The 72,089-nt window shown below is 39.5% G+C and overlaps 4 protein-coding genes across 4 annotated transcripts in view; 3 read left to right on the top strand and 1 right to left on the bottom strand.

Annotated features, from left to right (window-relative positions):
- Positions 1-354, top strand: part of LOC141002252 (activin receptor type-1-like) — a 29,159-nt gene extending 28,805 nt beyond the window's left edge. The window contains 2 exon segments of the mRNA XM_073473503.1: positions 1-17; positions 119-354. The exon segment at positions 1-17 is cut by the window's left edge and continues 114 nt beyond it. Of these exon segments, the coding sequence (XP_073329604.1) occupies positions 1-17; positions 119-253 (152 nt within the window). The 3' untranslated portion in view covers positions 254-354.
- Positions 355-6,924: 6,570 nt separating this feature from the next.
- acvr1c (activin A receptor type 1C) lies at positions 6,925-20,608 on the top strand. The gene is made up of 9 exons (XM_073473567.1): positions 6,925-6,994; positions 11,966-12,196; positions 16,719-16,964; positions 17,083-17,313; positions 17,411-17,578; positions 18,607-18,763; positions 19,215-19,339; positions 19,503-19,633; positions 20,458-20,608. The coding sequence occupies exons 1-9, from the start codon at positions 6,925-6,927 to the stop codon at positions 20,581-20,583; spliced, it is 1,485 nt and encodes a 494-aa protein (XP_073329668.1). The 3' UTR covers positions 20,584-20,608.
- Positions 20,609-27,167: 6,559 nt separating this feature from the next.
- Positions 27,168-30,868, top strand: cytip (cytohesin 1 interacting protein). Its single transcript, XM_073473690.1, has 8 exons — positions 27,168-27,395; positions 27,707-27,756; positions 27,893-27,947; positions 28,094-28,196; positions 28,431-28,524; positions 28,633-28,699; positions 29,396-29,462; positions 29,678-30,868. Exons 1-8 carry the CDS (start codon positions 27,228-27,230, stop codon positions 30,154-30,156), a joined length of 1,083 nt encoding a protein of 360 aa, XP_073329791.1. The 5' UTR covers positions 27,168-27,227; the 3' UTR covers positions 30,157-30,868.
- Positions 30,869-35,047: 4,179 nt separating this feature from the next.
- LOC141002774 (polypeptide N-acetylgalactosaminyltransferase 5) lies at positions 35,048-45,304 on the bottom strand. Its single transcript, XM_073474167.1, has 10 exons — positions 43,740-45,304; positions 43,481-43,647; positions 39,788-39,907; positions 38,967-39,102; positions 38,728-38,847; positions 38,508-38,625; positions 38,092-38,421; positions 37,721-37,801; positions 36,077-36,229; positions 35,048-35,879 (listed from the first exon to the last, which is right to left on the bottom strand). Exons 1-10 carry the CDS (start codon positions 44,855-44,857, stop codon positions 35,739-35,741), a joined length of 2,484 nt encoding a protein of 827 aa, XP_073330268.1. The 5' UTR covers positions 44,858-45,304; the 3' UTR covers positions 35,048-35,738.
- Positions 45,305-72,089: the final 26,785 nt, after the last annotated feature.

Consider the following 72,089-nt stretch of genomic DNA (forward strand, 5'->3'; position numbering starts at 1 on the left):
GATGGTTCTCAGACCCAGTGAGTAACATTCAAACTGTCATTAAGTCATGCTTTTGATATGAAGGAATAAAAGCATTGCAATAACACTCATTGATTTTTTTCTCCAAATTAATTTCCAGACTTTAACTTCCATGGCTAAACTCATGAAGGAGTGCTGGTACCAGAATCCGTCAGCCAGATTAACGGCGTTACGCATCAAAAAGACTCTGACAAAGATCGACAACTCTCTGGACAAAATCAAAACTGATATTTGAGTTGGCCTCGCGAAGAAGAGGCAGAAGTACTAAAGGACTTTGAAGACATCCAGAGGGTGGACCATCTTAGAGAAAATCTCAAAAAGACAAAAGACTTGATGGGTTTGGTGCCCTTATAGTGGCACAGACCTGTATTTATTTTAAAACACTTGGCGGGACACATTTTGGCATCCAAAGATGGCCTACCGGGCATTTTTGAGACTGCCAATGGCCTTGGAAATAGGAAAATATCTATTCAACTTATGACATAGGAGCTGGACTGTTAGAAATGTTCTTCAAGGAAGAATCTGTTACCCGGGCATTTGAGTAGGATTGCTTTTGTTAAAACCGCAGATTCAGTTTGACACATGTTTTAGTTTGAACAATGTCTGAACATATTAGCAATTTCACTTTCTCTCTTCTATTGTACCGCATCGTTCATTTATGGTGGATTCTTTTGGAAAAGATTTCAACTTGCCAATCGAACCTGCCAATTTAATCTTGTTAAACAGTGATCACAGCAAGCAGTGTTACGTTTTACTTTTGTGTGTCATGCACCTCTGTTTACAATGCTGTCAGAACAAATCTCAACAATCCTGTAACGTTTAGTTGTACGGGTGCATCACCGGCACTGTTCTTCTCCTGAGATATCGTCCGACTGAAGGTACTCTGTCGCAGACCTTTGGTATATCACCATGGATTTTACATCGGATTATGTACCTGTTCTATGTTTGTTTCTTCAGCTTTACAGAGACAAATGCTAAAAGAACAAATAAAATATCTGCTAGATGATGCTGAACTCTATTCCTCCAGAAGGCCTGTAAGTAAAGCCTGGGAAGCCTGTATACTGTCTTAACGCGTGCATTGTTGTCTTAATGCGTGCATTGTCGAGTAAATGAAGTGAAACTTCAGCCTTTTTTATTTCTTTAACATTTTATATCAATTAGTGATTTATATTAATTAAATAGAAAAACATGTGGTTTATCTGTCTCATTTGTTTGTCTTGTCAGTCCATCACTTTGGTCACAACAGCTATTGGATGAGGTACGAAGGAATTTAGAAATTCGTGGTGCCTGGCCCTAGAGGATGAATCCTTCTGACTCAGATGATTCTTTTACTTCTTCTGTAAAGTTCGAACAAAGTCTTGAAAGTTCAGAAAAAGCTTCTTTTTTAGCCATTATGTTTTCAAGGTTAAAAATATGCTTTAATTTTAATATCCTCCTTGAAATGCTGAATTTTCTAAATATTCTGGTGATTCATCACTCACTCAGGTAAACCAAAGATCTTTCAAGATTTGAAGGGAAATTATCCCATCATCATTTTCATTTTGCCCCTCGGCATCTCACACCAAACACAACATTAAATAAACTTGGTATGAACAGCTGGTAAAATAAATGCAGTGAAGATGTGTGTGGACAGGCTGGTATAGAGGACTCCTGTTAACTTTATTTTTCACAATTACATTCATAGGAAAGTGCTTAATCTGTACAAACCCTGCCTTCAACACTTCCTTTAACACCACCAACAAGTTGACATTTTTTATTATTGATGTGTCTCCAACTTTTGGATGAATTGCCATGATATGACTGTAATTTTGTACGAGATTAGGAATACTTGGAGTCCTATAGACCCTGGTGATCCACTGATGTTTCATGTAGCACCATCATCAGGCTAAACTTCTAGTTTGCCCAATATTTTGGTTTATGACCAAATACCAGCCAAACTAACAGTTTTGACAGCCCCATTATCCTCAACTACAGAACGTGTTGAGTGCTTATTAGCAAGTAAATGAGCCACAGAGACTTTTGTCTGATTTTACTTTGTTTTTACTCTGCAGAGAACTTTTTTTGATTTCTCTGCTCATTTTAATTTTGAACTTCCTGGGCTTTGGTGTGTAGACATGACACTGAGATTAAATTAATTTTGATGCAGCATTTTTTTTTTCCTGCTGTAATAATCTACTCTGATCTCATATGATCCCCTCAATACATTGCCTAAAATCACATATTTTGAAGACCATTTAAAAAATTTGTTTTCATCTGAGCCCTCCTGTCCCTGCCACTTTTCAACGCAAAGTGACACATTGTGTCAAATCATGAATCTTCATTATTCAGAATCTTTAATATCCTGTTGTTTTTTTAGTACCATCTGTGATTTCACAAAACCTTATCCATCCCTTCTAACATTTTTCTCCTGTGATTTCTAACTTTAATAGGCAAATATGCGGACAATATATAATGGCGACCAAATTATTTACTTTCTCAAATAAAGCTGACTTTTGCAGCTGTCGGCACTGCAGCTAAAACCCGATATTTCAGTGTCTGCCTTTGTGCAAGTTAAAATCTATGGCCTTAACCATCGTTCAGTCATTTTAGTGGTCTTACTGTGCTGTTTATTGATAAATCCATGGTGCTGAGGTAGCAGATGGATTTATAATTGCACCTTTTTTTCTCAGCAGTCAGTAATCTGTAATATTATCTAAAATACATACCAAAGTGAGAAGAAGCAACATGTAGTCATGAAAGAGGATCATGGAGACTGACTAAAAAACTAAATAAAAAGGTGTATTTACTCGTATTTTAAAGATGCACTATAGTTTTGCGGACGGAAATGTTAATCAGAAGAAGATCTTCACTGACTGACTTTCTTATGCCTAAACAAACTGAATAAACAAATTGCATTTTGTAGTTTGGGGGAAAAAATTCTAATCAGAAGAGAAAGATGATTTTTATTTGACTTAATAAAATAAACACATTTTCATACTGTTTTACTTTGTTTATATTTGGCGGACCCTGCCACCTTTCTAGCTTCAAACAGTGTTCTGGGGACCTTATTTTCCTCTGAGAACAGCTTGTTTATTCAGTTATGGAAAAAATAAATATTTCTGAGTTTGTATTATTACCTTATTACTATAGTAAATATCATATATCTGAGTATGATTTTCTTCTCCAGAACTACATAGTGCTTCCTTTAATAGACAGTTTTAAAAGACAGTTGTAGTAGGGAGAGAGAGACAATAACTGATGCTCCCATTGAGACATCTTCTTTTAAAATGAACAAATCACTGACTGGTTGTTTCCACAGAATAATATATCTGCACACTATAAAAAGCTCAACATCTGCACTGACAAAGCACCAAATTAATTGATATTCATTTGGAAAAGGTCAAAAGCCCAGATATTTTCCATGCCAGCTGTAAACAGAAACTGCGTGCGTAGCAGCTATCTTTGGCAGATGTCGAACAGAAACTGGGCTCCTGATGCTTCTCAGACTGATTTATATGCAGCTAGAGGAGTTTTGGGCCAGATGATGAAAACACAACCATGGATGTCTGATGGTGCTAAGACGCTCTGCTCGCATGTATCGGCTATCAACACAGACTGTCCTCATATTCAGTGTCACTTGATCCATCCTGCTCCCACGGGGCGCAGAGTTCTGAGTCAACCAGTTTAAAAAATTTCGTCCCCCCTTTGGAATTGAGCTCAGTTCACTCCTTCACTCTCCTGGTGGTTGCTATGCAGCCTGAGCAGCAGAAACAAGTCTTAGTGACATATGGCCTGCAGTAAATAACTTCTCGCATGCAGGTGAGTTGAACGTACAGCATGCTCATCTAGTAATCACCACCTGAAAGTGTTTACTCTCTGCATGGTTGGACAGATTTGGTATCAGTGCTACCTGTCTAGGCTCTTTTCTTTAGTTGTGCTGACCTGACTTCTGCTCACATCCAGGGAGAAAACCACAGGGGTGCAACAAAGACAGGATTACCAACCAGGCCAAAGCAGCAAACTGCCAGCCCCTCAGGGGCCTCAAACATGTGAACTGGTCTTAATTAACTGCAAATTTGTTGGGGAATTTGCACCTCTCAAGTACAGTATCAACAAAGGTGGCTCCTGCTTTATCACCTCCTATTGATCACTCATTACACCTTCATTAGTCTGGCTCATATTAGGCTCATGTGGTGCTCCTTCACAATAAGTTTGTGTTGAGTCAAGTAAGCACACAAAACTGGGGCAGGTAGTTTTGCAACATAGGAATACTGGTTGGTTACTGGGCATATGATGAGGCTGCAGTGATGGAATGTAACTAAGTACATTTACTCAAGTACTGTACCTAAGTGCAATTTATAGGTATTTGTACTTAAGTATCTTAATTTTCTGATACTTTATACTTCCACTCCACTCCATTTTGGAGGCAAATATTGTACTTTTTACTCCGCTACATTTATTTGATACTGTAAGATAAGTTGCCTTGCAGACGGCATGCTGAATCAAAGTCAAAGCAGCACATTTTAGAATTAATTTATTTTATCGACAATCAGGTAAAAAAGAACACCGACTCCAAAAATCAGAGAAATGCTGAATATCTGATGAGAAAATTGTCTGACTCCGAGTACACAGTATATACATACATGTGAATATATGTTTAATTTACCTGTACTTTGATACTAAAGTACATGCAATATCGGATACTTTAAGGCTTTTACTCAAGTAGCTACTATTCGTGTGGGTGACTTAGTTTTATCAAAGTAATATTTTAACACAGTATCTTAGTTACTCAAGCATGACTTTTGGATACTTTCACAACACTGTCAGGCTGCCCTGTTTAGTTGGTTGTGTGTGCTGTATGTGATGAGAATCTGGAGGTAACAGGGTACAAACACTGTCGGGAAATGTTTTGCCCCAGTGCCTCAAAACAGATTAATCCAACCATGGCCACTAGACCCTGGAAACCAATGCATGGTTCAGTGAACTGCTTGTTCCCAAACTTTTTCTCATCAACAACCTCAGACACCACAGACCCCCATTTGTAAAGATTTCTTCTTAAAATTTGTTTTGATTTATACAAAAGTGCACAGAACCTTGACCAAAATAGTCATTTTGTTACTTATGTATGGAATTATAGTTAAAATTAATCATTCCTATTTTTGCTGGTGACCCTCTCGAGGACCCCACTGTGAGAACCTCTGCAATAAACAATTTATTTGCCCGCTTGTGTTTAATTATGGAGTTGGATTAGAGTCAGTGCATCTTCCCAAAACAATCACTAATATTCTCTGGGCCTGTGTGTGTTTGTTGACCTCAATGAGGAGTTCAGTGATCCTGTTCTTTAATTGCAGTGTTGTAAAAACTACCCAAACATCATACTTGAGACATCGTGTTGAAAGATGACTTCAGTAAAAGTGAAAGTCACCCGTATGAACAGTACTCGAGTAAAAGTATCTGATATTAAAGATGCAGTATGTAAGAACTGACCACCTGTCAAAACAAACAGGGGGCAGCATATCGCTGGAGTAACTTCTCACTGCTGCTAACTGTAGCTGCTGTTAGCTAGTTAGCTCAGTTAGCTGTGCAGCTAGCAGTCCGAACTAGGAGTTGGGAGAGTGTTGGTGCTTACACTGCTAGCACAAGCGCTTTAGACCAGGACGTATTGGGGCTAGCTGGTTAGCATGCTAATTCATATAACTTGATAATGCAAAACATAGACGTCATAATGTCAGAACTGTTATTCACATTCTGTTGATAATTTAAGTTAATTTTTGAATGTTTTCAACTAAAATTCTTACATATTGCACCTTTAAATATATTATAACTAATTTTGCTGCAATAAATGTACTTAAATATCAAAAATAAAAATCACAGTAATATATATACATATCAAATTATGATGATAGACATCTACATATATATATATATATATATATATATATATATATATATATATATATATATATATATATATATATATATATATATATATATACACATATACATATATTACTTAGCACTCAAGTACAGTGCTTGAGTAAACAACTTAGTTACATCCCATTAAGTACAGTGCTTGAGTAAACAACTTAGTTACATCCCATCGCTGTATATTATAAAGCAGAAAATGGAAAATACTTATGTAAAGTACAAGAACATTATAATTGTACTTGAGTAAATGTACTTAGTAACATCCCATCACTGTTTAAATACTAATAATGTATACAGATTGGCTATAGAGTGGCGCCCTATTACCCTACTTCATAAAATTGGCCTGCCCTCTTTATAAGTGTCCCCCCTCCCTTTGAAAGTTGCATATCCATAACATGCTTGTATCTGATATTTTACATCAGAAACTATTTATTTACTGTAAGCAAGAATTAATAATCATTTAAAAAATTTGAGCACCCCACGATTTTCAGCGGCCCCTTTCTGGCCCCCCTTCTGAAAAAATTCTGGGGGCGCCCCTGGCTGTAGTCTGTACTTTTCATAGTGTTCAAACAAAAACTCTGGATTAAATTAAATTGATCAACAGGGCTAATATGCGAAAAATTTAGATTTACACACTTGTAAATAGGTGACACTTCCACCAGCTGTAGACATGTCCATGCTGAAGGGGCTGACAGGACAGGAGGAGGTGTTTTCACTGGACGTGCAGCTCTTAAATGGATGTGCTGCACACTTTCTCTCTGGCTCTCATTCACATGTCTTCATCAGAGGTCTGCAGCGCTAATCCTCTTAATCCCCGTCAACAGAGGCGGAGCAAAAGCTCTCTTTGCGTTTTACAGTTCAGCCCCCCCCCTCACCCCGCATACACTGCGAGGCGTTTGTGCGGGCTGCGTGGCCGACGGACTTCACCGCGATGTGTGATGTTGTGTTTTCTGTTTTCTGAGTAAAAACGCCGGACACGGAGCAGATGCTGCCCAGGCCATGACCGGTCCCGGGAAGCAGAGCTTTCAGGCGGCGCTGATCTTCCTGTCCGTCGCTCAGCTGACCGCAGGTACAGTGACAGACTCCACTCAGCAGGCTTCACCACGTTCATCAAGTGCATTCATTTAGTAGATTACATCATTTTAAGGCTTTAAGCGAGTTATTACTGTCTCGGATATACACCACTGGTTTGATATGATGAATAGTTCAGTTCACCTTTATTGTATTGTGAGAGAGCAGCTGACACTATTTTTCAAGAATTGTGTCTCCAAACACCATGAAATGAAGTTTATTCAACTTTGAAGAATACATGATTTAATGCTCTTAAAAGTTATAAATTAGCCTACTTAATAATAAATGTTTTATAAGGCTTAGTGTCTCTCTCTCAAGCTTTAAATGCAAAGAGCAGGTAGGCTATTTAAAGGAAATTACAAACAGCCTGTTTCTCCTGGTTGGATCACCTGTGGGACAGTAGATATTCATAAACCATGTGTTTTGAATTGCTTAATAATAGCTTACTAAAATTAAAACAGACAGTGACTGATAGGTTAAAACAATAGTTTGGCAGACCTGCTGATTAAACCTTACTTAAAAAATATGTAAATATTGTCACTTTTATTCTTTGTTGCCATTCCCCTCATGCTGTCAGATCATGGTCGGATCATGGGGTCAATGTTAGAGGCAAAAGTTAAAACTCTGCTGCTGCTTTATGCTTTAATACCTTTTTTATTTACACATTATTGAGATATTATCTTGATACTTTTACCCATTTGTTTAATAATCTAGTTTGACTTATAGATGTATACTAATGCTGCATCAATTGGCCAATTAATTAATTGGCTCATTGACTGAAAATGAATCACTGTGAGATAATCGATTACTTGTTTCTGCCATTTTTCAAGAAAGAATTACCATACAACTGCTTCTCCAGTGTGACACTTGCAGCTTGTCCTTGTGAGAGATGACAGCACACTGAATATCTTTGGGTCCCCCCAAAAAAGAAAAAAGGCAATTTTAGGATTTCACCTTGAAATGCACGTGTCATTATTTTCTTGCATTTTATAAACCGAAAGATGAATCAACAAAATAATCAGCAGATTAGTTGATAATGACAATACTAGCCAGTGATCAATAATCAGTAATTTTAAGCGGTCGTCCCCAGGCTGTAGTGCTGTATTAGATCCAGAGTTTATATAAAGGTTATTCTACATACAGTCTGTCTCACTGGTGCTAATGACGAAAGCTTCCCTGCATTTCACTTCTTTAAATTGGATCTCCATCTGAATAATTAGTTAACAGGTTGATGAGAAGAGTTTGTCCAAACGTATCGAGCATCTCACCGAAGGAATTCAGTCTCAACCGACTCTTAGTGATACATATTTGGTTAGTTTAGGAGAAAATACATTGTATAAAATGTGTTCACCTCCCCAATTTAGTGCTGCAGTGCTATACAAACATATTTGGAGAATGAGGAAACGCGCACACATTCCAGGATGTGTGGAAATAAGCAGAAGTGTTTGATTTAAAATAGCAAGAAGCTTCCTCAAAGTCACTGATTGGATTCAGCTTTTTTTGTGATACATGTTTTCCCGAGATAAGTGCTCCATCTACAAACTGCGTCCACATTGCTGAAAAGAAGTTCTTGATGCCTTCGATGACAGCTCCAAAACTATTATCTCAACTACAGCATGTATCGCACCACAAAACTTTTTTTTTGAACTATGTTATTAGATTTCTGATGTTTAACTTTTATTGATTTCTGGCTGTCTTCACACAGTTTGTGTGGTTTGTTGCAGCTCATTCACTGAATATGCAGACGACAATCCATAATCAATATGAAGTCACATGTAAGGGGACTCTCCTGGTTGGACACTTGATGTATGTCATAAAGAAGGAGGTAGAGAGAGTAGGAGATGAAGCTGTGAGATGAAGCAATGTTTGAATATAAGGCGGCAAATTCTATAGAGTTAACAGTCACTAAACTTTGTTACGGTGCCCTATTAGACTGTGTGCCTAATAGATCTGATGAGGATGTTTTTTCTGATTCGCAAACTGAAGACAGTGTCCTATACAGGGAGTACAGTTACTAAACTGCAAGCAAAACCAGAAACAGACAGTAGATGGAAATTCTCAGTGGAAAACAGCTCCAACACAGTAAAATACTGTATTTTTAATATATTACTTAACTGCCACCGTACGCGATTAAGTAAGCGATTAAACACAAACACACTAATGCTTAGTGATTCATCTGCTTTAACAAAGCTTAAAAAACAACCAACAGTGTTTAACCTCAGTTACAGCGCTACAGGATGTTCAAACTTCATTCAATAAGCATTGTCCTTGAGAGAGTTGTTGCCAAGCAACTCCAAGGTACTTGCTAGAAAAAAAATCTTTTTTGTCATTTTTCAGTCAGGCATCCCCTGAACTGAAGTCCTGATCTCTTTTTGTCAAGAGGTTTGTGTTACTCCCAGGAGGAGCTTTAGAGAGTTATTTAAAAGGTTGGTGATATTCTGTATTAAACTGTCAATGTCAATAATCCCATTTATTGTCCAATACTAATGCTGGGTAACACATTCCTTCACTACAATGAACATGGGCACTGCCGTTTATTTTGAGTCAATCCTATGCAGTCTTGGTGCGGTAAATACTCACCGGTGCACCAAATGTACATTAATCTGTGACTGAAAATAGTCCCCAGGAAGGGGCTATTTGCCAAAAAATACAGTGCCCAGCTGTTCCAGGAGAGATTAGGCTTGGCTGTTTAAAAATCATTTTTAAACAATTGCATTTTCAGTAAGTACATTGGGATATAAGAACATTATCTCCATGTATAGCACTCAGTGTAAAGTGGAACAAAATTGCCTTTCTTCAGTCTCCAGTGCACAAAGAAACAGGATAGGGATGTAAGATAGTACTGAGAGGAGAACCAATTATTTATATTTCGTATGGGGTGTCTTGACTTAAAGACATAGAACAATGCCGGCCTTTATTTTGAAGTACTTATCACCCTGTCTGGGTTGATGAGCTGCAACACTCAATCTGTTTCAGGGATGACCCTCAAATGTTTCTTCCCCTCTATTCAGTAGTAAAGTATAATTGCGTTACACCCCAGGGATCAATCCACGGTCCCATTCTGTTCTCTTTTCGGGTAATAGCCTTTGTATTAAATGAGACAAACAGCTGTATGTTTCATTTGAGCCATAAGACCTCCTTCCTGAGTTGCTTATCAGCTCTGAAGGACTAGAAATCTTCAGATCTCATTCAAAACTCTGACGTGAAAAGATACATACTGACTGAGTCCATGCATCCGACCATAAACATTAGATTCAAACTCCATTTGCAGGAGTAGGAGTCAACAACATCATGAACTTTGACCACCATCTCAAGAAAGGCTACAGATGTTGTTGCTTCTAGTTGTGAAATGTATCTAGTTTAATGTCTGGTCATATCTGTCAAGTACTGGAAAAGATTTATGAATGTTTTTGTCCTTCTTGGAAAGAGTATTACATGAACAGTATACATGCTTAGATTGCTCCACTTCTCTTCTGGGTGTCAAGAGGTCAAAAACACCACTGCAAGATTTAGTTTGTTTTGATATGTCAGGTTCACCCAAAAATGAAAATCCAGTCATTATCTTCTCACCCTCATGCAGATGGAAAGCTGGTTTTCGTCATCCACAAAACATTTCTGGAGCTTCATGGCAAAACAGCGTTGCAGCATTTTCCTAAACAACTGAAGTAGATGGGGACGTGTTTTAAAATGTAAAAAAAGAGCAACTAAAAGAAAATAAGAATGGCTCCACTTGTGTAATCCAAGTCTCCAGAAAGCACCAAGATCCCAAATTGATTTTAAAAGACGCTATCTACACCCTGCGTGAAGCCAAAACCGTCACTGTAGCTGCTAGGCTAAAAGAGTTAGCTCACACCCCGTCTGAAGTTTGTGCACAAGCTCAGCGGTGTGTCAATACCGTAAATAAGGTCTTTGCAAATTAAATTGGAATATCAGGGCTTTCAGAAACTTGGATTACCCTGGACGAGCTGAATGGAGACACATTTTGCCTTTATTTCAGCTGTTTTTTTTTATATTTAAAGCATGTCCCCATCTACTTCAGTTGTTTAGGAGAATGCTGCAACGCTGTTTTGCTGAATTTGAAACTTTCCATCAGAATGAGGGTGAGTAGATAATTAATTAATTTTAATTTTTGGGTGAACTTGTCCTTAAAAATCAGGGCGTATGGCTTTCGAATTGCCCCTTGAAAAACTTATATATGTGCCAAATCATGAGTTAAGGTTTATGAGTTAAGTTATGTCTTAATTGTTTGTCTTGTATTTTTTAAATCATTTTAATTCCTGTACTCCAGCTCTATGGCCACATATACATAATGTCTCTCTGACTATATGAGTGACATTTACTTCATGACTCTCAGTATTAATGAGGCCAAATGGGTTTCAAATGTCCTGATATGCACCTCTTCAGATGTCATAGTTAATTGAAAAAAAGTTAATTGATAAATGACAAATACAAGGTACAGAAGCCCTGAGGGGCAAGTGAGAAATCTTTTTTTTCTGGTGAGCCATTTACTAAGTCTGATCTAAATTATTTTCTGTGTTTATGATTTGGGTTAGGATCTGCGATCTGGTGGGAAAAACAAGTTTTGCACACAGAATTTCTTTTTAGATTCATTGAATAACTTATAATATTCTTACGGTTTATTTCTAGGTTTTTCCAGTGAGCAAGCAGCAGCCTTGCTTATCAATCACTCACAGTCTTATCAAACAAAGCATGACAGCAGCTCCAAGTAGAACACAAGATTATCTGGGTGTTAAACTAAGAGGCATTACTCCGGTTCCTCCACCTCGGGCTTTTTAAGAGCATGGACCTTCTTACATAACAGGAGAATCCTGCTTGACAGTTTCTGAATGAAACTGTTTGGTGTCATTTCGACCCTTAGAGGCATTTTTTTTTTTTTTTTTATGAATCATTGATTTCACTTTGTTGAAAATAGTGATCTGAACATAATGAGTAATTCGATGTGTTTCAGGTCTGAAGTGCGTGTGCCAGCTGTGCGCCAACCACACCTGCGAGACGACGGCGGACGGCGCCTGCTGGAACTCTGTGATGTTGATTGACGGGAAGGAGGAGACGGTCAAGTCGTGCCTGTCGCCCTCTGAGATGAAGGGCCAGGTCTTCTGCTACAGCTCCAGAAATGTCTCCAAGAGGAACTGCTGCTTCACCGACTTCTGCAACAACGAGACTCTGCACCTACGTCCAGGTATGACGCTACTGAAATGATGCAATCTTGCCTCTATATCTGGTTGATTTTTATTTATTTGTTTCATGAATGTTTTCCAATTTAGACAAGTAAAGATGAATATTCTACTTGTAGTGGGAAAGAAAAAAAACTCCCCTCCAGACAGTCATTTGATGTCACGTTGCTCAGTAGTTACAGTTTTCATTCGACAGCAGCACCAGCCCAGTCTGTGTGGGATTTCCCACTCATTCTGGCCCTGGCGAGACGAGGTGGATGCTGATCCTACTAGATCCTGTGACATAACAAATCTGGCAGACGCAATGGGACGGCGTGTGTGATCCTCCCTCCCTCCCCCCTCTGATTTATAAATAAATACTGTCAGCCATGTAGTCCTGCTGCAAGTTAAAGCCTCTCATGGGTCTGCTGGGTAGAAGTTGGCCTTAACGCACATGGGGGATTACTTACACCTGTGGACATTCAGTGGAAAACACTGGGAGGTCAGAGCAGGTTCAAAGAGGTTACATTGCTGCCATTCATTAATTAACGTTTTAAGTATTGTGTTTTTCTGTTTATTTGTAACATTTCCGGTTATGGTTCATGGTGATTGAAATACTTGTTTTAACGCACCGTGTTAATTGGATCATTTTTGAAGAATGTAAATCAGATTTATCAAAGCTGCAATAATCACTTTTTTGGCATCAGGGACAGAACTCCATGACTAGCTGAAAAACACACGTATTTCACACATTATGGCCTTGTGAAGTTGACATGGTTAACATATCATGGACATGGAGCAACGGTAGTGTCTGTTTGGAGTTGAGTTTCTAGTCTTACAATAAGTCGCTCTCCTCGTAGCTTTATTTTTAGGCTTCCACTGACTCATGAGGAAAAAAGCCGTCGTTTCAGCTGCTAAATCTCCACTTTGTTCACCAGTTATTCTCTAACAATGTCTATCCGCTGTTTGGTGCTAAGTGGCCAGAAAAGGGGTCGAGAGAGCAGTTTGACTGACCGAATCAGAAAAGTCGCACGTGTAAAACCCAAACAGCGAGCTGAAAGATGCTAAAACTCTCACTAGAGCTGCGTGGAACTGCAGAGTGGGGTTGTCATCTCGAGAGAGCCTGTGCACATTTGCGTAGTCTTTTGACGCTTTGTTCAAATGAATATATTGATTAGTGCAGCTCTGAAGGTGCAACAAGTGTTTCTGGAGAAAGATAGCTGATTGTTGAGTCTCCTTCCCAGGTCATTAAATACTGAATACAACTTTTTTTTAAACCTTAGAATAACAGCTTCTAAATCATGTTGATGCTACAGTCTTGTAATGGGGAGAATGGTGTCTCTGTCTCAGCCACTCTGCCCCCCTATCACTTGTTTCTGCAATATGTAACTTCAGTGAGCGGGTAGGATCACAGTGTTACATACATACATACTTTAAGATGCAAGTTTTCAACACATAACATTGTTATGACGTTATGAGTTTTGTTTGTAGTTAGCAATTACACTGCCTCTGACAAACTGTTACAGACCCGGGAAGTTAGAAAACAGATCTATTCAGGTGTGGCAACCAAATCAATTGTACTAAAGTGAAAAACTGCTGCAGATTCCAGCGCCTGTATTCATATTTAGTGGTGCTGCTGCATATGCGCCTGTGAACAGTGTTAAATAAACATTGGCCCATCCATAATCTTTGACACCTAATTAAAGAGAAAATTAAGTGTTCCAACTCCACTGATTTATTTATTTAAAGTAGTTAGATGGCACAGTCAGACAGTGGTCACTTTCATTAAATGTAGAGGTGATGCAGGAGTTTTAAAGTGCTGCAGACTGTTGATGAGATGGGTCAGTGCTGCAGCCTGAGGCTGTGATGGTGTTGACTGTGAATGAGGACACCAGAATCAATCTGTTCCACTGCTCTGCTAAATATCAGCATGTGAGCTCATCCACTCTGGTGTTTATTCTGTGCACAGATGCATAAATGCTTCAGTTCATGTTATGGTTTCCTGGTTTTGTGGACTTGGATAGCGTCTATGTTCTTCTGTGGTTAATTTCCACACATGTATTTGGATGAAAAAAAAAAAAACACTTTAAAAGGCGAAATGACTGCTGAGATTACATCCTCGACCTGCGCAGCTAAACTCACCTCAGAGTCAAAGGACGGTTGAAATTTGTGTCGCCACTGGCTCAGAGGAGAGGAGAGTCTTGTTTTGCAACATATCTGCTGCGCTCCAGTTGGACACATGGCAGGAGATGTATTTAGGTAAAAGGCTAAAGATGTCTTAGGAAACTGTGGTTTAGTTCAGGATGTGTTGCTTTGCACATTTAGCCTTTCACAGATGTTTAGGTCACGCTCATGGTGAGGACATTTCATACTTTGGGGATTTGATAGGATGAAGCGGCTGAAGAGACATGGAAAAACTTTGTTGGGTTTTGGTTTTTCAAGTCTGTGTTAAAACCAGAACGAAAAACGTGTGCACACTGTCCTCTTCATTTGCACTCGGGAAACATGTAATAAAACATTTCAGAACACAGACCTTCATCATGTTATTGTGTTTAAAAAATAACCTGGTGAAGCTGTTTTTGTTTGATTAATTTTTTGTTGTGTTTTTGTGGACCCTTCTATGCACATATTCAGATGTGCAAAAGTTTTACTCGTGCAAAAGTCTGTATCGTAATAATATTCACATGGTCGTGTGTATGTTTAAAAGACATACAAAGTTCTTCGTATTTCCCCAAACCCTGTCACTTAATTCTAGTGCTATGCTACGATTGCCACATTGATTTGTTGATTATTCAATTAGTAGATCGAAAGAAAATAAATCAAAAAACTATTTTGATAATTGATGAATTGTTCCCAGTCATCATTCAAGCTAAAATGCCAAACATGAAAAAATGTCACACACATGGCACACTAATCAGCAGTTGACCAAACTTAACATTTCAAACATTTGACTTCAAAATGGAGAGTGAAGAGGAAATCTATTGTAATTTAGAGACTCTCCTAAACGGTTACACCACTTATAGGCATCAAATACTAATTACAGGGATTTTGCTCCCCAGGAGAGCGGCTGATGGTCACTTCAAGGTTTTGGCAACAGGAAACTGTGACAGTTTAAGTTGGGGTTCTGTTAATTCCGGTTTTATTTTGAAGTTATATCTTCCTGTGTCATGTCTCACTTTCTACTTCCTCCCTTTGTCTGTTTTCCCGCCCTTTTTGCTCCTCGCCTGTATTCTATTAGTTAATCAACCCTAGTGTATTTAAGTCCTTGTCTTCCCTTCTTATCAGTTCACAGAAGTCTGTTTCTGTGTTTACCCGTCGCTGCGCCTCATGGTGTGTTTCTGGCTTATGATTCCTCGTGTCTTCCTGGTTTGTACTTTGCTTTTAACTTTTACGTTATTTTTGGTTTCTACTTTGTTTCGCTTTTGTTTCCTTGATCACTCCGGTTTGTTATTTGCCATTGCCTGCCTCGTGTTGCTGCTTTATTTTTGGGATTTTGGTTGCTATGGATATATTGGTGATATCATCAAACTTCATCAAAATGACAAGCAAAGATTGAACATATTGAATCTGACCAAACATCTCCAAGCAATTCCAAACAAGGACAGACAGCTGTGGCACCACTCAAACGTCTGTGTTTGTTGGAGAATGTTTGATTGGTTTTGCTTCTTTTCTTCCTTATTTCTGATCGTAAAGAGTCTTTGGGCCATTGGTTGGACAAAAGAAGCATTCTGGAGACGTCACTTTGGGCTCTGGGAAGTTGTGATGAGCATTTATAACCATAATTCTGACATTTTATAGATCATTAAATCATTAATCCTGAAAGTAATCGGCAGCATGATCTTTAATAAAGGTAATTGTGTAATGCTGTTCCAGTGTTCACTGTGCATTGTTTTCCCAGCACGTCTATAAATCTCACATTATCACAGCACCCACAAGCGCTCCTATTTGTGTTAGTGTCCAGGTGTCGTCTGTCCACCCACAGACAGAATGAAGGTCAGAGATAGAAATGCTAGGTTACGCTCTTTTGCCAAACCCACAGTTTATTACCAGGTGCACCTGTTTCTGATCAGAGCATGTCGCTTATTTTAAATGAAGAAGAGGAAGCCTGTCGTGAGAGAAAATATATTCCGATTTTCACGTTATGGAGAATTGGCTCTGGAGGATTCTGCTGCTGTATCTATTTATTACCTTTAATTACTGAGATTTATGGTCAGACACAATTTTGCATCTGCCAAATCCACTTTTTCCATCTCTCTAAATTTTAAGAACATTGATAGGGTCATGGCTTAATTCTGCTGAGCTTAAGGTCAGAAATGTGTCCTTATGAAATAGTACATCAGCATATTTAGCAGTCGTTTCTGTCCTCTTGAGAAAATACACTTTTATCACCAATGACCACCAGAGGGTGCAACAATCATGGGGAGCTCAGTGATGAAACATAACTACAGATTACCTCTCATCCTACTGATTCTTTGCATTAAGAATTCGGTCATATACAATATCGGCTACCTTCTCATGTTGGATGTGTGTGTCTGTGTGTGTTATCAGAGAGGCCTTTGGAAGAAGAGCCCGCCTGGAGCAGGCTGCAGCTCGCTGTGGTGATCCTGGTGCCCTCCTGCCTGGTGTGTGTGGGCATCCTGCTGGCCGTGTTCGTCGTGCAGGGCCGCCGCTGTGACTACAGCAGAGCCCACAAACAGGACCCAGAGGAGCCGCTGGATGACCAGATGCTCATGTCACCTGACAAATGTCTCAAGGATCTGATCTACGACATGAGCACCTCGGGCTCTGGCTCAGGTAAGAGCAGAATGTTTGATTCTTTCTGTGTTAAACTCAAGAAGACTTCAACAAATGATTACAAATAAATATCAGCTCATGGTCTTGCTGGTGGGAATCATTATTTTGTGTCATGCAGGTCTGCCCTTGCTGGTCCAGCGGACTATAGCTCGGACCATCGTCCTGCAGGAGACCATTGGGAAGGGTCGATTTGGGGAGGTGTGGCGGGGGAAGTGGCGAGGAGAGGACGTGGCGGTGAAGATCTTCTCCTCTAGAGACGAGAGGTCGTGGTTTCGTGAAGCAGAGATTTATCAGACAATCATGCTGAGACATGAGAACATCTTGGGCTTCATTGCTGCTGATAACAAAGGTGTCACATTCAGATCCAAACATTATCAAGTCCACTGTTATTATAGTTATGAGGTAACATGCTAACACGTGACTGTATAATCTGCTGTGTGCTGCAGATAATGGCTCATGGACTCAGCTCTGGTTGGTGTCAGAGTACCATGAGCATGGCTCCCTGTATGACTACCTGAACAGGTACACACTCTCTGTGGAAGGCATGATTGTCCTCGCCTTGTCCATAGCCAGTGGGCTGGCACATCTCCACATGGAAATCATCGGCACGCAGGGTAAGGCTGCACCCTTTCACCCAGAAATGAAAATTCACTCATTGTCTTCTCACCCTTATACCAACGGAAAGTCAAGTGAACTTTGTAGTCCACAAAACATTTCTGGAGCTTCACAGCAAAACAGTGTTGCAGCATTCTCCTAAACAACTGAAGTACTGTAGACTGAGTTTTGTTTAAAAATGTAAAAAACAAAACAAAAAACAACTGAAAATATAAAATGTCTCCATACGTCCATCCAGCATAATCCAAGTGATTTGAAAAGGTGTAATTTACACATTTTTTAAAACTGACATCTTCACTATCGCTGCTAAGCTAAAAGCATTAGCAGCTACAGTGAAGTCTGCAGTAGGTGCACTAGCTTGGCTGCGCATAGAGGTTGTAAATTACATCTTTTCAAATTAATTAGGGCTCTCTAAACTTCCAGAGACTTGGATTACGCTGGACGAGCTGTATGGAGTCAGTTTTTAAAACAAGTCCTCATCTACAGTACTTCAGCTGTTTAGGCGACCTTTTCATCAGCATTTTCATAGGCATGGGAGTGAGTAGATAATAACTATAGTTTAGGGCTGCAACTAAAGACTATCTTTACTAATTTGATTGAGTGATTAGTTGTTTAGAGTGTCAAAAAATGTTCATTACAGTTTCCAACAGTCCGAAACCCGATAATCATCAATTTACAATGCTGTAGGACATGAAACGTATAGAACAAATAATATATTTTGCTTGATAAATTCATAAATCCATCAGAAAATTGATTAATTGACAGAATTATTTAAGCACTACAGTAATTTCACAGTAAACCAAATACAATTCAGCTATGTTATTTCATTAAGTTTGATTGATGGCTGTGATAATTTGATTACATGATGTGTACAGCATGACAGAATACTACACAACACTGCTGCAGAGGTTTGTTTTCCATCAATCAGTCCTGAAAATGTATCACTGAAAGGTGAAAAATATTGATCTTAACATAAAGCACATTTTTGGGTGTAATAGAACTTATTTGTGACCTTTTTTGATTCCAGGGAAACCTGCCATTGCTCACAGAGACCTGAAGTCTAAAAACGTCCTGGTTAAGAAGAACGGCACAGCGGTCATCGCAGATTTGGGTCTGGCTGTGAAACACGACTCCAACACCAACACCATCGACATACCGTCTAACCACAGAGTGGGAACCAAAAGGTTAGAATACCTTCACAAGGCAACATACAAGTAACACACACAAAAAAAACCTCTGGATTTAAAGTGAAGTGAGCGACTTTTATCAGCGTGGTTCAAGCTCTGTTGGAAAAATGTCGGACAAAAGTCAGAAAACCTTGAAAACTTATTTTGTATTAGAAAGTCTTTTCTTGTCTTCTTTTAAAGTGATTGATAACAATACCGTTAGTCAGCCAGGTGTCACTTGAGTGCGGTCAGTTAAAAATATCGTATTTGTTCTTCAATTTCTAAAAAATCTATAATGTTTGAGTCTCTTTACGTTCAGAGTGATGAGCTGAGCTTGTTTTTTTGTAGTTGCTCCATATTCAGACAAGACACAGGTTAACAACAAACCCACTCACAAATCATTTAAGGATGTTTGAAGTACTAGCCACCTTTTTATTTCATTAGGCCTTAATCACTTTTTCCTCTGCAGGTACATGGCCCCGGAAATCCTTGATGAGACGATCAATCTCCACAGCTTTGAGTCATTCAAACGGGCGGATATCTACGCGCTGGGCCTGGTGTTCTGGGAACTGGCCCGAAGATGCTCCGTTAGGGGTACTTTAAATGACACACGAACATATACACATTCATTTGGTTTATCAAAGTCAAACTGTGGCACACAGATGACACCACTGATGAAACTCAAATTGTACATAATCAGTTAGGCAGGGGGAGAAAAACAAAATTAACAAACTCTCCATTGTCTTCATTTTTCCAGGACTTAACGAAGATTTCCAGCTGCCTTATTATGACCTGGTGCCTTCAGATCCGACTGTCGAAGACATGAGGAAGGTGGTGTGTGAGCAGAAACTCAGACCCAACGTTCCCAACCAGTGGCAGTGCTGTGAGGTGAGACAATATGTCTGATGAATCATCATGTAAGATAGTTATCCCTGATAGTACGATACTAACTCATCACTAGTGTGTGTGTATAACTGTGAAATTATACTGCGTTGCCTAATATAGAACATATTTCTAGTTTTTGACCAATTTGATGCAAAATACAGCTTATCATGTCTTATAAAATAGGTACAAGGTAAATTTATTCATCATTTTTACAACACTGGGGTTAAAAAAAACTATGTATGACTTTTTCGCAACATTGCTGTATTGAAAGATCTTAGCAATAAATTCAGTGAGTCCAATGTTATTATTAAAGAAAGAAAGGCCGGACAAAAGTACAAAATAACACTCATGTTGCACAAAACCAGACATTCCCTTAAAAAGCTTCAGTAAGTTTTTTGGGGAAAAGACACTCAAAACTCCCCAAAGTCACATCAGCACAGGTGGGATGGCACACCTGACACTTTTTCTTAACTTCACCTCATCAGGTTACTGACCAAGAGTGATTCACAAGCTGAGGTCAGGCCCTTTTGACTTAAACCCCTATTGCTTGCATGTGCTGTCACTAATTTCACTTCAAACTAATATCTAACAGAGGAATAGTAGGACTAAGACTTTTATGTTATTTCTACACATCATATTATTCATTTTTGGCCACCAAATAAAATGTTACGCCACAAACTTTACCCTCTGTAGTGGGAGATTCAACGTACATATGAAGCTTTTAGTATTTATATTCAAGGTAAGAAGCTGACACTTCAGTCTGTTGGAAAAAGAAGTGACATTTTCGTTTTTTTAAAAAAAACACTGTGTCCTTGATGATACTCCAGGCTCTGCGTGTGATGGGCAAACTGATGAGAGAGTGCTGGTACGCCAACCCTTCTGCTCGACTCACTGCTCTGCGGGTCAAGAAAACTGTGTCCCAGCTGTCCGCCATCAAGGACGTCAAAGATTAGATCGACTTGTTGCCCTGCAGATCAGCGCTGGCGCAGGCACCGGTGCAACAGGAGACTGAGCGCTTGTTGGAAGCAGACAGGGAGAAGCCGCTCTCTCTAACTGCCTGAGGCTGCCCTCTGCAGGACACAACCGCACTGTTCACCCTCAGAGAGCAGATTCAGGTTGTTTGTTGGTGCCAAAGTATTGTAGGAGGGTGTCTGTGGCTGCTGCTGTGCACATAGACACCTTATAAACCAAACGGTTGAAGGAAGAGCCATATGAGATAAGAATATGTATAATGTATATACAGATTATTTTGCTACCTCAGACATTTAAGTGCCCAAAGCTTAAAGTTGCACATTGTGATGTTTTTTGTGCCATATCTAGTAGCAAACACAGTATTGATGGGTAGGTAGTGTGCTGACAATCACAGAGGATACTGGATAAGTCACCCTGGTATCGACTTGTTTTAAATGACACACTGTCCCTGATCATTTGAGCTGTAAAGTTTGTCGTTGAAGATAAATGGTTCAGTGGAAAGGTTACGAAATACTTACCTAACTAACCACTGTGGCTCCATGGAGGCAATGAGTCGCTTGTTCTGTTGGTCCAAATACTGTGATGACAATGTGATGACATCCCAGAGGATGTATCCCAATACTTCTGATGATCCTCTGACTTTTCTGTCAGTCCAACTGAAACTAATAATTTTAAAATTATTATTATCTTCGCCGCCCTCAGGCCAAACTTTTAGGGCAGACACTGCAGGTGAAAACATGCAGAGATCAATATTGAGATTTCCGTAACAAAACACCTTCTTTCAGACCAGAGGAGAGAAAACTTTCAAAATACACATAAAGGTTATTATTTTAGTTCAGCTTTCTGCTTTCTGTTCTGGAAAATGTGTGCAAACAAGCACATCTTTTATTAGATAGCCTAATGTGTGTATTTAATCATAACAGTTCTGAAAACTTGGAAAACAAAAATAATTGTCTTAATGTAAGTGATCAACTGGGGAAGTTTCATCCATTTTCACCCCATTGACCTGTAGTGTCTTATGTTTTTATCTAAAAATTGAAGGAATTTTACAATGCATACCTTTTAAAGGTCAATCTTAAAAACATGGGAGAGTTAATTTTTTTTTAAGGCTGTTGACCGTATTTTCTGATTTATAGAGTGATAAAAAGAGATATCCAAAAGTTGCTCTTTAAAAACCTCGGACTCTAATATTTCAACAAAATTAAACAAAACAACTGTGGACCTGGCTTTATCGAATCTTCAGATTTGTGTTCTGAAAATATGTTCAAAGGATTACAATTTTAATATTAAAATAACATTATGCACAATAACAATTTCAGAAAACTTTATTTAAATTCCCAAATATGATGAAAGCGAAGATCAGATCTTGATTAAGCTAAGGATAAAATAATAAAACAAGAGGATAATGACAAAAGACAGAACAGACGAAACAACAGATGTAGAAGCATCACTGGTGGTAAATCTTTAAATTTCTACATTAAAATGTCTAAAAACAGCTGGACCTTTCTTATATATTTTGTTGACTTACATTATCCTAAATGTTTCCAAAAATGTTCAAACCCAGAGAAATCATGAATTTAATTCATGGTAACTTACGCCAGAGACTGAGGAAGGGAGGCGACAAACATCACTAAAAGAAATGTGAAAAAAACTTTAATACATCACTTGCTCCGTGAACATTTCTGTCTGAGTTATGTCAGATAGATTTTGATCAGCAATGGTGGTTGTTTAACAATGGAGACAAAAACTCCCATGAACCCACGCTACTCATGTCTTTTGTTTTTATTGAGAGACGTGTAGTGGCAGATATTACACACGTGTTTCAGACATTTTACTTCACATTTCATAGCACAGCTTGGGTGATGGGCACCTAATGAGGCCTGTAAAGCCAGGTTTAGGGACAATTTATACACCATGTGTGCCTGTATGGGCCCACATGTGCGTGTTTCATATCATGTGAAGTGATCCCGCATTTAAAGATGTGAATCTGATTATTTAGTGTAGTTTTTGTGAAACTGGTGCTGTGGAGATAACCTTTCCCATCCATCATGGGGTTAAATTCACGTCTAGCTTTATGTACACAGTCAATGTTCATGTTTTTAGTTTGCTAAGGTGAGGTACATATTTCCATGTAGCTGCTTACTGTAGGTGTTGACACATACAAGTGTTCTGCTGGATGATATGTAGCATCAGCTGTGTTGCCTCTTGAAAATAAGCTATGTACAGTAGCCTGTTGCTTTCTTGGGAAATATCCAACCCAAATCTCCACAATTAATGTTGACGATGTACATTTTCTGCAAACCACAGATATGTTGCAACTTTATGTCTCCTTACATTCAGTTTTCAATTTCATGTTGTTGCACCGTTGTGCGGCTCTGGTTAGGTTAAAGCAACATTATGTAGAAATTGGCCTTTTGTGCAATTTGGCGCCTCCCACAGTTTCTGAGTGCAACACCACTGTCATAAATACAAATCCCAGGTCTGTAACAATTTGTCAGAGGCAATGTAATTGCTAACTACAAACAAAACTTATCAGGTCATCACGATGTTGTGTTGAAAACTTGTATGTTGAAGTAAACATGTATGTAACACTGTCATCCTACCCTCTCACTGAAGTTACACAGTGCAGAAACAAGTGATAGAGACACCATTCATCCTATTATAAGACACTGTACCATCAACATGATTTTGAAGCTGCTATTTTAAGGTAAAAAAATTACATAATGTTGCTTTAAGGCACAAAAACAACTTGGTTAGGGTTAGGAAAGGTCATATTTTGGTGTAAAACACCTGATTTGGTCGTCGCAAACACGGCTGGAGATGTTCCAAGGTGCCCGTAAAATTGTCCAGTGGTTTCTCACTTACAAATGTTGAAACGCAGTCTTGCTGCTATGAAAGTCAAGTCGTACACATATAATGTGAGCCTGACATGACACGTATTGCACAAATGCCAATATGGTACGTATGACACATACCAATTTGAGAGTATCGGTGGTTTTCAGAAATGTAAACTGTCAGCATTTTATTCTGCCGTCTTCGTTCTCTTCCTTCTGTGAAATGATTAGTTGACTTTAATCATGCAATCATTGGACTTTCTGTGTTGCAGATTACAGATAGGAAATACTGAAAATGCAGTATTCAAGCGTCTGGCTCTGCCTGTGTCCATTGTTAACACTTGTAGTGTAATTAAATTAGTTTTATATCTCATGTTGGATCTGTGCTGAGCCAAGCTTTTATTTTGTCTTTTGTGTCATATCTGCTTCTCCAAGAATCAGACGGGTGACACAGAAGAGATGATAGCTAAAAGACTTATCAGTCATTCCAAAGAGGAGTGATCACAATGTGCAATTTCTGACTGGTGTCTTTTTTTTATATATTGTATATTAAATTGCTAAATATTAACAAATGTGATACTGCTTTCGTAATATATACTTTTGATTCTAAACCGTCAAGTTATTATTTAGATTCATATTTTGGATTAATGTATGTGAATGTTGTGTGTTGTTGCTCAGATTTCATGCCATTGCACTGTATCTTTTCTCTTGCACTATTTATTCTGTATAGAAATCAGTGATATCAGTGGGTCAATAAACTGTTTTTCATGGAGTTAACTGGTTCAGTTTGAAATAAGTCTTCTTCATTACAACCAATACCACCAATGAATTAACTATACGATAACTGTAGTATCAGGCAAATATTATTTGTGGTCTTAAGCTGAGAAATAAAGTGTCTAACAAGTCAGTTGTGATTCTGAAAGCACTGATTCTGCAGAGCTCTGCACATTGAAAGAATTTCCCAGAGCAACTTATCTGAAACAGGCCTTTTACATTTTCCCCATCTCGCTTACCTTAACTGGCGTGACTCATCTCCACTTTCTGTTCTGCCGCTCTGTGTGTTTATGATGTGGATGTGTCCGTTATACAGAGGAAATCAAGCTGTACCACACTGAGGCTATCAGCACTTTGCAGATGAGTCAGAGGCCTTAAGAATGTGTTGCGAGATGCTTTAACAGATTTGTCAGTGCTTTGAGATCACATAGTGTCACTAACAGGAGGCTGATGGACACTTTCACATAGTGATTAAAGTCAGCAAAAGATCTAGTTGCTAAAAATGTTTACCACATTTACATGTTTTCTAGTCCGTCAAGTAAGAACACAAAACACCAGAATGGACAGGAGGAATGATTACAGTGACCAATAACTGTTAAATGTACACATAGGCATGTGAGTATTGTATTTAGACAGAAGAAATATGAATCTGTCCTTTAAACTCTGTACAGCCTGATTCAGAAATTTCTCATGTATGAATCATTGTTTCATTATGAAGCAGCAGGAGAGTTTCTGCTGTCAATGAAGAGAACAAAACATGTACTTTTCTGTTCTTTGACGTTTTGGAAATGTGGACTGGAATTAGCAATGTCCCGGTGAAATGGGATATCTGTGTTCCAGACGGTCCCGTGGTCGGTTGGCCAACTGGTCCTGCTGAGGGTCAGTGGGGCAGAGGGGAGTGCTGTGAGGCAATCTGTTAGTTAAGGAGTGTTTCAGCTGGGTTTAAATATGCAGCAACGAGGCTGAAAGTGAAATGGCCATTTTATCAAATGCTGTTCTTAGAGTAAGTATAAATTTAAGGTACTACACTTGAGTATTTTCATTTATACTTTTACTCCACAAGCCTGCATTTCAGAGGCAACTGTTGTACTCTTTACTCGACTACATTTAGCTGACAACTGTAGTTGTTTCAACAACTAAGATTGAGCACAGAAGAGATTACAAAACACAATGCACTATTATAGATTAAATGACCTAACCATATATACAATTAGAGATAAAATGATTATGATGAAAATAAGGTCCCCACTGTTTGAAGCTAGAAAGGTGGCAGGGTCCGCCACATATAAATGTGTGGAGTATTGCTTTACTGATTACACTACTTTTGTGTAACTTTCACCAAAATAACCACAGATTTACTACAAGACATTAAAAAACGTAAGCTGCTAATATTGTTTTGCTACCATAGCCTGTGGCAACGTTAGCTTATGATTGGTTTTAACAGGAATTTTGCTGACTAGCTTTTAAAAAGCTGTTGATTCTTCTATTGACAGAGGCTGTATATCTTGACAAAATTCTCTGCCACGGCCGTCCTCACTTCTCACTTCTCACTTCACGTCAGCCTGTCTCTTCTGCTTGCTAGCAACGTCGTCTCTCGCTGTTAGCTAAGTGTTAGCCATAATGTTGCTTTAACCAAACCCTCTTCAAGTTACTAGTTGCAGAGAGTTCCCATACATAGATTGCTATGACTTGACTATTACGTTTTTTTTTTTGTTTGTTTTTTTGTCCTTTTCTCTTATAAACTCATAGTAATGGGAGGACAACTATTCAGTGGCGTGTGGTGTGTGTTTCTTTTTAAACATGGGGCTAATTAACATTAACATTGCTAATGCTAGTTAGCTAAACACAGAAACCACATAATACCAAAGGTGTTATACTACTGGCTCAAAAACCTTGTTAGAAGCTGGAACCAACGGTCAGAATTCTTACACAGAGATAAACAAAACAATAATTTTGGATTCACCAAATATTTTTAAATATTAATTCCTGATCAATCTTAATTCAAGAAAAATAGATACTTGTATTCTGCACCTTTCTACAAGCTCTGTATATATATATATATATATATATATATATATATATATATATGTATATATATATATATATATATATATATATATATATATATATATATATATATATATATATATATATATATATATATTTTAAATGATTTGTAAAACATTAATAAATGTTATCAATATGACCTTTAACTTGTTATGGGAGTATTTTTATGATGTATTATTAGCGCTTAAGTAAAGGAACTGAATACTTCCTCCACCATTTTCTCTGTTGGTCTGGTCAAAAGAAAGCTTTTGCACACGGTGAAAGATGATATTGTTTTTCTGCAGAGTAAACAGTGTACCCTTTGAAGGCCTGTGTGCGGTGGTGCATTGAGGTTCAGTTTTCTTTAACCCATCAGCTATTGTCTCCCTGACTGCCGGCCTGTGTGTTTGTGTGTGATTTCCCTCTTGAACTGAACCATGTCTGATGCCTTCTGCCCAATGACCCGTGCTGTCTGTTTGGGGAGCGTGACACTGGCCTTTTGTCTGTCCTCATAAGACAAGTCTCCCTGCTTGGCAGAACACAGGACTCGGGCTCAGACTAAAGCTTAGCCCATTGAGAAACTGAGAGTGAGAGAGGCTGAAAGCAGGTGCTGGTGGAGGCGTGAGGTGGCAGTTTCTCATGCATTGCTGATTTCTGACAGACCATAAATCGAATTGCTAAGACTGCAGAAAAGGGAAAGGGATTGTTTGAAGGGGAATGATAAGAAAAAAGCTTCTTCTTCTTTTGCAGACCAGCCTTTCTTAAGAAAGAGAAAAAACAAGTCAAAGAGGTGAACAGGAAATTAGGTATGTGAAGCTGTGATCTGCAGATGCAGGTCCACCACAACCCTCACATGACGTGGATTTCCGCTTTGACACACTTTGCTCCTGGCTGCACAGCAGGGCAGGGCCACACAATCGCTGAAGAGCTGCTGCAGCAGGACATGATGGTGTTTTGAGGACCAGTCTACCATGCAGTCCACCATGAATTTCAATGGACTTCAACAGCAGGGCAGTCAGGAGAATTACATTCTGGATAATACTCTGAGGAAGAAATGCTCCCTGTGGTACAGGCGCTCACTGAAGGGAAACAATGATCGACACCGGCAGAACACAGGCTCTCTATCCAGAGTGCGAAAGGTGAGACTATAAAGCTCAAAATATAGAATGTAAACACACACTTCTGCAATCAAATAACATCAAACAATACAGATTATTAGATTAAAGCTGTAACCTTTCTTAGTTTTCGAATGAGAAGCAGTTCACTGTGTAACAAAAAACACAGCATTTTCCTACAACTGGCTTAAAGCCCTTTAACAATTTTAATCTTTTGAGTTATGCAACACTATAGGATCAACATGTTCTCGCATAGTTTCCTAACAGGTTAAAAAAGAGTTTAAATTGATTATATTGTTTTAAAGAGGAACTCATTTGTATTTCTCCTTTTGCAGCCCAAACTAAGCCACTCCAACTCACTGGTGGATTACTCTGACCCACAAAGGTAAATATATCAAACCTGATCAGCAATGTACTACATGCAAAAAATTATTCAATGTACTTTCTTTGTTTTTTAAATAGAAATAAAACCTAAAATGTTGTTTTTCTCTTTTTTTTTTGCATTTTCCTCTTTTGCACAGGATCACAATTGCACTGGAAAAGCAAGACAATGAATCATTTGGTTTTGAAATTCAGGTAAGTTTAAGATCAATAACATACAATATGCATCATTGTCAAGCCTTTAAATCTCTGATTCTAGACTCATTTCTACGCCCACTCAAAGGCTTTTTGTGGCAGCTCTCCCTCTTTTCTTTAGCAACTAAATGTGCTTCTTGTTGCAGACCTATGGCCTGCAGCTGAAGGACAGCTCTGCAGTGGAGATGTGCACGTTTGTGCGCAAGGTGCAGGAGGACAGCGCAGCTGAGAGCGCCGGCCTGACCGCAGGTGAGCCACCCACATCCTCTGCACATGCTTTCACACACGCACAAAACTGTCAGACCTTATCATACCTTTCAGTTAAACATAAAGATTGACAGATATGTCACTTAACATGTACACGTTATGGTCCACCCACCCACCCACACACATACGCACATAGTGATGGACAAATATAATGCATGTCATGTTGTCTTCCCGTAACTGACGAGTTCCTGTTTTTTGCATCCTCATTTATTGTAGGGGACATCATCGTCACTATAAATGGTGCCAGTATTGAAGGGTCATCTCATCAGCACATACTTGATCTGATCAGAGAATCAACCAACAGCTTGAAGTAAGTAACAGAAATGACTTCAATGACAACAGAGGATAACCTGCATAGAAATAAAAAACACTACTCTGGTGATCGTGTAATTAACTATGTGTTATAATATGATTGCAGGATGGAGACTGTATGTGGGAATGTAGTGAAGCAGATAGAGCTGGAGAAGAAGATGAATCTGCTGAAGGTGAGTCTCTCAGATCCTGCCCTTGTTCACTGTTGAAAGACTGCAGCTCTGTAGTTGTATTAAGCAACCTACTAAACCATTCAAACCTTCCTGGTAATAATGAGAGCAGAGCTGCCACACTGTAGTTAATTACAGGTTGACCTACTGCTGCACCACAGTGTGAAACAGCCTAACATTTCACAACTAAACCGACACAGCAGCTTTCATACTGAGGTATTGTTTTTGCAGTGGTGGAGGAAGAATTCAGATCCTTTCTTTACAGGTGCTATTTGTAAGAAAAGTTGATTTTTGAGTCTCAATCCCAACTCGTTAAATAATGACACTTTATTGAAAAAAACAAACAACTTTTCTTATAAATAGCACCTTTAAGTAAAAGATACTTAAAGGAGCAATATGTAAGGATTTTAGTTGAAAACTCAACATGTGGCCAATTCATACGTATTGCACCCTTAAGTAAAACTATGTTACTATAACCAAGAAAATGTAATTAAACATGGATTATGTATGTCCTCTGGCAATTAAAAATGTAGGATTTTTAAGTAGAAGAATATTCTCAGCACATAAAGAAACACTTAAAGGGTAACTCCACCTGAGTAAATGCACTTCTAACATTCCACCTCTGTGTATTTGAATGTAAACATTTTGAGTGCATTTCACTGGAACTCAAGCCGCATGTTTTTTTGTTTGCCTTTACAGCAATCACTACGCGAGAAGCTGATGGAGCTGCAGGCACTTACAGTACAGGAAAAACGCCTGATGCGAGGTGAGAGAATTTGTCGAACCACAGCACTTCCTTTCTCACAGCCGTTGTCCTCTTTCTGAAGCTACTCTGCCTTTGGTGTGAATTGAAGAACAACCTCAAGATAAACTAGAAAAAAGGAGTTCCCCTGAGAAATGAGCATATGAAGCTGCTGACGAACTTCCTGCTGCAAACTTCTCGCCAGCTGCAACTTTTACTCACTTTGTTTTGTTTTCCAGGTAACTTGAACAACAGCAGCCTCCACCTCTCAATGCACTCCTCAGTGAGCTCCCCCGCAGGCCGACGTGGCCGCCGTTTCTCTAGTGACAGCAGCTACAGGAGCGCGATGACAGATGACAGTGACCAGGCCAGTGTGTTTGGGGATCTGAGCTCTCCCGGCCCCTTCAGTGCAGCCAGCACCACAGACGATGGCTGCTTCTTCTCCAGAGATTTCACCTCACAGTCACAGGACAGCCCCGGCAGTTTCTCGTTGAGCAGCAGCCATAATCACCAATCCCTCGGACGCTCCAGCAGCTCCAGCTTGGCCGGCAGCAGCAGCTCCCTCTCGCCTTCCTGGGAGGAAACGAGGATCTCCTCCTTGTTTGGCACCCTGCCCCGCAAGAGCAGGAGAGCCGCCAGTGTCCGCAAACACATCTTCAAGTTAATTCCTGGACTGCAGCGATCAGTTGAAGAGGAGGAGACGGGAGCAAACACCTAGTGACATGTTGTTCAAATGCTGCTAGTTTCTACTTGATAGAAAGAGTTGGCATGGTTTCTTCTGCTCCGAACACGATGTAGAAAGACATAGACACTGTAAAGAAGTCTTTCAGCACACTTAAAGGAAGGGGTTAACCCTCCATAAAGAAATAAGTGTTTGCTTTTCAGGGGACACAGAGATGAGAGACATTGTGGCACTTGGCATTTGTCAATGTCAAAGTTTACCCTCGAGGGCCCTGAGCCTGACTCACTGCTTGGCACAAAAGCATTATGATGGAAATATAAAATGTTCTCCCTTTGAACATGTGTTTGAATGAATGTATATACAAGATATGAGTGTGATCAGCATTAATCATATCAGCTGTATTCATGTAGCACCCTCAATTTTAAAGTGAGACTATACTACTGACCTAAAATACACAAGATGAGAACCATTCACTTTTCAGGTCAGACACGCATCTAAAAGCCACTTCTGCTACGTTCAGGTGCTGAAAACCAAAACCAAACCTCTGCTGTGAATAGATGGCTGCTGAGCTCAAAACAGGATGTGGGTACAGGAGGTACTACTTAACTGTTTTCATTTCTAAAGCTATTTTCCGGCTGCACACAACTTAAAGGCTGAAATGTTGTCTTGTAAAGTCTGAATGTAGATAATGGTCACGCTTTATTTTTATGTGTATGCAAAAGACCTGCAATAAAAAACATGTAAAATCTTTCAAACCCACCAGTGTTTTCCTTCAGATACCTGTGAATGATGCACACTCCCTTTCAAGGTGCAATTTCAACAGGAATGGTGTGACTTATTAAAGAGTGATGCAACTATTACACATGATTTACTCATAAAGAGAAATAAATGTTATTCTGGGGGGGTGCACAATAGCTGTCAAAGATGAAGCTATAAAGCTTGAGAATAGAAACCCCCACGCATTTCCTGTAATAAGTCTCACTTCTTTGGTTTCCTGCTGCTGCTTCTGCTGAAAAAGACAGACAGACAGAAAAAAAGAAAACTCTATAGTGGGTCATTGTCAAATTATGATAAATTAAACCCTGTTTTCATGCACCTGATGGTTACCATTTACAAAAAATTTTTTTTACAGAAGCAAAACTGAGAAAGATAACATTCAAATAGTTTGCAATGAAGCAGAAAATAAAATGGTTTAATGGGCTGATATATGAACATTTGTCACAAGTTGTCACATCCTTTATTTAAAGGTCCAGTGTGTAGGATTTAGGGCTTTCTAATGGCAGAAATTGAATATAAAATTCATGATTATGAAATAATGATGAAAAAAATCTTTTCACACTGTTTTCATTTGTGTATAATCACCTGAAACTAAGAATTGTTGTGTTTTCGTTACCTCAGAATAAGCCTTTTTTTTTTTTTTTCCTTTTTCCACTCAGTCCGCCATGTTGCACCGCCATGTTTCTCCAGTAGCCCAGAACAGACAAACCAAACACTGGTTGCATTTTCCCATTTTTATACTTCACCTTTAAGTAAAGTACTAAAATTACTTTGAAATACAAATGAAAGTCCTGCAAGTACATACTGTGTATTTAAACTTTCAAAAGTAAAAATAGTGGTTTTACAGTAAAATGTCCATTGATATATTATTATATATGTCATTTTTAGATGGTCACTGCTGATGCATCAATGTGTAAGCAACTGTCAAGCTGGTTGAAGCTTGTGTTGGTAAAAGGGAGCCGGGGAAGGTCTTATTTTTCACTGCAAGTTACAATCTGCTCACATATGGCCATTAAAAAAGTGATTCATCCAAATGCTACAAATTGTTACATAGAGCCCCTTTAACCACTTTATACTAATTTAGATGGTACAGTCCAACCTCTGGGTCGGGCACCTACAAAGGGTAACAAGATAGATCTGAGGGGACATGAGATAATTAATGGTGGAATGCAAACAAGTTCTGTGCTACAAATCTGCAATCATTTTCTGTTGTGTAAAACTCTCTCTTTGTATCTAAATCAGATAAAAGATGTATTATTTCTGTATTAAAACAAAAGGATGACTATAAAAGACTATATATTTGTTAAATACAGTATTTTATTGAGTTGTGTTGTTTCCAATTATGTTCAAACCAGAGAAATCTGTAATTTTATTCAAGTTAACGTGTCATTTGGTCGCCTTTCGCTGTAACTTCTGAGGAATCATCAGCTGATACATCAGAAAGTGAGGAAGGAAGTCAGCAAACGCGATTAAAGATAACATGAATAAAACTTTAATGTATTACCTCATCTACCAACATTTTTCCCTGAATCATATCAGATGAAGACGACAACTCCCACGTCGCCTCACGACATCACCAAACTACGACTTTGGTTTTGACTGAGAGCCCCCTCATGGCAGCAATTACATTGCGTTTAAATTAAACCATTTGAGAAGTTTAAAGGAGGAAAGTATTTTTGATGAAAGAGTTAATGGATTTTCCACCTCTGTGCTCACGTTGTGTGCACATAACGTACATTTCCTAAATGTTATGTCAGCATTTCAGGTTCCTTACTTAAGATGTGAAGGTCTTTGTGCCCTTAAATCCCAAGACATAACACGGCTTAGCTCCAGCACAAGACAACTTTGGTTCAGGCGGTGATATACTGTAAATAAAACCTATAGGAGAATGTTAATCCAGACTCAAAATGCTACAGAGTGATGGTGGTCACCCAGCAGAGATTATTAAGGAATGAGCACAATCGCTTCATGTGCAGATGCCAGAATCACAAAGAGTCTTTGTTGGAGCCACAACAAAACCCCTGTTCTTCTGTGATTCGACGCGTACACAGAATTACATGGTACTACTGAGCACGCAACAGAGCTTGATCATGCACGATGGATTCTTTCTTCACTCTTTGACAATGTGGGAAGGAACAAGGAGCAGACGATGTGACAATGCAAAGTCGGCGGCTGCTTGATTCAACAAATGATCTGCGCAAAGCGACTAAAAGCATTGGAGATTGACTACTTTTTCATATCACAGGGGGAAGAAAAACAGACACATGGAGACGGCGACGAGCACAATGCCTCCAAAGGCCCCGAGACTCACAGTAGATGAAGACGCACTGGCATCACAGGTACTGGAGATCATCGGGGGCTTCACTCTAGAGGCCCTACAGACCCTGAAACCTGAAGAACGAGAGGTGTGGTTAATGGAGGAGGGAGACGACTCTGTGTTTTACAGCGATGAAGACGAAGCTCATCAGGACATAAAAACAAGAACACCTTGTGAGTTTGGTGCCAGTGGGTGCAAGCGACTTGTCAACAGTGTGTCAGCTGATGAACCAGGAGAACAATCCATTACTGACAAAGACAATTCAGAGATGGAGAAGGAAGTGACTCAGCAGATCATTCTAACTGAAAGAGGAGAGGAAAAGCAACCAAAACCTGAACCTACAGATCAGACAGATGCTGCCGATCCAGGAGAAAAGTCTTATTTTACTCCAGAGACGTCTGTAAGCACCTGTGGAGACTCTCTGCAGCTTATCTGCACAAGTGCAGACATGCAAACAGAGTCAGAGCAAAATAAAGCTGCAGAAAAAGGTAAGAGGATTTAAATTTATTGTGATAAAGAGGGAGTTTTGTGTTTTTCTGCAAAACAGACTATTCCTTTCTTTTTCTTTTCAGCGAATCTACCAGTAGAGGAAGAAGAGGTGGTGCAAGACACACTGACACCAAACCTTCAACCCTTTGATGTCACTAACGAGGAGACTCACACAAGGCTGAATAGGGAGGCAGAAGTCCCCGAGCAGATGTCTGGTGCTGAACTCCAGATATCAGGTGACAGGCAGCTTCAGGTGGAGCGGGAGTGGGAGCCGGCGCAGGAGCACGACGTCCACGCTCCTGTGGGGTTTCATCAAAACCCCAGACCGGGCTACTCCACTCTGCCTCTGCCAAAGAAACCCGGTCCTCACCAGAAATCCTTCGACCACCTCTCTTCCTCCTCCAAATACAGCACCGTGTCCTACCGCAAGATCCGCAGAGGCAACACCCGCCAGCAGATCGACAAGTTTGAGTACATGATGATGAATTTGTAAGAGCAGGAAAATGAATACTACTGGGCATTATCCATAACACAAAAATTACTGTTTCACATGGTTTACATATTTATGTTGTAAAAAACTACTTGCAGATGGTACTGAAAGTCTGTAATGTAACTCTCCACATGACATTTCTAGTCAACAACCATCTCATATGTAAGAGGTACTTTGTCTTTGACTGTTTTAGGAGGGAAAAGACTTGTTATCTAAGGCAGGTATCTGAACAGTAGATTAAATAAATAAGAAGCTCAGGGCTTGATAATCCTACCGATAATAAGTAAGATGTAGTTTGCTGGTAGAGCTTCAGTATCTTAAAAGGTACTGTATGTCATTTTGGGAAAGAAATTGACTGATTCTTTTTTGCCTAAACAAACTAAATAAACTCTGTTTTCATGACTGAATAAACAAACTGACCTTAGAGGACAACACAATTTCATATTTGTTTGCTTTGTTTATATGTGGCGGACCCTGCCACCTCTCTAGCTTCAAACAGTGTTCTGGGGACCTTATTTTCCTCTGAGAAAACAGCTTGTTTATTCAGTTCTGGAAAAAATAAATATTTATGAGTTTGTATTATTACCTCAGTAATATTGTAAATATCAAAATTCTGAGTTTGAATTTATTCTCCAAAACTACACAGTGCCCTTATGGGGTGAGACTGAGAAGTGAAACTACTATGGGAAGTATTTTTGAATGATTTGCTAAACATACTGTACATACATGTCCTAATGAAGCAAATAAAAAGAGATAAATGCTATTAAAATCTTTATCTTCATTATTCCATTCTACTTCCTTAAGACAAAAAAGCATAACCTTCAATATGTGGTTAAAGAGTTTGATAACAATCATGAAATCACAGCACAGATTTATTGGGAACTTTGAACCAACACTTCCCTCTAGTGACGAGAAGAAATTCATACAAAAAGGGACATTATTCACAAACCTTCACCTACATAATGCATCATTTAAAATCAGAGAAGCAGCTGTTTCACCCAAGTGCCTCATCAAACTTAAAGTCCACGACATCTGGAAAAGATGACGTCTGTGTTTCATACAAATGAATAAATTCTAAATTACATGCAATTAAACTCATTATTCAGTCCCAGCAGAGCAAACACACGCAAAAAAACAACAACTTTTTACATCTCAAATTTATGAGGCACTTGTTAATCGTTTTTATCTTTGGCAGTAACATGATGTTGAGCTCAAGAACTGACAAGATGGAGTGTTCTTCCACAGACATTCATCTGAAGCCCTTTAGTCATGCCAGTAGAGCAAACTTGTGTCCAACTCTTAATAAAAACAGAGAAGATGCACTCTTTCCTCTGGCACTAGCGTTCAAACTCAAGGTCAGTCCGTGCTGACATGATAAAAGGACATTAGACACATTGCACATCCCTACCCCCTCCGCTTTACACCACGCATAAACTGCCACCAAGGCGGTTCCCACCTCCTCTGGACAGTCGTGTAGTCCTGTCCTGTAGTGTGAGGTCTCCACAGTCTGTGTTCTGTCACATAAAACTCTTTCCTTAAGTCTCATCACAGAGTGTGGTAGTGTGTGAACTGCCACTTTTGGAAGGCATTGCTTGTTTCACATGGGTTCAGGCGAAGAGTGTCACCCTGAGGCCCCGCCTCCAGGCACATGTGGTGGGACACAAACTCTGCTATAAGGTGCTCCGCCTTTGCAAAGACAAAACAGGAAAGGTAATCAACGAACAAGGCTGCAGATTCTTTAATTCTACTGCACCCGTTTTAAAAGTGACAGCAGCTTTTTCAGTCCTACTGAATTAGAAGCAGGTCGGTCCGGTTTGAAATCCAGAGACTAAAATGAGTGTTAAGAAAAACAAAGGAATGTAGACAAAGCAAACCCAACCTACCAGAGCAGAGTTGGAGGATTTGTGGAACCAGCGTTGTTCAGCCCTTGTGTTGTCACATTCCTGTAAAACAAAGCCGCTGCCCTTGCCTTGGGGAGCGACACAAACGTCCTGCTGGCGAACGTTTCTCATCCAGGTGTAATTAAAGTGCTGACTCTGAGAGAAAGAGAGAGAGGAGTGACGAGGATGTAATTATGCTTCATGAAAACTGAAAGATTTTGAAGGATGGCTCAGTGAGGCTGCTCTGAATCCAAGAGGACCACATTCAGACAGGCTTGGCCTTGTCTTGGACTCCACCCTTGTTTATCGTGGCTTGGGTCCTGCCCGGATTTGTCCTGATCTTAGTCTATTCCTGGATATTTTTGTTATGGCCCCCTACAATTACCACAGTCACAAGGCCAGGATTGCACTATCTGTGCATATGTTCCTAAGAAACACAATGAAACATTTAAGAAATTTGTGAAGCTGCTACAAGGAACTTCCATTTTTGTTGATTGTGGTGGCTCCTGCGTTTATAAGCTGTGTGAGCACCATTGCCTCCTGTGGTAATGATCTTAATAAAATATAATAGATAATAATTAAGTTGTCGTGATCACTGTTGTGCTCATCTGACAGCGATCATAAAATACAGCAGCAGACAATAAGATGAAGTTGCTTTAAAATTAGGCTCCAAAGCACAAATGTCTCGACTCCTCTCTTCTCAATTCCTTTCCTTGTTTCCTTGTTTCCTGTGCTCGCGTCTCATGGGGTGAGGGGAGAGGAAGTCATAAAAAATAGTTTTAATTTTATGAGTTATACGACCCAGATAAAGGGCTTACCACACCAAGAACAGTCACTATAAAAATAACCATAGTGATAACAGTGCGAGCATCCACACTGATGAACGCTAAAGGTTTGTAGACAGTGGCGCTAAGCACACTCTGCATGCTCCAGCTGTGCCAGCAGCTTAGATAAAAAGGACATGAGCTGATGAGCTGTTAGTGTTGCATGTTACACAGAGAAACATACAAAGATAAAACCTGGAAAGGAAAAAGCTTTATGAAATTCTTAAGAGAAAGGAGTTAGGGGAATCCAACACTTTGTAACAAGACTTGTCGACTTTGAAGACAAATTTTTGTTACACTTTTGTATGAGTCAACATCAATTATCCTGGCGATTGTCAAAGAGGACATGAGAATAGACGAAAGCAAACTTCAGATACCTCATCACCTGCCAAAGATTGATTGGCAGTATGTCTCAGGTAAAATTATGTTTTTTAATGTGTAATTTGCGGCCTCATATTATGTTATATAATCGTTTAATACGTTGGATAAATATCCAAGAATGAGTTATTAGAGTAGACTATCTAAAAAGTGTCTCTTAAATGCCATTGTCTTTATAGTTGTGGACTCCACTTGGGTTATGGAGCCTTTTAAAAAGATCTATTTATTGTTTTGGTATAGTTATCATTCTTTGTGTTGACGGTGCTCAAATCTGAATTCGACCCCGTGACAGGCATTCAAAGTAACTATAATAACTAAATAGAAATGGCCAATCTCGTTGCTGATGGTCTTGTTTGCTTATGTAGGTCATCTAGAGGAATCAGTATTAAATTATGACAGTTTCATAAACTGTTAAAAACTGTTTAAATACAATAAAGACACCTACCTGCTTGCTGAGATCACACGTCTCAAAGAGCAGAGAGCCTTTCTGCAGACTGAGGCATTTCCTTAAGCCACGATTAAAGATCTGCAAGAAAAAATGAGATAACAATTTTACAGAAGTGAAACAACAGAGCTGCAAACATTTGTTTAATCATGAAAACTGGTCTCATTTCCTTGATTGAATCCTGACAGAAAGCTTTAATAGACAGCTACTCTTTGTTCCAAAGGAACACAATCACAGTCTCTGTTTGGGTCGATTTAGTTAAGGGGTTCCCAGCAGAGATAACAATAGCTTCATAGAGAGAAGGAATAACAAGCTTTCTTTTTTAAGAGCTGTTTTGGGGAAAAGTAAACAGAGATTACTCATGTACATACCAGGCCTTCAGCTTTGGCTAAGGGAGCCTTCATATCTGGATACACGTTCTCCAGGTACCACTTGAAGCTATTGCATTTGAGCCTCTTTCTCAGCTCGATCTGATCGGTGAGGTTGCCGATGACGATGGCCTTTTTATCCACCAGGTGATGGTACCCGTGACCGTAGAAGAGGTCCTTGTACTCGTCCAGCCAGACCTCCGCCACCCTCGCCAGGTTACGCTCCACCGTCTTCTGCCTGTCCTTGGGGAATTTGTAAGGATTCTGTCCTCGGAAGATGTGACCCACTCGAGAGCAGGGGATGATCTCGATTTCCCCTCCGCACATCCAGATCTGTTCATTTAGGAATAGGTGTCATGTGAGAGATGTTCTAGGGAGTTCCCAAATACCTGTGGTTTGAATTCATATGAGTGAGATACCTTAAATGAAATCTCCATGTTCTCCCCACCCCACACATCAAGGCCAGGATCATAGGAACCAAGCTCATAGAAGTACTTCTTGTCTATGGAGAACAGGCCTCCAGCCATAACTGGACATCTGTAGAAAAAAAATATCAATAAACATGCAGAAAAAAAAAAAAAATACATAAATGAAATAATAATAATAATAAATTATTATGAAAATTGAGTGTTTAGGTACCTGATGGGATCTGAGATTGTCATGTTGTGCTTCTTAATGTACTCGTCTGGTATCGCACTCCAGCCAAACACCAGAGGCCACTTGAAAATACCTCTCTGGAAGTTGTCAACCAGCATATAACTGCAGAGAAAGAGCCAGAACAGAAGCTCCAATGTCACACAATGAACATTCCTGTAGAAAACATGATCACACCACTTGTATGGCATCTCTGTTACTCTAATATGACAGTGTTGAGTCACCTCATGTCCTTATCACTGATGACTTCAATAACTGGACAGGGCACCTTCTTGCGATCCAGATAGACTCGCTCCAGCAGGGGCTCTAGCCAGCCCACGTTACATTCAACATGGGAGTCGAGGAAGGTAAGAACCTCACCTAGATTAGAGGAGAGTCAACATCCTGCTGCAGTTAAACAAACAGACGTATCGGTGTTTTAACAGTGCAACCCTTGGAGCACGTGACAAAGAGTACTTTGAAAAGATAGTATTATGCATGGAGTGTACCTAACATAAACACTCAATCAGTATTATCACAAAACCAAAAAGTGAAGATTACACTGTTAATGTGTGAGAGAAGAGCAACTGGACATGTTTCTCTTTTGCCATTCCATTTTTTTAAGCCGCCAGGCTTTCTTTACTCAGTTTAACATTCTGTAAATAATCCTCGAGAGCCAATAAAACACGCCCTATAAACTGGATGTTTATTTGCAGCATGCCTCTGTCCATGTCATATTATTAAGCATAATATGTGAGCTTGTGCAATGAGACAAACCACATCTCAAATTCTACGAGTGTTGACATCTTGCACAAATCACACAGTTATAATACACTGCAGTTTGCACAATAGGAGTAAATAACTCATCACATATACACACTAGAGTTTTCAGTGTAACATTTATAAAAGAGTACCAAGTTTTATTTGTCACAATAGTGTGAATTCTGTTGCTGTCTTATTATTTCTTTGAAATGAACCACCCCTCTATCGCCTTTACACGTACGTATGTATATACCAAGCGTTAAAGACACTGATGACATTAAGTAATAATCAAAGCAGTGCTTACCTTTGGCTACAGCAGCTCCAGCCAGCCTGGCTCTGATCAGGCCCTGCCTTTCCTTCAGACGGATGATTCGCACTTTGGGAAACTGGGACATGTACTTATCCAGTGGCTCCTTCAGATTGTCTGACAAAATATTACATATGATCTTACAACGCTGAAAACAGACACAAGTGCATACAGCTCAAAATGTTAATTTCTAATTACAACCAATGAGGTTAAACTTGAAAAAACTACTAGAAACCAAATAATGCTTGAACCTCTATAACCAACTAAGTACTTTTTACTCTAATATAGTTTATATTGACATATGAGCGGACATACTTTGTGTTGAAATGTTAACCTTTGCAGGTGACTTAAATGCTCTAAATATTACCATGTGCTCCAGGCTCGGCTGAGGACTTTTTTGGCTACATTAAACAGCTATAACTGATGATATCAGCTTATAAAAAGATATTGGCATATGAAAATATGTCAATATTTGTGCTGAGTCATGTAGAAACTGTGCCACCATTAAGTAGTTTGTCCAACTGAGAGGACAGTCTTACTCATTTTCTGATAGTTTATCTTTCTACTGTGGTCACACCTCTTTCACACTCAGAGGCCATCTTTGGGGCAGGTACTCACTCATCTATTTAGCGTCATGTGTGATATGTACTATCAAGCTGATGAAGGCTAAGTGCTGAAACACGTTTGTTTTTTAAAGAGAGGACTGTCAAGTTTATTATTGTAGGAACATATGTCCATCGCCTCTGCATTACATTGAGGCCCTGTTGTTCTTGTTAACCCCTTTCATCTGGATGAAGACGATTTACAGGCTACAGGCTGCCACCTTATCTCCTGGCAGAGAGGACAGTGTTCTCCTGGACCATAAAGACTTCAAATGAAGACAGTTTTAATTAATTTACAACTAAACTCCCATTTTTGAACTTACTTTCCCCTCCAAACAGATAAATTGTTCCCTCACAGAGTGGACACCAGACACCTTCTGACGTGTTGTTCTATGCTATTACTCTGTCTTCTGTTATTTACGACTCACTATCTGTGGGACATTCCATTCAAATGGCCTCTGTATTCTTCCAGATTTCAGACCATTTCTAATTAACCATTAAGTCAGTATCTCACTCTCTTAATTCTAACCAATTAAGAAACAGTAAAAGAAGTTCATAAAACTGATCTTTTTCCCGTTTCTCTACGATTAAGATTGACTGAGATCAAGTTTTAATGTTTAATCTGTCCTGTGTTCGGTGGAACCACAGCACCTCCTGATGGTGAGTCCTGGTACAGTTGGACGAGAAATATTCTGTTTAATATGTTCATGGTTATAACCAGTAAATGACTCTGATATGTCTTTGTTTTAACAAGTATTAAGCTGAAATATGTATAATTAATGTTTAATCACGTCATAATCATTTTCATGATAGACAACGTACATCTATTAAGCCATGGTGAGAATCTGTGAGAAGGTGAAGCACTGTTTTGTAACGTTTAAATCTTGGAGACAAAAGCCGGTAAGCCCCGCCTAGACACGCCTCGATTTGCAAATAATAAAACGGAGAGATCACGTCTCTCGAGTCGGTTTTTAGTTTTTCAGTTTTGTAGTTTTTGACTTTTAGTCCAGTTTGAGTTTTGTTTAAGTTTTCTTTTGTTTTAAGTTTTTCTTTTGTAACTTATTTTTGAAGCTCTTTACTTTACTTTGAAACACGCTCCAAGACAGCGATCTCAACAGAAGTGCTCACGCGTTGATTTTTCTCACTTTATATTTTTCGCAGTATTGATTAGCTTCTTTTATTAAGTTTGTACCAGAACAAAGTTCTGTTTTAATTTGTTTTATACCGTTAAGTATCGTAACCTGCTTTTGAAGAAGTGAACTTAATTTAGATTATCTTGCATTAACTAACAACGGAAGATCCGCCTGATCAACGTATCATCCTCAGTTATTTTATTCAAGAAGTTAAATTTAGTTTACAAAGTCAGAGCCTGAAAACCACTCGAAGAAACGAAGAAGAACATCCTTATCACAATCATCATCACGACACTACAGCAACTTGCTGTGTCCGAGACCGTGCAAGCGGTTTCCAACGAAAGACAGACTCTTTGACAAGCCCCCATCGATCGCTAGCGGTACCATCCCGCTGGGCACTGAGCCAAGATCTGCACCGGATCGGTACGGGACCAGCTGCCCTCTTCCTAAGACAGCGGACCGAGGTGCCCGACCGACTGATACCGGACGAGCTGACCCCCGGCCATTGGACCGGGACTGCCAGCTAGAGCCGCAAATCACCCGAGGGAATCCGCTGCCGCGGACTCCGCAACTCTGCTAAGAAAGTAGGCTCTCCATCACTCACAACAGCTGGATTCACACATGATACATGAGATGGTCTATGGCTCTGGTTCTGATCTTTTAGCTTAAGAGAAATTCGGTTAGGGTCTCGCTAGTATTAAAATTACTACCGTAATATTTAAATGCTTCAACCTAACTCGTGATCTCACCATCAGCCCATATTCCACTAATAACCCATTACTTAGTTATTTCACATTTCCTGTTACCTGTTGTTATTCATTTAAATTGCCATTTCATTTATTTGACCTGAATTATTTAGTCAATAAACATATTTAACCGTATGTCGTTGTCTGTGCAGGTTTGTTTTTAATGTGGAGAACCGATGGATATGTGTAGAATTCACTACTTCATTTATGAGATTGAATAAATTGATCTGAAATTGATTAGAATTGATACAAGTTAACCTTGTCTAGTCGAATTTGATTAATTACCTCCGGATTATTCAAATAGACAAAACAACGGAGGTGGTGCCCCATTAACGAGTGTTTTATTAATCGCCAATGATTAATAAATTACATTTATTATTAGTGTATCTCCTACATTATCAACTGTAAAATGTCTCGCTCAGTACATTACTCTTTGTGACAGCTCTTTAATCTTTAATAACCACATTTCAGGGATAGCTCTCAAAACTATTTCTGAATGTTGTGTAATTATGCAAATAAAAATAAAAACTTGTCACATAACTCTTCTACAATTCTCTCCAACACACCACTGTTGTACAATAAGTTATCATTTTGGTGGACTTGCTTTGAAACTCACTGTGTGTAAATTCTCAAAAATTAAGAATTTGATGTATTCATGTAAATATATAAGTAAATGAATAATAACACTTGATATGTTGTTATCTTTTTTGAACTCTTAAATGTTGTACTTGCTTTGGCCTAACTAATAGTTTCTGCGAAACTCTAGTGTTAAATGAAGACTGCACTCTAAAATAAACATGACTGTCAAAGAGGGCTCTTAAGTAACACCATTTTTACAAAATCTGCATTGATTGAAATATTATAAAAAAAATTAAACAAAGGCATTCAACATTTTCACAAAAAAGACCTATAAAGCCAGAGACATAAATGACCATAAAATTGGTAAAGAGGTGCAAGAAATTTCAATATAGTCAGAAGAGTGAGGTCTTATTATAAAACAAATTATCCTATTAATGCTGTACATATTAAGTTTGCCCACAAAAGTTTAAGCTTTAAACAAGGATTATGCCGGTAAATGTGATCTCTTTTTGACCAGCTAAAAGCAAATAACCTCTGAAATGAATTTTAGTAGCAATTAACTTGTGCTTTAGCTGCAGATGTCAGTTTTTACCCCCCCCCCCGTGGAGACCCATTCAAGCTAACAGTTACCTTTGGTGCTGAAATCATCCACCAGAATGATCTCTTTGAGGAGGTGTGGCGGAGATCTGTTGATCACACTGTGCACAGAGCGGAGGAGCGTGGACCACACTTCATCCACGAAACAGAAAATCACACTGGTGGAGGGCAAGTCATCGTGGACCAGATTCTGTGCACACCTGCAAAACACAGCAAGGAAAAAAAGAGAATTCAGCGTGGCTATCAGAGCAGTCTGAGACAAAAAAATGTGCAGAAGACAACAACGACTTACATCTCTGGCCTGGTGTCCGGGATGGCACGGTCCACTGGGATCTGATCACTCAGGTAGACATTAAAATGCCCTTCGTCCCATCTCTTCCTCACCTCTGCGTCTTCGTTGCTGGCAACAAGTGCCGCCTGACCAAACTGGCCCACAGCGTTGGCATTTCTGGGAGAGATAGTCGCATCCAGAGCAAGCACTTTATGAACACCTGATTTCCTTTTTGAGTTGCTCTTAGAGTCGTCTCCTGCTTGGATCTTGACTGCAGGTTTCGGGATTTCCTTCACTGGATTCAGATCACTCTCGTCGTTCCTCTCAACATGTTTCTCCTGTGCTTTATTTATTACCTCCTTAGCATTTACATCCTTCTTTGGAGGTTTGGATGTTGCTTTAACAGGGCGTGCCTTCTCAGCCTGAGGCTGGCCCTCTTTTGTTCCAGTCTTGCTCTTGGATTCATCTTTGACTTTTTCATTTGTCTTTAAATCACTTTTGTCCAGAGCGCTTTGCTCACCAGCTTTTAAGAGTCCCTTCTTTGACGTTGGTAGCGGAGCATGTTTGTTTTCCTGAACACCAGGTAGCACTTGGGTTTTATTAGACTCTGCTACAGGTAACATGATTTTATTAGAACCATCTATTACATTACTTTTCTCGAATTTTGTCTCATTCAGATCCAAGTTTACTACCTTCTTCTTTGCAGGAACATCCTGCTTTGGTGTGACATTTTCTCTACCTTCAGGGGGAACATACTTAGGTTTGACAGTCTTGGAAACTTTATCTCCTTCTAACTTTTTATCCCACAACTTTTGGTCCTTGCTCTTGCCTCCCTGTCTGTACACTTGGGCTAGTTTGCTGCCTGCACTGAGTGGTCCTTTCCCAGCTTGTGTCACATCCAAGTCCACCCTCTCAACTGGGTGTTTAAACCCCCTCTTCATCAGCTGTGTGGTCCTGGACTGCTGCTTGAACATCTCCCTTTCTCTTATCACGCTCTCCTTCAGCAGCTGACTGTTCACGTCGTTTAATGACATGCGGAGCGCAGCCATGTCAAACAGCAGCCAAATGACAGAAGCAATGAACACAAATGCGAGTACCCTCCCACTCCCCCTTAAGTATCTCCTAACCTTCATCATCATTATTTTTTTTTTTTTTTACAAAGGAAATCCACGTGAAAATGCAGAAAACGTCAAAGTGTCATGCTGTGAAGGCCACTTCTGGGTTTGCTTTTCTTTGGAGAAGTTAGCTGCCTGCGTGGCATGCTAAAAAAGTAAGGAGCAGCAGCGGTAGTCGGTGTTGTCAGTCAGAAAACACCACAGGGCTTGACACCCATAGCTCCAGCAGAGAGGCACAATGTGAAGTTATTTTCTCATACCGTGTCGCTGCGGACATCTTCAGCCGCCGGGGGACATCAGTTACGTCCGCTGCGCAAAGTTTACCCAACTTCTGCGTCACCGAAAGAAAAGTTAGCTCAAGTTGTCGGTTTCTTCTCTGAAATCTCCACGCCACAACTTTGACCGACACACAGTTTTGTATGAGGACGTAGCAGCCAACTTCCACCTTGTCAGTAAACTCTGATTGGACAGATTGACAGGAAAGTCTCGGCCTACACGGAGCTAACAGCAAGCTAGCCGGAGAGAGCTAGCGCGCTGCAGGAAGTGCGGTGTTGTACCTTCAAAATAAAGCACTCACCCGGACAGGCGTGGGATCATGTTCCAGGTAGATATTGGGTCATGGATGTACTAAGATGTTGACTCCACCCGCTGTTATTGAGCTTTCGGTCATAAATGCATAATACATACTAAATTGATGTTTGTTTTTCTTCAACATTTATTTATATTATATTATTTGCATTGTATTTGGTTAAAGGACAATTCTTCACGGTAGCATTTAGACATTTTCACCCTGATGAAGACCATCTGATATGATGACTGAAAGCTCCAGAACAGCTACACCTGCTAAATGGACCTTGTTGGAATTTTCTCAGCTGCTGTTTCCAACGTTGAGTTTTAGCATATTGCAAAACGTTGAGAAAACAAACTCATCACTATCCATTTAGCAGTCATTTAAGTTCAGTTTTCTGACTTCTCTTTGTGTAGAAGTGCAGAAAAGAAGGTAGGATGGATGATTTGATTAGTGTTTATTCTGATTATCACAGTACTAAACATAGGACTACATTATTCACTTTCTTTACATTCAATACAAATATTTTATATATATATAAAACATAAATATTTTCTTTTTTTTGTATATTTGCAACCCTCTGGATATGGTTTATATATGTTGTGTCTTGTAAGTCGTTCAAACTGAGCATAGCTGTGTAATGTAATATTCAAAACTTAAAGGGACACTATGTATTATTCCCCAAAACTACATAATGCACCTTTAAATAATTTAAAAATCTACATTGAAAGCTCTACAAATAGAAAATAAATGGACCTTGATTTGATGTTGCTTGTTTTGAGTGTTGTGTCCAAGAGTAAAGCGTCAAACTCAATTATTGAGCGACAAATTCTCTTTAATGAAAACTTTATTTTGTAGGTTCCTAACCGGAAGCGGCCCCTTACCTCAGCACACTTACTGCTCCACGTTCACGTTGGCAAAAATTACAGCCAGCAGTCAGAAATATCGACGTCAAGCTGCCAGATGAACTGCATGAGCGGTGTAAACCGGTATGGGCTGAGCACAACATGTCTTTGTTAGCCTCCCTGTTTGCTTTACATTCTCTTGTGAACACTGTCTCTGACTAATTGACGTTTTACGTTGATTTCACGTACGTAAGCAGGCCTAAACCTGAAAGACCAACTACGTAGGCTATGTACACACCTTAAAATGTGATATTACTTGATTTACCACCATGAGTAGTATAAAGTGAATGTGTGATGTTGTTTAACATGCCATACTTAGTGGAGGTGAGTTTTTTTTTATCAGTGTGAATTAGGCTATATGACAACAATTAAAAAAAATAAATAAATAAAAATCAAGATTTTAGCTACAACACCTTAGGCTAATTTGGTTAAGACAGTGTCAATAGCGATAGCCTATTTGGCACCACAACCTAGCATCTCACATTGATGTCTTTTTGTTGTTTTAACGCCTTATATCAACTTCCTATATGTTTGATCAACAACTTTTTTCTTTTTTTTACATTTAAGGTGAAAATCCGATCAAAAAACTGTTCTTAATGGGAATGAAACCCAGCCTACTTTACTGCTGTTACGACTAATGTAAACAGTAAAGCAAACATTTAATTTGGGACTGCAATTACTATTATGTTCATATTGTTTAATCTGCAGATTATTGTCTTGATTAATCACTTCAACGTTTAGTGTATGAAAAAAAAAATTTAAATGTCCAATTCAGTTTCCCAGAAGCCAAACGAGTCCTCTTTAAATGTCTTCTTTTGTCTGACCAATAGCCTAATGATATTCCATGTTGTGATATAAAACAGAGAAAAGCAGCAGATCAAAATATTTAAGAAGTTGGAACCAGAGAATGGTTTTCATTTTTGCCTAAAAAAGAATGAAATTATCCAAAAATTAGGCTATTAGGCTAGGTTATTAATTAATTGGGTTAATTTATATGTTTCTGACTTATTTGTCCCTGTATTTAGAGACTATTGATAGCAGGTTCCAGTCAAGTTTACATTTGGATTATGTATTGCACCTTGACATGCAACAAAACAAATTAATAGCAAATCTTCATATTATCATGGTTTGGTGAAGGTAAATCTGACAATACCCTGAAATGACAGTGAGCCTACACTTGTTGTGTAAATTGCAGTTTTACGAAACACCACCAAGCAAAGAAACACAATAGATTCCCCACTGAACATTTTAGTGAGATCACCAATATCCTACAACGTCAGTATTTCTCTCACACGCACGTGTACAGTCACACATGCACAATCGCATTTGTAAAACCTGTGTTACTGCAGCCATTAGGCAGTGATTAGTGAGGGCGACGACAGGTTTTCCTCTTCATCAGCAGGCCTCTCCTGGGAGTCCCATTGGCTCCATCCAGCCTATTAACAGTCCCCAACATGAGGAGGGAGGGGAGTGGTACCTCCCATGGTGGCTGCCCTTAGCCACACTACACACGCTTTCATTAGTGTGTTAGCTAAATGATTGGCCTCAGGATAGCCCCCGAGCCCTGCAATGCATGTGTTAGCTTATATGTTCCATCCACTGGGCAATTTATTCATTTATTCACCCATTTCTGCATTCACACTCACGATGGCATCATTTGGTAAATTTGATTGTATTTTCTCTAAACTGAACGGGCACAAGACAGAGGTGACGGAGCATATAGCGGTGAAAGTCGATCACCGGAGTAATAATAACAAATTAATTCATTTATGGGGCCATTAACTGAAGTGAAACAATGTAAAAACATACAGGTGTCTGAGCTGCTCTTACACATAGAATACACTGTGTACAGTCTTTATACTACTTCCCCGCACGTCCTCAAGCGTAATAATTGCTACAGCCACTAGAGAATGCCAGTGTGTCGACCAGTATGTTTGTTTATCTGATGAGGATGGACTCGGCTAAACATAGCACGAGTAAAACCTGTCCGTGAACATTTCTGGCACGCAGACAGATTTTCATTGACAACAGCTCCCATGATCTCATGCTACTTTTGTCTTTTGTTTTGATTGAGAGACCCCGAGTGGCAGATGTTACACACTGTGCGTTTAAAGACATCAACTCAGTTTCTTTTCTGATATTCAATAGACCAACGGATTAATTGATCAATCAAGAAAATAATCAAAAAATTAATTGATAATGTAAATAATGATAAGCAAGTAGCAGCTTTATAGTACTAAATGCTGTACTTACACTCTAAAGTAGGAAAAACTCAGGAAAATTGTGATGAGCGTTTTTCAGACTTTTTCCTGACATCTTATAGAAAAATAAGTTATAGTAGTTATATAGTTATAAGACAAAATTTGTTGTCATACTTATATGAATTGTTGAGTAATGGCCAAGAAGAGTTTTTTGTGAGGTCACACTACTCAAATCTAATCAGTTAAACCTTGAGTCCTAGTGGACATTTGCTCCAAATTTGAAGAAATGACCTCAAGGTGTTCATGAGATATCGTGTGAGAAGAATGGGACGTACAGACAACCTGAAGACATTATGATTCTGGCCACGGATATCCCCTGTGCTGAGGCATAAAAATTGCTTGTTGCAGCCCAACCCTGAAGTAAATGGTCCTTCAGAGGTTCTTGGAAAGAACATTATTTCCTATCGCAGCAGTGCCAACTGAAAACCACTTGAAAATAATCACTCAACAGTTCTTCAGCTAGCTGCTAAAGATCTTTAAACATACCATATTGATCTGTGGGGTGTTATTATTTCACTCTTAACAATTCTGTGACATCTTTCAAACTAATCAGTCTCACTGTCTTTGATTGTGCCTGTTGACCTCAGTAAGATAGAGTGAGTAATTGGGATGAGTGTAAGAGAAGCGGAAGCTAAAATGCCCACCTCCATTACATGTAAGTGCTTTCTGAATGAGCTCGGTCACAGTGTCTAGTAAATGCTCGCAGCTCCAGCAGTCTTGAGTTTTGAGAGTGTTGAGTCACCCCGAATAGAAAGTTCAGGGCTTTAATACGAGAAGCATGAAAAAATAATAGCCTTTTTGTCATAATTGACATCTGTAACATAAGCTGTCGTGATGTTTCCCATCAAAGGGATTACACAAAATGAAGGCAAATGGAAATCTTGCATTGACACCGGCATGTGTAAAATGAGCTAAATGCACTTGTATGATATCTTCAGAACATGTTAATTAGACCCTGGAATTAAAATTACAACAGTTGGTCTGTGTAATTTACATAGAGGTCATGTTGTGCTAATATGGCACTCGTTGAAATAGACAGCCAGCAACAATATGGTTAAGTCTGACCCACTGACATTTCCCAGCTCCAAATTATGCACATTGTGTGAATTAAATTAATTAGAGAATTCATTAAGAAATATGGCTCGCGGAAACGAGTATAATATTTAGTTATGTGATGTAATTTTCTTTCATTGTTAAAGATAATTTGTTTCATAACACTTCCTGCGGTAGTTTCCCCCCTGTACTAACTATGATGTATGTAATTTGTTAGCCACTAAATTAATTATGATTAGAATTAGTGAATGTACAGCTTGTTTTGACAGATGGTTCCCATCAGGGAGACCTTTGCACAATTAACTTATAATCAATTACATCCCATTTCTTTCCGTTTTTTTACATCTTCAAGTTTGTGTGGAAATCTGCAGCATATGCATCGTGTGAAGGCTTTACTGTGAATACATCAAATGAGCAATTATCTGCAATTTGACCAATAATACAAAGGAAATAAACAACTTTGATTCATTTCATGCTTCGTGACATACCTGCAAGCCAGTGCAGACTGCTCACTTACTGACTGTCTCTTCTGTGTTCAATTGTTTGGTCTTTTGTATGCATCAGATTCTCAAATCATTGATGTTTCTCCGGCTAAATGAGACCACCATAAAATGTTTATTGATCACTTTACTGCAGATTTTACGATTTTCTCAAAAACATACTGTATTATTCTACTCCAACTGACTTAAACACTCAATCAGTGCCTTGTTTTTGTCTGTTAATATATTATATAACATCTACGATAAAATGTTTATTGAATTGAATTGAACATTTTCTCAAAAACATAGGCCAACTGATTTTAACACTTAATCAGTGTAAATTAGGTAGTTGTGGTTATAGTGTCTTATGCACATTGTCTTATTTTTTTCTGTTAATATATTATCTTACATATACTGCAATATTAAATGTTTATTGATTGCTTCACTGCAGACTTTACTATTTTCTCAAACACAAATTGTATCATTGTACTCAAGCTCACTTACACATTTAATCAGTGCCTCATTTTTGTCTATCAATATATGATCTTACATGTATTTTTTTTATCATTTCAAGGCCTTACTGCAAGTAAATCTGTTGCCAAACCTGTACATGTAAAACAAGGGAAGCGGTTTGTGTCGCCCCTTTGTTGTACTTGATTTAGTCCACAAGATGGAGCTTTAGTTCTGTTCATGTTGTGCTCCGTGTGGCGGGATGATGACAATCACTTGGCTTCATGGAAGAATCTGACTCATGTTGTCTTATTTTCTTTGCAATTTATCCTTAAGTTAAAAAAAATATAGCAAATCAAGCTTCAGCCACCAAATATTATTTGTTTTTATTGCTTATTGGAAGTTTGTGTGAATCTATGATAAAAAGAATCATCCATGATACAGCAATGGTGTGTCGTTTTATATCATAGCATGCAACCCTTGTTATCAAAGTCGGGTGAGTTTTTTGTATTATAAACCCTTATAAAACCACTGCACATACTGCAACACACAGGTAAAAAAAAAAAAAAAATCCTCTCATATTGCATGACTATCTCTGTTTTCCACAGGATCCACATTAAGAGAAAAAAGGTAAAACAGCTGAACAGGGGTGTGACTTTTAGCTCCAGTTGTCGTATGATTGAATGCTGTGACGATACATTTAAGCGGTAAATTTCATAAGAAGAAAAATAATTCACAGTTTATAGTATAACATTTCATATCACTGCTGAAGTCTCTGCACTACAGAGATCAGATCCGGCCATAATTCAGTTCAATCTTGTTTTTTAAAACCTAACATTTCACCAAACAAGTTAAAAAAACACCCCTGTTTAAGAAGTCTACAGCCTTTTATCAATTCTTTTTTTCCAGGTGACATGAAGGTGATACTGATTTGGCTCCCACTGGACATGACTTAATGTCTGACATAAAAAATAACTACATAATTTGTCTCAATCCAGAGGGCTGACTTGGCATGGACAGCAGCAGTCCTAAATGTCACCCTATAATGAGTTCTGGCCAAAGGTACACAGTTAGGACAGTGCCCGCTGGCACCTGGGATGCCCACTGGCTAGCTTTTTACCCCACAGCCATTTGGACAACCCCAGTTTTCTTTGTGAGCGCTGCCGTACACGATTTGCATCCAAACAAAAAGTTTCAGTATCGAGAAGTTTCATTTTGCCTCGGCAATGGAGCCATACATAACAGACTACAACAGAATACATTTAGTGTCATGGTGGTAAAATAAAGCAAAATGATGAATTAAGTTATGATAAAATACAATTGAACAAACGAGCAGGTGATATAAAACCCCTCGAGATGGCTTATAGAAGAAATTGAAGATCGACATTGTTACATGTTTTGGTCTTTGATTACACACCACTAATGCTAATGAAGATAATGCAATGATGTCAAAGACTTTGACTTGCTGTCTTCTCAGAAAAAAATGCAGGAAATCTTTCAGTTTTGAGGAACTTGACTTCTTTTGTTTGACTGGTATGAGACCTATTGGCAACACGCTGGGTTTATTATCTTACAAAGGCGCAGGAGATGAGGGAACATTGTATCTAAATTAACTTTTTCTATTTCCTGGTAAATGAAATCAATTCCATCCTTTTATGTTACTTTTCATCTGCCTTTTGTCTTGTTGCGGAATCTTTTCTCTTTCTCCCTCATTCATCTGTTTTGCCCTTTCCTTGATCTGATAGCATTAAACATATAATTAAGTCATAAAGGAGGGGACTGATGAGTGTAGCAGATGGTAATTGCGTCCTACATTTGAATGAAATGATATGCATTGCTACAATTTACAGCCTTCGCCTCATATTTTATTCAGCAACCTTTTATCTCTTTTCCTGCAGAATTATTCTGCAATAAATTTAGACATCTTATCAATAGCTGGAGTGATAGTGGCAGAAACATGGAAAAAATGAGCCTCTGCCGTTTTATGCTGTTTAAAATAATTTTCCATAATAAAGGAGCTATCAGAGCTGCTCTATCACTGTAAAGGGGCGGATATTCCTATTCCTAGTAAGGCTGCCCTTGGTTTGTGGACAAGCTGTCACTTTCCTTAATCTGAAGAAATGTAAAAGGACAGAAGAGGATGGTTTTGGTGAAGTTAGCAGACATTTGTGAACCTCGAACAGGCAAATGAAGTATAATAACTTCGCAAACAAGTTAGTATACATGTTTTCTACATAAAATACTAGCTGTGTCATGAGAGAAATACGTTGTATGCTCATCTCTCTGATCTGATACAGTTCTTGATGCAGGGCAGTACCACACATGCTGTCTGTCAGGTGGATGTGTAACAGCCTTAGCTAAAATAAAAGTAATTTGACCCTTGGACACAAACTGCAACATGCACTCAGTTGCAAGTTTACTACATCTATATTATATTGAAAGTCGCCGACCCCATTTATATCTAATGGGTAAGACTGAATATTAAAATACCTCTGAGAAAATTGCAAAACAATTCAGCACAATCACAACCATGCTGCAACCTCCGGGGCTGAAAGATCAAGCCAACGCAGAAGTGCCAAAAACTGTGGTTCCTTGAATGGCCACTTGAGGCTCACTACAAAAGTGAGTGGAAGTAGAGCACCAGAAGTAAAGTGAAAGTAGAGTTGGTCTCTATTCCCTGTTAATGATAACTGTGTCTCATCAAAAGTAATGTACGAGTGAAAAAGTTTTTTTTTTTTTTAGGAATGAGTACTTTTCATGTTCTCTATTATATTTTTGAGCCAGTAATTGCACGAGTAGCACCTCTGCCAGCTGTCTGGAATTAAAAGAAGCACCAACACGATGCGATGAAAAATCCGGACAAGAGACAAAGATATCTTAACTTTTAACAACTCTTCTAACCTTTGCAAGCGTTTTGAGGTGAAAATGTAGTTAGCTAGCTAACGTTAGCTACGGTCATCTTTGATGTTATGTTAATTACATTAATTTATCTTGTAGCTGGTGGTCTGTTGGGCTTTTAAATTTGTGTTCTCTTAACTTTGCTTTTATAATTGCAGTCAGTCATTTATTTACCAAGTACTTGTTAACTTTATTGTGTGATTCTCCAGTGGTAATTTCACTTTTACTTGAGTAATTTTAATTTTGAATGTACATGTTCAGTAATACCCACCCGTTTTGGATTATAATACACATTGATCATAAAGTTAATCTTTCATTCATTTTTGACAGTTGACCTGTTCATTATTCCTTACCGAAAGCTCACATTTACTACTTTGAACAGCCACACTTTTATTTTAGTGTTGATTAAGATTGGATTTACAAATTCAGATTTAGTCACAGTGACAACTTATAATTCAGCGGAAAATATTGTTCCCCAAAAAGTGCATAACTAGACTAAATCTTTATTATTATTCCGCCTCATTCCCAGGTACATTTAGTCCATGAAACGCACATTAGAGGAAGCGGAGATACATCACTTTGTCATCCAACCGTTGGGCTGGAGCCCTTCCTCTTAGGACCATTTGTATTGACTTCCTTATGAAAACTTTCCTCCTGTAATAGCAGTGAGCAGAGCATTTGAGTGGTGCCAGAAGGAGCTTTTTGTCCCATTGACATGCTTTCCTCTCACAGGTCCCTGGTGAAGTGCTGGACTCCACTGATATTTGAGAAATGGTAGCTGGGGCGATATAGGTTTAATTCTCATGTTCCTCCCGACCTGCCAAGTACAGGCATTGGGTGCCAGCTGGAAGGCTTTCATATGTTGGTGTGCGAGGGTGAGGAGGGGGGGGTATTAGCAAGGACAGAAGAGAGGAGGGCAAGTATACAGTACATACACAAGTGTCTCTAGACCTTGAAGGTGCTACAGAAGTGCTTTCCACATCTAGACACCCCAGGCACTTAGCGTTTAGTCATGATGCAGGTCCATTACCTTTAAGTACAAGTACTTATGTTTGGTCGCCTGTTTTTACAGCCCTTCCAGCTTGAAAGGAATCTACCCGGGGTGACCCAACTCTATTTATTGATGCCTCCTGAGTTTCCACTTGCTGGTAATAGACTGGAAAACACAGATAATGTGTTTGATCGATCAACGTGAACAAATTTCATTTGTTGGGATCAATAACAGTTTACAGTTGACAGAACCCAAAGAACTACATTTATTTGAGCTTTTTGATTGAAGCTGTCTTGGAAAGCCGGCAGTGTGAGGCACACCAGACCGGGCCTATGTGGCAGGCATGGACTCTTCTGTTCCATTATTGCCAGCAATCTGTATTTAAAACTAATATCAGTGTGTGCTGCATGGCTCGGGGCAAAAGGCACCGAACCAATCTGATATACAGCACGTGTTTCTTTTCGGTTCTTGTGATGTGAATTAGAATGTGAAAAATAACAATTCCCTTACATTTTTCACTGGTATCCATTTTTTCATTTGAGGGCGTAATGATTAGATTTTTTTTCTTCTTTTCCAGCAGCGTGATTTGTATTATGTTTTCACTGTGTGTTCAAAACATAATAGAAAAGTGATGTGGAACCAAAGGGAAAAAGGGGAAATTAACTGACGTGCAGAAGAAAGACGTTTCCACGGCTCAACCTTTTGCAGTTTTCTTCATGTTTCTGCTTTTCATGATCATGCTCTGTGGAACGCCCTGAAGACATGAGAGCCCTTGCTCTGTGTCATACAGTTCCAGGCCAGGCCGCTACCTTCTGCACACACAGACAAAAACAGCATGAGATGGGAAGTCCACATGGATAAACATTTACTACGGTAGGTGTTGCTTCAGGCAAGTGCTATTCAGAGGGAATTTACTGTGTATACACCGGTGTTACTGGCGTTACGGCAATAACCTTCTTATGGAGGTGTCTGTGCAAAGCTTTTTACTCCAGTGTAGTAAATGGGCTCAGGTTGGCTTTAGCACTACGGGAGACTGCATGATGGATATTTGTCATATTTTATCAAACTTAAAGGATTAGTGGAGTGATATTTATTTTTGTGTCATCAAATCCAATGAAAAGACCAAAGCCAACAATAAGTGGATCATAGTACTAGTAAGTATTACTTCTGTGGTCAAAGCTTACTGTAATCCTCTGTGCCATACACTTCCATTGTTGTCCATAAACTATTAAACAAATCAATGAGCCACGCTGTTGCACTGGCTGACATGTCCCTTCATTATGATGAACATGGCCACTTTAGTCCAAGTTAGTCTCACATACGTTGTTCTGCTGCTGTTAATATTCATTAGTGTCGTATTTGCAAAATATTATACACATAAAATGTTAGGCTGTTTTAGGGATGTCAGAAAGTATTGGAGAAATGGCATAATGTATTATTGGTTTTGGTGTTTTCGTGAGATTAGTTGACCATAAGAAAAATAAAGAATAACACCAGCGTTATCCTGATTCTTATTTGTCCTGTAATTGAATTTTTAGGCCACATGGGGGCAGCAGAAACAAGCTGTAAAACACATCAGTGACATATTGTCACTCTTTAAAGTGGCAAAGACAACTTTTTGCTGACAGACATCCGTTAGCTTAAACTTACCATTATCATAATGAAGTGATTGTTGATTGCACAATATAATGGCTGTAGAATAATGACACCATTGGTTCCCTATAAGTCTCATGTTTACTATGCATTTTCTGTCTTCCTCAGTACGAAATCTGATGGGAAATGACTCAATTTACGGGACAACACTATCAACTTTCAAGTCTCCATCGTAGACCAAATGACTGAATAAACTTACTCCACCCAGACGCCCGCATCTGCTGCAGTTACTTGTTTGTGCGAAGCAATACTTAAATTGTTGTTAAATGTTATTACGTTCTTATTTCCAAAGTGGTCTTGATCTCTTCTTCATGGAAATTCGAAACCAAATGCAATGTGTCCTGTTATTGGTAGTTGTGAAGCTCTGAGGAAATCAGAAAGCGATCCAGTCATCGTAATGACAGCAGCGCCAACAATAATACCACTTGGGTATTATAAGTTGTTTTTCACACTTATATTCAAGCAATATATGGTTAGAATTTTAGTTTAAAATATTTTTTTTAAATTGTGAAGTGTGAAAAAGCTAGTTGGCTTGGATAGCTGTGTATCTAGCGGTCTGGACTGGGCGCTCAGAGCACTGGGGGAGTGTTAGTATTTAAGTTAGGCCTACACCACTATCACAGGAGATTTGGACAGGACAGGTCTCAGCTAGTCGGTTAGCATGCTAACTTAATTAGATATCTCTGCAATATGCAGATGACGATTACTTTTTTTTCCACAATCTGTTGATAATTTTATTTTATTTTTAAATGTTTTCAACTAAAACTCATATTAAAACATACTGCACCTTTAAGGATTCACAAAGAAAATCTTTATCTGTAATTTCCTATTCTGCATTAATTTAAATTGCTCTTTTGCTTTCCTTTACTCTGGTGCTGTAGACCGGAACTATAATGACCACTAGTGTTAGTCAAGATGCTTTCCAAGACGGAGCCCTTTTGCAGTCCGCTCTTTACTGCAGGCTCTGTGTGTGATTGCTGCGTGGCTGTATTCACAGGGAAGGGCATGGCCTTGTATTGGAGGACAATGCATTAAGACTGCTGGTCCCTATGCCTTAGATTTGGCACAGGTTAGGGAGAGGCATGAGATGCATATTGTTTGTGTTCATTTGAATAAGGACAAATGTCAGATTTCCATGGCTCCAGGCAGCCTGCATGTTAGATGATCAACTCTTTTGGGCCCCTGGATGTGGGGTCATCAGTAGCGCTTCCAGGTCACTGTCACTGCATGCCGGTTTGGGGCCATAATTGACCTTTTGACAGAGCGCAGGGAGACAGCCTTTCTCTCAGGGCAGGAATAATCACTTTAGATTTACTTGTGGCTGAGCTCATGTTCGCTAATTAAAATGTTTTTTCTGTTAAAAATTTAATTTGTGATTTCAGAAAATTGTTTTAGAGTTGCTTGTGGCTTCAAATTATGTATACTTTTATAACAACAACTGAGAAAATGTTATAAATAATTGACAGTTTATTGATGTGTGCGCCCAGTTGAAAATACATTGATTGTGCTGATGATGAAGGCTTGAAATGACTGCAGTACATAAGTAATTTCTGATGTTCCCCATGACTTATTGTGAGTCAGTCAGTCATTCACTCTTGTATGTTTATTTAACATTTTTATTATGTGTGAACAAATGACTCAGACCTTCTCATGGTATACTGTAAAAGTGCCATCATCCCCAGTTGTTGTTGGTGTGTGTGTGGCTGCAGAGAAAGGTTGAATACAGCCCCGTATCCCACAAGCCCTTGAGCTCCCTCAGGCTTCTTTCCGGTCCAGGATCTCCAAAGAAGCGTGCGTTTACCCTTCACTGTGCATGTTATTCCTCACAACATAGCACCCACGGCCATGTCTCTGTCTTCATAGCCCTTAACATTAACTTTCATTCACACCATATACTCTGCTCACATGGGATGTTTTCTTATCCCAATCCCTTTTTTATCTCTTCTTTTCTAAATCTATTTTGCAATTTTCTTCCCCATCCTCCTTTTTTATTCTATACCTAAATTATTATATATGCCACAGTGTACTTTCCTCTCTTCCTGAGCTATCACATAATGCTAAAAAAACATTTTTCTCTGCTTCAAACCTCTACAGTGTTAGTTTCAAGCATTATGTATCAAATCCAGCTGCATGAGTTGGAGTGTGCAGAAAAATGCTCCAAGCATCTTTGCTGGGATCTTGAGAGTATTTACAAAAAAAAAAAAAAAAGCAGAAAGAATGCCAGGGGTCGAGGCTTTGAGACCAGGGTATTACATTATTAATTAAAATACAAGTTGCCTTGTTGCCCATGGGTATACAATGTAACACACTTGATTGAATCAGGTAGTGGCAGCCCAGGCCTTTTGTATTTTGCGCTTGAAGGGACGAGAGAAATTTGAGCTCGGCTGTATTACTCTACACACAAAAACATGTTTTGAGAAACGGTTGTGAGCTGTCGTTGAAAGCTACAGCAGATTTAAAATGCAGTTAAAGTCCCGTGCTGTAGCCACACTTGATCAATCAACTAACTTTTCTTATTGTAGAGTTTAAATAGCTGCTGTGCAACTTTTAATGGGTGCATTTCTTTAATTTGTTATCATCCTGCATCTGTTAAACCATGGGCCAGTTAAACCCTGAGTTATCGACCTTTTTGACTCTTTACATTTCATTCTAAATCAAGATACTGTTGTCTTCACAGTCAATTTGTCACAATGAATCACAGTCATTGTGAACCTTTCAGTTATTTTTTTATCTTGCTTTTATTTCATTTTCACATGTCAGTGTGATGCTTCAACGACACATAAAGCACTTGTATGGAGAACACACTGAATACAGTATTTGACATAGCCTCCTGGTTGTAAAGTGATGGTAAACAATGTCTCAATGCCATGTCTTTTATAGTTGGTTCAGTTTGTTAGTTGACAGATGAGAACATTCAGAGTCGTTAGGTCACAAACCTACTGAATTTTTTGCCTTGTTCTGTGACAGACACGTGTAAGTTTTTGCTATGAAGTGACACACTGTTTCTTTCTCCAAAGAATACTATCTGATCAGTAGTTGTTAACTGTTTGAAAATCCATTAAAGCAATATGATAAATCACGGACAAAAGCAAACTCTGCCAGGGCGAGGCGATGTCATTAAATTGTTCCATTTGTCTGACCAATAGATGAAAAAAAGATATTCAGTCTGCGATCACATAAATAAAGTAAAAGCAAAAAATGAACAAAACAAACCAAAAAGAAAAAATCACAATCGAGAAGCTGTGACCAGTGAATACTGTGCATTTCTGCCTGAAAAATTAATCAAATTATTATTTTTGTGTTGATCGCCTAACCAATTAAAGGTTCAGCATGCAGGATTTAGTGGCATGTAGCCGTGTGGTTGCATATTGCAACCAACTAAATGCCTCACCCTCCCCTACAGTGGCCGCTAAAAGTAAGAACATTACAGAACAAGAACACAAAAGGCCGTCTCTAGAGGCAGTGCTTGGTTTGTCCGTTTTGGGCTACTGTAGAAATAGCTTATTCTGTCTTGAAATTTCCTCTTAGATGTTACACGGCAGGGCATGCTAATAGTTTTATCAGTGTAATATTCTTCAGTCCTTGTTTATAAGCACTGTAAGCACATAAGCCACATCAACTAAGACAAGAGCCTTTTTCTGTATGTTTGCTTACAATATGTATACTGTAAATAACTATGTTTAAAATCAGGCATTCATTTCTTTCTGCCATCATCTGGACATTACCTTGTTCCTTGGACTGTTTGTGCCCAGACTATGGGAAGATTTCTTCTCTTTTCATCAACACCTTAGGTCCGATGGTTTGTCATAAAGTGAAGACAAACTGTAAGAGTCTCCCTTCGTCCTCATTAGGGGTCTGTTCTACAGAAGTGTGAAGATGTAAACTTTTAATAGGTGCCCTGACAAAATGAAGTTGGTGCTGGGGTGGGAGTGGTAATGGCACCAAATACTGGACAAAAGGTACAGAAAAAAGGTATAATAATGAGTGTTGGTGTGAGAGAGAGAGATAAAGAGGAAGAGGAAAAATCTTTATGTGCTTGGCCATTTCAAGAGGCAGCATCTGGGGTAAAAAAAGACGTGGAGATTTTCAAACGTGTGGCCCTTTTCTAATTTTAACCTCTCCTCTCCTCTCCTCTCCTCTCCTCTCCTCTCCTCTCCTCTCCTCTCCTCTCCTCTCCTCTCCTCTCCTCTCCTCTCCCTTGATTCCTACTGACCTCCAGTCTAGGTCTGTTAGATGTAGTCCAGGTCATAGCAGACAAACGAACGATGGAAATATCAAAGCCAGCCCAAGGCCTTTACATTTGGTTTTCTGCTCCAGGTAATCACAGTGTGTAGATCAGTGCGCAGCACAGCTGAGGCCTTGTCTTCTCCTTAGCCTGTCTTTTATTCTTGCGTCCTCCCTCTTTCACAGGGGCCGAATTCACCAACTTCATTTCTGCTGTCATAAGCAAATCGCAAGGTTAATTATGTCTTAACACAGTGTGACTACTGGTATCCAAAATGGCAAATTATAATGAGATTTAATTAATTGAAATCAAGCTCATACTCTTTATAAAGACCTGAAAGGGAATCCGAGAGCTGCGGAGTGATGGTGCCGTCTATCCATTAGACGTAGACCTGGATCCATCTGGAAACAAAGTGTTTGACAGAAAAGCAGCCCAATTGTGTGAGATCATGGCTGGCTGTGGAGCGCGCGAGGTCCTGAAGTGTATCGAGTGGCACAGCTGAGTGAGTCGAATAGTCTGTGGTCTATTGATAACTCGCGCCTGTTTTAAAATCCTGGCACAACAATGCAACTAGGGCCTCGTGTGCTCCACTGAGCAACAATACCTTCTCTCACTGGCAGCTTCAGTGTAATGATGACAAATAACAATAAAGGAACCCTTTTTTTTCCACGGGCCTCTCATTCCTGGCACCTTTTGATAAGAATATTTATTAAGTTTATCCAAAGATATACTTGATTTTTTTTTTTAAAGGGAATCAGTAGTTTCTTTATTGTTATTTGGATAAGACCAACAGACAGCTGTTAAAAGGACGATGCAGAGAGCTACCTATCTTTATTTCTATCTCCTCTTCTTTGCCCCACACATGCTCCCACATCTGCAGTCTGCAGTCCTCCTTCGCTCCTCTCCCTGTCTGTCTCAGTGTGCGTATAGAGCTGGTTGGCTGGGCCAGTAGCTGGGAGGTATGGTGGAGTGTAAGCAGTGTTGATGTGGATGGCCCCTGGTCAGAGGCCAGGGCCTGGCTGTTAAAACGCACCCTCTTTTGTGCGTCAGAGCCAGCACTGCCAGTCCTATTCCACCCCTGTCGCTAGGGGTGGGGAGGCATTTACCCACCGCGTGCATTCATTCCACTGGCATTGCTTGATGCAGGGCTAAATGGCATTGTTACAACGCGCCTCTGAGAAGTGTTGACAGGTCCATATGCTAATTTTAATGAATACAAGGGAGCTGCGGTTTTATTCACCTCAACTCAGCTGCAGAATCCGATCTGCACCTAGACTAGCAAATATAATTGCAGCAAACTCAAATGAGCTCATTAGGAAATGTATTGAATTTACACATTATTTCCAGTAGTTAAGCTGAGTTATTTTCCCTGAGGACTCAATTACATACTCATTTGTGACTCAGGTAAATGGCTTTCCGCATGTGACTTTTTCAACTGCAAAATTGTAGTCTGAATAATTTGTAAGAAAGCTGTCGTACAAGCACATCTATTGACATTCATTCAAACTGCAGACGAGATAACTACTCGCTTTTGTTCCTTTATTCACTTCATTTGATTAACTCATAACATCTCATTCACTCGTGAGTTATTTGAACGCGTGCTCATTTGTCTTCAGTGGGGTTTCCTCGTAATGTTTTTGTTCACAACAGCCTTGTTGTCTCTCTGACACATGTAATTTCATCAGAGAGTGGAGTAGATGAACTTTATCTAGTCAAAAGTGCGAGTACAAGTCCTTTTTCACAATGGAAGGAGGACAGAACGCTCAATCTTAAAAAAGACCCGGTGAGTCAGGGTTCAGTATCAGGGATTATGCCAGCCTACTGCGCTCTGAAATGAAAGTGAACATTCATCGAGTGACTCACTTCTTGAACCATGTCCTCCCTGGGCCACAATGAGGAGATTGTTGGAGGAGCGGACATGGTGTGGAAACTATGTGACAAAGAGGAGTGCCCGAAATTCAAATTGCTCATCGAATTGCTGTTTGTTCTGTGCGAAAAATGGCCCGATTCGCTGGAAAACAACAAAGAATTCTGGATGGGTAAGCATAAGGGCTTTCCACAGAGCTTTGTATTGGCTTGTGCTGGATGAACTAAAGTGACTCTGGCTGTTGGCAGAGTTCCCAGGAGCACATTGAAGACAGTTTCAGGCAGCTGTAGTGGTCTTCAGTGATCGAAATGTGCTACTGATGTCTGGTATGCATGAATTTATGTTCCATAACTTTGCTGTGATGTCCTCATGAGTGTGTGTACTGCAAGGAAACCACTGGGCCACCCGTACTGAGGCTCTTTTTTTCTTTTTGCTTTATTGGATAGCACATATCGGAGGGCGACAGAGGAGATTTTGGAGAGGATGACTTATAAAGGTCATTCTCCAGATTCCGTCTCACCGTATCATAAGCACATGGCCTACTCCTTACTCTGCTGAGCCAGCAAGCTGTCCAGGCTATGTAAAATTTAGTTTTGTGTCGTTCTGTATTGTGATTTTTATGGTATCGTGATCTGTGCTGTGAGTGTGCTGGCTGCCCTCGCCCATGGACTGGCTACGAGGGGAGTGGGACCAGGCCTATTGGTGCTGCACTGGCCCTGCAAGCCTCGATCCAAACACATCCTCTGCACTCAGCTGTAAATATCACCAACAGCTGGTGGCACACGAGTTAGTCGTGCTTAACAAATTACTGGCCTACATGTGGAGGGGCAGGGGCCTTCACTTGCCTCCTTGCCAACCAGAGAAGTACAATCTGCAACAAACTGGTTTAACACTTAAACGAACTTCAAGGAGTCTTCGACTGGTTATGAAACAGTCTCAATTTAATACCGATGCCTCTATATGACCTACAGAAGCAAATAAGACCATCAGCGAAAAGACTGGCTCTTTTTATATAGTTATTCTTAATACCTGTCAATGGCTTGGATTCCCCACGAAATCACAACATTAAGGGAAATCTTGATGACTTTACCTTTCTCAACAAAACAGCTATTCCCAAGCTAGCCTACGGGTATGAATGGCACTAAAACAAAGCTTCACAATCATCATATTACAGTTATTAATCTTGCATAGCCACAAATGACCTCATTGCTATGGATCCTGCAAACAGCTGTGTTTGAAAAAGAAAAAAAATAATATGAAAAATATTTTGCATCTTTCTTTTACAAGCTTCCGTAACACATGGACTTACCAGCCAGATCAAATGCCACTTCAAAAATAAGAAAAAAACTATTATTCCAAGGGTTTTCTTGCTTAAAGTAGTTGATGATAGAAATCTGCCAATGGAAAACATTTTAATTGTCTAAAAAAAGTGCCATGTATCTCACTGAAATGGTATTTTCTAGGTCAGGGCTGACCAAAGTGGGTCTGGGGACCAATGTTTACTTGCCATAAGGTATAATTTGGCTCACCAGATGTTTCTAGCAAGTTTCAATATATAATAAATCAACAGATTTCTTTTTCGTACCTGCCTCCAGTTTCCGTTTTGGCCCTCCAAGGGAAATCCCTGTTCCAGGTGATTGTGTCTTATATTTAGTGTAATGAGATATTTAATTTAATCAAATATGCTTGGTAAGATTTAGAGTTTTTGTAGTGTTATTACAGGGGGCGGTGGTGCTCATATCACTTTAGTTAATTACGGAAAATCCATCTTGCCATGCTCCAAGGTATTTGGTTGTGGCCAAACACACAGTGGTTAAAAAAATCAGCGTCCTTTGAGGAACCACTGGCAGCTAGAGACGGCAACTACAGACATAATTTGGGTGTGACGACCAGCAAGAGAAGCAAAGTCCTTAATTTGAAAACCACAATGCAACTCCTCAAGAGATTAGTGTAATAATAATTTTAATTTATATTTTTTTTATCAAAACTGTAGACTATTTCATTGAAAGAAGTACAAACAACGGCACTGAAGGCTTTTCTTGATTGAAAAGATGTTTTTGCTCGTCTCTTGATTGACTTTGGTATGAGTTTGATTTACCAACTGCCTTCGCTGGTTTCTCTATCTCCTGATGTTGATCAGTTAGCCCGTTATAGACAGTGATACACAAATGGTTCGTCCAATCACCTGCCAAGTACTTTTTTCCCTCTCTTCTGGCGCTGCCTTTCCAAACTATCTGGCATGTCAGGTGAAGAGGTTGCCAGAATCAACAAAACATGAACGTTCCTTCTAGCAGCTTTAAGTAAATAAATAAATTGAGCACATGTTTTCTGTGATGCAGTGCTGGGAAAAGAGAGATTTTGTTAAGTAGAAATCTATAACAAGATACCTTGACAGTGTTTGTCCAGCATGGCAGATAAACCACACAGTAGCGATGGCTATGTGAAGACACCTTCCAGTTAAAAACAAGAGAAGGTCAAACTTTTAGGAAACACAAACCTGTTAGATCCCGCCCATCTCGGCGTCTACTCCTCACAGAGCTCTGTTTAGAGAGATAGGAATTATCAAAGTCACCTTTGAGCTCAGTAGCCCGTCTAGTGCTCGTGGTATCACACATAATGACATTCAGTGTAGCCCAGATCACATTTATGATAGCATATTTGATACAGCTGTACACCAGCAGCCTAAAAGAATAAACCCCCCTCTTTTTTCTCAGTTTAAACACAATCCATTTTCCAGTGTAAATCACTTGTCACTCCATTGCAAATGTAACTGCTCTGATCTGAAAGAGAGAGGTGGAGAGAGAGAAAGAGAGAGTAAAGATTATCTTTTGGGCCATTTCACCGGCATCGTTGCGTGACAGAGACTGACAGCTCTTTCAGATGACTGACAGGTGTCCTTTGAAATGCCGGTGAAGCAGCTTCTGTTCAGACTGTTGAAATGCATATTTGGAGCTCTTATCATAAAGGCATGGATGGCCCAGATAGGTGCCGTTAACATTGCAAATGGCTCCAGAATTATTCATTGTCAGTGCTGCGGGAAAGAATGGAGGGGGGGTGAAGTTTGATTATTCTGCTCACACAATGGCAGGGTGCTTAATGATTCCTCTCCACCTTGGCAGCGGCATGTGCCGACTTCAGGCGCTAGCGGCGGGTGACACAGGTCTGGCCAAGTGTTAGAGCAAGATCATACGTCCGGGCCCCATTTTAATTTCTAATACATTAATCTTTTCCTCACAGATCCTCCATGAATATTCCAGGGCTCCTTGTTTGTCGGGAAGGCTGTCTCGCTTTCATCTATTCAGGTGGTTTCATTCACTGTGAAAGCCAGCTAAATGGACCCGATCAGTCAATGACAACCGGGATACAATAGAGCCCAGTAACACGTCCCTTTTCTCCTTTCAGCCTTCTGATAGACAACCCTGACACCTGCTCCCTGGGGAGACCCTCCGCCAAGTCAGTGCACTGTTCCTTGAGAGACTTCCCTTACTTTATCAGCCCATAAAGGATTGTCACAGGTGACTATATCAGCGGAGGTATGGAGCTGCTCCCCGTGACCTGCCCCAGCGCTGCGAGGTCGAGGCACCACGCGCCGCATCACAAGCGGATTAAGGTGGCTTAAACGCTGTCATACAAGCAGACTCAGTGCTTCACACTTTCTAAAAATGTTAAGCCTTTGTTCTCCCCCATTAATTAGCATTGTCTTAAGTTCATTAGACCACTGCTCATGTTGTTACTAATGAGGCAACGTAGGCCACCTACATCAGCCGTAGCTTTGTAGAGCCTGACCTGACAATGGCTCCTGAGCTTTCCTGTCCACGGTGAAACGACGTGCACACAGGGGGATGCAGAAACACAGCCCCGAGTGAGACTCAGACTAATTACTGGTTAAATTTCTTAATTTAATGATCATTAGGTAATAAAAACGAAGGATGGGCAAGTACACCATTGTCTATATATGGTCAACCAACTAAATTATCTGTATCCATACTCAAAATGGGCAGTGCTTGACCCGGAAGCATGCAGCAAGTTAATCACATTCACCAAGGAGGTTATGTTTTCACCCGTGTCCGTTTGTTGGTTTGTTGGTTGTTTTGTCAGCAGGATTACACAAAAATGAAGATGGAGGATGGGTTTCGGTGGAGAAAAGACCCCATTAACTTTCGAGTTTTGGTGGTTTTGAAGGGTTTCATGCTGTTGTTCCAGTGGCCCATTATTTCTATTTCTTACGTTGTTTTATTCCCAAAGACCTGCCTCTACTCTGCCTCTGATTGGCTCTGACCTTGACATTTTTTAGAACCCTAACCATCTTAACCTTATTCTAACCAAGCAACAAAAACTAGCCAACCTGAGGGACACTAGGATATTTTTCGGACTATTGTGGTTTTAGAACCATGGGCAGTCCCCCTTCGAAGGTATTGTAAAAGTTTGTTCTCTTCTTTTCTAAGAGATATTTCAGGGCAGTACGCTTGAGCTTAGTCCAAATGAGCCCATCAGTCAAACCTCCTTTTTTCCACAGCTAAATGAGACTCACCGGGGCCTGTGTTCTAGAGCGGCACCACACAGTACTATAACTCAACGTAGAGAACACCTTAACAGTGGAAACTTAAATGTGCATTGGCATATATGGATATTAGAAGTGTCAAGCCCTGTGATGTAGATTGGGTGCCATTCATAATTATGATATCTGATTTCGGCTCAAAAGAGACGCTCTGGAGAGAAAGCGGGGGGAGAGCACCAATATTTTAATGGAGAGGAGACAGCCTTCTCCCTCAAGGAACATCTTCACTGACAGTGGCTGCTGGAAAATTGGGATTTATACTTCCTGTTTTCTATTAATATGGAGATGAATACAGGTGTTCCTGTGTCGTAAAATTAGTTTAGCTCTTGCAAATTGCAATTACATGTGTTGGGGAGAGAAAAGTGATGTCTATGCATTTTCACAGGCAAGAGAAAATGTGGAGGAAATTAGGAAAAATATTGAGATTTAAAATGAACATAATAACGTGTAATTCTATCCTCTCCAGCCCCCTCAGCCCAGTCTGGCAGCTGTACCTATTTGTTCTGGTGGTGGCTTAACAGACTAGTACACTTTTCCTCGCTGCTCATGCAGGGGGAAAGGCGCAGCAAATAAGCTGTGAAACGTTTTCAAGGGTTAGGACTTGGGAAGGGCTTCAAACCCCAAGGAAGTCATCCAAAATTCCCTGCTGTCGTCCTAAGGGGCTTGTGGAGGGCTTTGTTGAACAGAGGACACTGGTGAATGTACCAACAAGGTGAGGTGGGGCTAGAGGCAGTGATCGGCTTATGGCTGGTACACACTGGCACAGCAGCCCACCAGGACAAGTCACTTTCCTATCCAAAAAACTGTACACCACAGACGGTAGTGAATATATTCACACAAGCAAGATAATTTAGGCACGAGCCGTAACTTTTAGGTTCCAACCAGCCATAAATTCACAGAGCAGACTGGTAACAACAGATTCATATTACATTTCTCAAGGCCAACATGGTAGTAAGAAGCTCAAGAAAGAAATAATTCAGCTAACTGTTTAGAAAGTTACACCAGAGATTTCATATGAAGCTACAATCAAGCTGGCAACGTCACCAGTAACCTGGTGAGCTCAACAAATTACTCAACAACAAATCAATATCACCACAAAAGCATTTGATATTTAATTTGGAACATACTACCTGCAGAAATAACACTTACTTAAAAAAACAGACTTTTTAAAGTACTTCAGCAGAGCAACGTGCCACTAAGACAGGATACAACAGGATGGTAACAGTGTGTGGGGCTTCCACCTCAAGTTTGCATGGCCAAATAATGTAATGACATATAACGGTAAGTAATAGCAAGTGGAATCATTAACTCCACTAAACAAGCAGACCCTGAGTAAGTGTACTTTTTTGAACCAAATAATTTATCGCATAGAATAGCCAATAATGTTCTCTGCAATCTCCAATACATTTATTTGTATAACTTTTAAAAGAATAGTTCAACACTTTGGAAAATACACAAGATTGATACCACACACCGGTATGAAGCTACCTCCAGCTGCTGGTTAGCTTAGTTGAACACAAAGACTGTAAATAGGGGGCAGCAGCTAGCTTGGCTCTGGCTAAACCGAAATGTAAAAACATCACATGCGCACTAAAGACTTCTGCCAGTTCTGCTAGGCTAACTTCTGTTTTAGCCCTCCGCTAACTTGAATTGGAATAAACAATTTAACGGTGCAGATATTTTATACTTTTCAGATGCCATCAGACCAAAGGGATCAAACTCCATTAGTGAAAGGAGACAATGCAGGGTTGTGACACACAACTGTACAGCTGCTTCTTTCACAATGTAAGCTTATGGGAATAACGTCTTTTTGGGCCAGTGTGCATCACCTGATGTTGTAGCCTAATTACACGGATTGGCTACTATGTCAAATTAGCTTCAAAGCCACTGTTTCCTGGGGGCTTGGCATTTAACAAATGAGTTTGCAAACAATTTGTTAAGCTTCAGAGGTGCCGGTAGGTGGATTTGGTTACCTTTCGACTTGTTTCCCCTTGTTCCCAGTCTTTGTGCTAAGCTAAGCTAACAGGCTGCTGGCTGTAGCTTCATATTTGTTGGACAAACATGACAGCGGTATCAATCCTTTGAACTTTTTCTTTAAAAAATAAAGAAATGGTAAAGAAAACACTTAATTGGTTCACAACCATTCAAAAGTTGAGTATGATATTGAGGCTAAATATGGCAGGCAAAAACATAATTTTGTCATGCACTGGTCAATTGAAAGAAATGTCCTAAATACACATTAGAGTGTTCATTTTAGTTGTCAATGTAAGCAAATTAGCGCATATTTAATTAGATAATGCTTCATTTGCATAAACACGAAATAGAAAAAAAGAAATTTGAAAAACACACAAAAACAATTCTCTTAATGTTTGCAATCAACTAGGGAAGTTTAATGGTGATATATATATTAGTTAAAATTCACACCGTATATCTTGCCTTAAATCAGTTGGTGCCGTCCTTTCAGTTTTTGTCCCTAGCGGTTATTCTAGTCCTGTGACTTAATCAGCACCAATGTATTTCCACTTCTGCAGTATTAGAAAACAAATGCACCCCTGATTTACAACAAGACGTGCATGCAGCGGCATTTACCTGGCATTGGGCTAACTTTCTCTCCACAGCAAATAGAGAGGCTCTGGTATTGAGGCGAGACATTAATTCATTGTGTCAACCTGTCCCCCTGGAATATTTATGATGCTAAATACATTTAATTAGGCACTGGAGCTGTGATGGGAGAGAAAATGCACTGTCAGTAAAAGAAAAAAAAAGAAAGAAAAGATTTTGTTACCTCTAATGCTGATAGGCTGGTAATGCCGCTTACTCATTCTCAATGACAGGAGCAGCAAACACACTGCAGATGGAATTTGAATCACTCAAAATCATTTGTGGCATGTTCATTACAATGCCATCATCGCACCTGAAGAGGATAGCACTGATGCTTACTGAGAGAGGGAGTATTTTCCTGGGCAGGTTTTGGCGTACCTAAGCAGGTATTATTAATTGCCCTTCATTGAGACTTTTGCACAGGATACACAAGGCATAATCAAGTTAAAAGGATTGACAAATAGAGCAATATGTTGTGTGTGAGATGCAATGAGAAGATGATGATGATTTGCTTTTTTCTGCCAGGATAAAACTGATGCTCTTTTTAGAAAGTTGAATTTAACGTATTAGACTTCTGTTATGCACGTCTTCATTTGGGACAATGAGTATGATAAATTTGCCGAACAAAAAAACAAAGTGAGTCATTTTAATTTAGATAAGGGACAAAAATGAATGTATATTTTGTCGTGCTGTGCTCCAGATATCACAAAAAAAGACAGATTTTGATGCATTGGCTGACAACTTGGAGTAAAGTGAGACATCATGTCTGTCTGTGATAAAAACATGGCTACAGTAAATAATAGCCAGTTTCCATCTTGACATCTGTCATCCGAGTGGAAATGGATGGGGAAATGACCAGCTCTTTATCGGCCCAAGCTCTGGCTGTGTCACCGGCTTGAATGATGCAAATAGAAGATAATATCAGTGCTATACTGAATGGCATTACTCCAAATGTAATGTCATTAAAAGGGTGGGTATTAGCTTTGCTGTCTGGAGGTGGTGGTGTGGGCTGCTCTGGCTTGACTGACACACAGATTAAGTGCAGTGACAGGGAGCACAATAAAGTCATCAGAGAATGTGACATGTCAGTTAGGGGGGGATGAAGGGATGAATTGTCACTCTCTGTCATAGCCCATCCTCTGCCTTATCCATGATGTCCCATACACCACCGTGGGAAAACAGGACAGCACGGGCGCTTCAGACAAATATTTATTCAGAGGACAAGTATACCCACTCAAGCTTTCCTGTTCACTGCGTGTTTGTAAATTTACTCCCAGAAGAAGAGAAGATGATGGATGAGAGGCAAAAAAAGTGGCCACTTTGCTACTTTTGTCAATGTAATATATGACATAGTACAGAGCATAATGTGCTTTTAAGGACTTTTGTTAAATTCTGGCTCCAGTATTTTAATTCATATGTTACATTAAGGTTGTATTGTCTTGAAAGAGAAAATTGGATGCACATCTCAAAGGGACGACACACAATATTCTTGTAGTTTTAACAGAATATACTTGATTTACTCAGCCAGAATCAAACATATAATACTTTTCTATTTATTGTATCTGCAACAAAAGAATAAATCCATTACATACCTTTGTGTGAAGCTGCCTCAGGACCTCACCATGGCTTTGGAGATGCAGTATCCCTGGGATTTTACAGGGGGAGTATACAGTCTGGCCAAAAGATGGCAATGTTGCAGTGCTGAATTCCAAATGAGATTTCTACTGTCTGGCCCCCCCATTGGAGACTGGCCACTGCCTTCCCCTGCAGCACTCCTTCTTTCCAAACTAGCCCAGAAATTTGTCAACCTCACTGGGTACAACTGCACTGAAGTGTAAGAATAACGTTAGAGTCGACCACTAAAGTTCCACCCGCAAAACTTGATTACATGGAGGATGAATGAAAAGACAAAGTTTGGCGTGATAGGTTGAGGGAATTGGGCCACATTATATTGAATGCACTATTTCCCCCCTTGTCATACGTACAGTATCAGCTGCTTAGTATCTAAATAGTGGCTTTTCTCTATCCGAATTTAATATTATTCCCTTTTCTGTCACACAGATCAATTTCTGTAAATATGAATAAAAAAACACTATTTTACCCTTTAAAACTCAAGCTTTTACATAAATCTCCCATCAACCCCTGTATCATGTCCATACATTATAAAATTAAGTTTAGCTAGGTTAAGTGCAGAAGATTTTCTTTTGAGTGTTTCTGAGTAGTTACAGACAGTAGGAAAGCATTTCAATGCATTTGGTGCAGCCAAATAGACACCCAGCTGGGCAGCAATTGGACAGCTATTATAGCACTAAGATACTCGAAAATGTGCCTCCGCAAATGGATTACAAAGTTATGTCCTATACTGAAAGGGTTAACTGCTGAAAATAAATTGTCAATTGGCCACTCTCAACAAAATTACATCCTTCTTTGATGCTTGCTGGGGGGAGGTTCAGAAAAAAAGCCCACAGTTGAGAGAGAGAGTTTCATTAATTCAGGAATAAAAGAAAATTGTACAGTATATATATATATATATATATGATAAAACTTTAACTTTGTACACCTGTTTGTAGGCTCTTCAGTGACACTTGTTTGCTGTGTTGTTTTGAAAGAAGCAGGAATAGAACCCTCTCTCCCATGGCCACTTTGCCGGTCTTTATTATTGGCTTATTGCCTTTAAGCTGTCACCACTCAGAGCATTTCTTCTCTCAGGGGATTGTCTTCTGGGACTCGAGAGAGCTCGGCTGGCT

Source organism: Pagrus major, chromosome 9, assembly GCF_040436345.1.
Source record: "Pagrus major chromosome 9, Pma_NU_1.0".
In the NCBI taxonomy this organism is placed as follows: domain Eukaryota; kingdom Metazoa; phylum Chordata; class Actinopteri; order Spariformes; family Sparidae; genus Pagrus; species Pagrus major.

What these genes read in the sequence shown, in the direction of transcription:
- acvr1c (XM_073473567.1), top strand. Translation starts at nt 6,925, where the DNA reads ATGACCGGTCCCGGGAAGCAGAGCTTTCAGGCGGCGCTGATCTTCCTG. An exon ending in CGTCGCTCAGCTGACCGCAG is followed by an intron (nt 6,995 to 11,965) that starts GTACAGTGACAG and finishes GATGTGTTTCAG; the next exon opens with GTCTGAAGTGCGTGTGCCAG. An exon ending in CATTGCTGCTGATAACAAAG is followed by an intron (nt 17,314 to 17,410) that starts GTGTCACATTCA and finishes TGTGTGCTGCAG; the next exon opens with ATAATGGCTCATGGACTCAG.
- cytip (XM_073473690.1), top strand. Translation starts at nt 27,228, where the DNA reads ATGCAGTCCACCATGAATTTCAATGGACTTCAACAGCAGGGCAGTCAG. An exon ending in CATTTGGTTTTGAAATTCAG is followed by an intron (nt 27,948 to 28,093) that starts GTAAGTTTAAGA and finishes TTCTTGTTGCAG; the next exon opens with ACCTATGGCCTGCAGCTGAA. An exon ending in AGAAGATGAATCTGCTGAAG is followed by an intron (nt 28,700 to 29,395) that starts GTGAGTCTCTCA and finishes TTGCCTTTACAG; the next exon opens with CAATCACTACGCGAGAAGCT.
- LOC141002774 (XM_073474167.1), bottom strand. Translation starts at nt 44,857, where the DNA reads ATGATGATGAAGGTTAGGAGATACTTAAGGGGGAGTGGGAGGGTACTC. An exon ending in ACAATCTCAGATCCCATCAG is followed by an intron (nt 38,626 to 38,727) that starts GTACCTAAACAC and finishes TTTTTTCTACAG; the next exon opens with ATGTCCAGTTATGGCTGGAG. An exon ending in AATCCTCCAACTCTGCTCTG is followed by an intron (nt 35,880 to 36,076) that starts GTAGGTTGGGTT and finishes GTCTTTGCAAAG; the next exon opens with GCGGAGCACCTTATAGCAGA.